General features: G+C 30.1%; 4 protein-coding genes across 9 annotated transcripts; 3 read left to right on the top strand and 1 right to left on the bottom strand.

The window, feature by feature from the left end:
* The first annotated feature begins 14,335 nt into the window (after positions 1-14,335).
* On the top strand, positions 14,336-29,207 carry LOC114191641 (putative ion channel POLLUX-like 2). 5 transcript variants are annotated; one of them, XM_028080940.1, is made up of 24 exons: positions 14,340-14,595; positions 14,760-14,836; positions 16,574-16,695; positions 17,240-17,526; positions 18,134-18,205; positions 18,375-18,450; positions 18,562-18,660; positions 18,736-18,890; positions 18,980-19,084; positions 20,023-20,109; positions 20,998-21,082; positions 21,154-21,301; positions 22,193-22,269; positions 22,356-22,436; positions 24,240-24,419; positions 24,520-24,633; positions 27,389-27,484; positions 27,577-27,700; positions 27,766-27,842; positions 27,954-28,001; positions 28,082-28,151; positions 28,229-28,302; positions 28,641-28,751; positions 28,834-29,207. In XM_028080940.1, exons 1-24 carry the CDS (start codon positions 14,510-14,512, stop codon positions 28,939-28,941), a joined length of 2,559 nt encoding a protein of 852 aa, XP_027936741.1. In that variant the 5' UTR covers positions 14,340-14,509; the 3' UTR covers positions 28,942-29,207. The 5 variants fall into 5 exon arrangements, with proteins under 5 accessions (XP_027936742.1, XP_027936741.1, XP_027936744.1 ...); XM_028080941.1 differs by lacking the exon at positions 27,954-28,001 and having other exon boundaries at positions 14,336-14,595; XM_028080943.1 differs by lacking the exons at positions 14,340-14,595; positions 14,760-14,836 and adding an exon at positions 14,892-14,911.
* An 889-nt stretch (positions 29,208-30,096) lies between these two features.
* Positions 30,097-33,532, top strand: LOC114192340 (rRNA-processing protein EFG1-like). Of its 2 annotated transcripts, none has more exons than XM_028082033.1 (7): positions 30,097-30,343; positions 30,420-30,680; positions 30,790-30,928; positions 31,156-31,270; positions 31,574-31,637; positions 31,751-32,017; positions 33,224-33,532. In XM_028082033.1, exons 1-7 carry the CDS (start codon positions 30,203-30,205, stop codon positions 33,227-33,229), a joined length of 993 nt encoding a protein of 330 aa, XP_027937834.1. In that variant the 5' UTR covers positions 30,097-30,202; the 3' UTR covers positions 33,230-33,532. The 2 variants fall into 2 exon arrangements, with proteins under 2 accessions (XP_027937834.1, XP_027937835.1); XM_028082034.1 differs by having other exon boundaries at positions 31,757-32,017.
* A 2,971-nt stretch (positions 33,533-36,503) lies between these two features.
* LOC114191597 (alpha-mannosidase I MNS4) lies at positions 36,504-49,139 on the top strand. Its single transcript, XM_028080867.1, has 16 exons — positions 36,504-36,988; positions 37,082-37,174; positions 37,311-37,397; positions 38,173-38,263; positions 39,899-39,954; positions 40,243-40,315; positions 41,217-41,326; positions 43,672-43,722; positions 45,028-45,116; positions 45,251-45,332; positions 45,428-45,541; positions 46,535-46,614; positions 46,858-46,993; positions 47,525-47,595; positions 47,684-47,933; positions 48,413-49,139. The coding sequence occupies exons 1-16, from the start codon at positions 36,755-36,757 to the stop codon at positions 48,638-48,640; spliced, it is 1,845 nt and encodes a 614-aa protein (XP_027936668.1). The 5' UTR covers positions 36,504-36,754; the 3' UTR covers positions 48,641-49,139.
* Positions 49,140-55,104: 5,965 nt separating this feature from the next.
* Positions 55,105-56,694, bottom strand: LOC114189786 (auxin-induced protein 22B-like). Its single transcript, XM_028078472.1, has 4 exons — positions 56,256-56,694; positions 55,975-56,165; positions 55,754-55,853; positions 55,105-55,658 (listed from the first exon to the last, which is right to left on the bottom strand). The coding sequence occupies exons 1-4, from the start codon at positions 56,462-56,464 to the stop codon at positions 55,583-55,585; spliced, it is 576 nt and encodes a 191-aa protein (XP_027934273.1). The 5' UTR covers positions 56,465-56,694; the 3' UTR covers positions 55,105-55,582.
* Between the last annotated feature and the right edge of the window lie 15,395 nt (positions 56,695-72,089).

Below are 72,089 nucleotides of genomic sequence, written 5' to 3' on the forward strand. Positions count from 1 at the left end.
ATCTTGCTTGATTCAAGGAGCATCAAGTCAAATCTGCACACCTTAGGTGTATTCGTTTCTTGTTTTGTTTTCTGTATTTCTGATTACAGTTGCTTCAATGCTTGAAGTGTAGGCCTAGGTGCAATTGTGTGGATGCATTGCTCCTAGGGGGAGTTCTTGATTGTTGAATCAAGTTCTTGGATTTTGGGGGTTAGAATTACATAGGTGTGCTTGTAATTCTTGGAACCTTTCTGTTTAGTGGAATCCTCCTAAGTGTGTTACTTAGGAGAAGACTGGATGTAGATTCTTTTTGAATCGAACCAGTATAAATTGTGTGTCTTGCTTCTTTCTTCTCTCTCATAATCTTTCTTGATTAATTTAAACAGTCCATTAACCCAGAACTGCGAAATTGATTAATTGAGCTTTAAAACCTAAATATTTATTCAAGATTCATCTTAAACCATATAAAAGCTTGTTAATCAATTCATATCCCTTTGCGGTTAAGATAATTAGACATATCTGTTTTTAACAAAAATTTATCGAAATAGTATTCTACATGATGAAAATAAACAAAAAAAATATTAAAAAATTAACAAATGTGTGTCTTATAAACAATTTTGAGACTATTGGAAGGAATCACACAAAAGAAAACAAATATATAATTAAGGGTATGATAAGATGAAAAATATCTTAAAGATCTAAGAAAACTTTTCAAATATCAACATATATACTCAATGGTTGATTAAAAAAATGACGCAAAGAACAAATAATAAACATAATAAAATTTTATCATAGATATTGTATCTTTTAAACTCCAATATATGTTGGATGGTGATAAAAAAATATTCATGACAATTACATTAAATTTTTATATTATAGTAAATAAAAATTATTTATACAATTATAGTGAAAAAATTAAAGTATGATTGTAATGAGTTAGAAAATAAAAAATAATTAGATAAAAATTATCGAAATAGTATTCTACATGATGAAAATAAACAAAAATAGAAATATTAAAAAATTAACAAATGTGTGTCTTATAAACAATTTGGAGACTATTGGAAAGAATTGCACAAAGAAAAACAAATGTATAATTAAGGGTATGATAAGACGAAAAATATCTTAGAGATCTAAGAAAACTTTTCAAATATCAACATATATACTCAATGGTTGAGAAATAACAAAAATTGTTTTAGCGAAATAAAAGAGTTCTTGAAATGAAATAAAAATTAATAATAATAAGTAAAGATTTGTTTTTATATTACCAAGTAAATGAAATAAATGAAATGTTTATGCTATTAAACACTTAAAGTAAGAGTATTAAACATTCTCATGTGAAAAAGGAAAATATACAATAAATAAAGATATTAAAAAATAATAGAAATATTCAAATGTTAGACATAATTTTTTTTAATTGACATACATCATTTTAACATAATTACATAAAGATTATGATAAGATAAAAAATATATTGGAGATGCGAATGAGTTTCATGACAAACCAAATATTTAGAAGAAATAAAAAATAAAAAAAAAATATAGGGTTACTTATAGAGATGGCAAATAAACCCGTCCCCGTGGGTATTGCCCGAACCCGTTTCCGTTTTGACGGGGAATCCCCGCATTGACTGGGTATGGGTATGGGTATGGGGAATCCCCGACTTTTTCAGTTGGGTATGGGGATGGGTATGGGGATGTACATATACCCGCCATAATACCCGTCCCCGCCATATCTTCATTCTCGTTTAAATTATTAAAATATTCACAATTAATCAAGTAACCCATATATATATATATATATATATATATATATATATTCTATTTTTTATTTCTTTTAATTATTTCATTTGTCATTAAACTCATTCTCATCTCCAATATATTTTTTATCTTATCATAACCTTTATGTAATTATGTTAAAATAATGTATGTTAATAAAAAAAATTATGCCTTACATTTGAATATTTATATTATTTTTTAATATTTTTATTTATTATAAATTTTCCTTTCACATGAGAATGTTTATACTCTCAATTTAAGGTAATATAAAAAAAATTCTTTACTTATTATTATTATTATTATTATTAATTTTTGTTTAATTTGAAGAACTCTTTTGTTTCATTAAAGTAATTTTCGTTATTTTTCAACCATTAAGTATATATGTTGATATTTGAAAAGTTTTCTTAGTTCTCTGAGATATTTTTCGTCTTATCATACCTTAGTTATACATTTGATTTTCTTTGTGTGATTTTTTTTCGATAGTCTCTCAAATTATTTCTAAAACATACATTTGTTAGTTTTTTAATATTTTTATTTATTGTTTTTATTTTCATCATGTAGAATAATATATCATAATGTAATTGTTTCACTTTAAATTCTGTTTGAAGTGGTTAAAATTATATATATATATATATATATATATATATATATATATAATGATATTTAGGAATAGTATATGATAATTCACTACAAGAAAAAATGAAATGGTGACTGATTTAGTCAGTAACCCATATCAGTCACTATTTTTCGTCATTGGTGGTAGTAGTTGATTTATTGTCTAAATTAGTGACTGATTCAATGATCGAATCGGTACTTGATTTAGTGACCAATTTAATTACTAATTTATTTGTAATTTAATGATAAATTTTTTGGTCACTAATGATATTTCTATTTATTTTTAACCACTTCAAACATAATTTAATAATTAGTTCTCTAAGGTTTTTTTCATTTTATCATACCTTAATTATACATTTGATTTCCTTTGTGCGATTTCTTTCGATAGTCTCTCAAATTATTTCTAAAACACACATTTGTTAGTTTTTTAATATTTTTATTTATTGTTTATTTTCATCATGTAGAATAAAATATTTCGATATATTCTATCTAATTATTTGTTATTTTATAACTCACTATTAATCATACTGTAATTTTTTTTACTTTAATTGTATAAATAACTTTTATTTACTACAATATAAAAATTTAATGTAATTTCTATGAATATTTTTTTGTCACTATGCAACATATATTGAAGTTCAAAAGATACAAAATCTATGTCAAAATTTTATTATTATGTTTATTATTTGTTTTTTGTGTTATTTTGATCAAGTGATGTATTATAAATTTTTATTAGTGTATAAAAAAGAGATTCATTATAATTTAAAAAATTGAAGTAAACAAATATTTAAAATATATTTTAATTTGAATATTTGTTCTTTGTGTCATTTTGATCAAGTGATATATTATAACTTTTATTAGTGTATAAAAAAGAGATTCATTAGAATTTAAAAAATTGAAGTAAATAAACATTTAAAATATATTTTAATTTGAATATTTGTTTTCCTTTTATACTTTTTTGAAATATTTTTTAATTTTATCAACTAAGTTCATTAATGTTGTAGTTTGCAAATTTAATAAATGTTTTGGTTCACATGAAATTTTATTTGGTATTCTAATATAAAATATAAACAATTATAATTTATTTTAATGTATTTGGCATCGAAGAAAATCCTCCTAATATTAAATATTTCATAATATTATGTTTTCTTTACCGTAATTTTTTTTCTTTTATAAAAATTAATATTGAAGTAGTTAGAACATGGGTACGGGTATGGGTACGAGATTATACCCGTTACCCGGTGGGGATGGGGATGGGAAAAAAGTTTGATACCCGTTGGGTTTGGGTATGGGGATGGGGATGAATTTTTTATGCGGGGATGGGTATGGGATAGTGAAACCCGTCCCCGCCCCGTTGCCATCCCTAGTTACTTAATTAATTGTGAATATTTTAATAATTTAAACGATGATGGAAATATGGCGGGGACGGATATTATGGCGGGGATATATTCATCCCCATCCCCATCCCCATTCCCAAAAATCGGGAATTCCTCATACCCATACCCATACCCAGTCAATGCGGAAATTCCCGTCAAAACGGGGACGGGTTCGGACAATACTCACGGGAACGGGTTTATTTGCCATCTTTACATGGAATCGTCCATCATAAGAAAGTAAAAAAAATTAACGAGTTTAAATGTCGAAGAACTAAATTGTTAATATTTAATTTACTAAAATGATTTTATAATATTAAAAAATTCTAAAATCAAAATTTAAAGAGATATAATTTTTTTGAAATTACACAGCCTGAATTTTAAACAAATTTAGTTGTTTAAATACTGTACACATTATTCTTATCTTTTGTGTTATTTAGTTAGCTCTGTTCTTTTAACAATATTAGACCAAAAAAATGAGATCTATAAGTTAGATTTTAATTTTAAAGATGTGTGACTTATTAATTAAAATGACAAATAGTAAATTAACTAATTAATAATAAATTACAAAATGATAATTGGATCAATAAATAGTTTTGATTCTGACTGGTATTCCTAGTTTAATAAAAAGTTTTCAAAATATTAATTTTTTTTCCATAATGTGGTCCCTATTTTTTGTTAAAAAAATTTAGTGGGTTTTTTCCTATAAAATTATATTACTACTGTCACTATTTAGATGTAATGGAGAGTGTAAAGTGGAATTATAAAGAAAAAAGTGAAATAGAAGAAAAAGGGGGGAGAGAGAAAGATTTGATATTTGATGTTTAGGTCTTTCATGATGTGTTGTGGTGGTAGAGTGTGACATTTTAAATTATGACTTTTCTTGTGAGAGAGAGAGAAAGTGAAATAGAAGATAATGGAAAGTGACTTTTCTTGCGATAAATAGAAAGTCGAATAGAAGAAAGAAAGGTTTTACTTTTAGTTTATGAGTCTCTCATTGTGTGTGGTGTGATGGTGTATTGTATATTCAACAAGGGACCTTGTTTTCTATTGTGACTAGTTTGAAACCATAGCCTTCACACGAATTGATTGATGTTTATTTTTTCGTGTCTTTTACGTTAGAAAATATATATTATATTAAAAAGTAGATAAATATGTATTATATTAAAAAAATATTTAGAGATTGAGAAAAATAATAATAATATTTTTAAAGTTTATAATTAAATTTTGAATAAAATCAATATGAAAATTTTTAAGTTTAGAAAATACATATAAAAATATAAAGAGTCGAATTTGTAGAAATATAAAGAATATAACATGTCAAAAAATATAGAGTAAACTCTTTAAAACTACAAAAGATAGACTTTGAAAAATACATAGAGTATATTCGTTATAAACAAATCAGTGTATGAATATATTGATCTAATATGTATTGCTAAACTTGTATAATCAATGCATGGATAATATTTACTACTAGACTCATATAATTAATATATGGACACACTCATCTAATCTAATGTGTATTGCTACATTTATCTAATTTGTATGAACAGATTTGTCTAATATGCATTGCAAGACACATTTATTCAGAGAATGAATAGAGTTGTCTAATGTATATTATAAAGTCGTATAATATGTGTGTAAACAAACTCGACTAATGTATATTGCTATACTCATCTAATAAATGTATGAACAAACTCACCTAATGTGTTTAGCAATACTTGTTTAATCAATGTATGGACAGACTCACCTAATGTGTATTATTATTAGACTCATATAATTAGTGCATGAAATGACTTGTTTTATGTTTTATGCACAAAATACTTGTCTAACTAGTGCATGGATAGACTCGTCTATTGTGTATTGCTAAACTCGTATAATAAGTGTATGAAAAAACTTGTCTATAGTATATTGTAAAATTAATGGAGTAAAGACCATCACATCGTTCACAAAAATCAACAACTTTTGATTTATTCAATAAAGTAAAACTATATTCCATAAAATTAAAAGAAACACCCAAAGGTGCAAATTGCAAAATGGAAATTGAGTTTTTATCAAAACTAAGAACACAAAAAACATTTTCTAAACACAAAATAAAACCACGGCTAAAAACCAAATTACATGTCCCAATGGCATCCACATGTGAACTCATTTTGCTTCCTGAGTAGATGCAATGTTCACTACCCATTGGTCTCCTAAGATTTTGCATACCCTATATGGTATTACGAACATGGATTGTAGTTCTAGAATCAATCCACCATGTGTGATGATTAATACTAGTCATATTAGATTCATAACAAACAAAGCAAAATAAGTACCTTTCTTCACTAGCCAATTCTTAAACTTTGTGTAATCCTTCTTCATGTGTCTCATGTCCCTTCTTTTACAAAAGAAACACTAGGACTCCTTCTTTATAACTGGCTTAGTATACATCTTTCCTTTCTGATTAACTTGATTCTTCTTATTCGTAAGAGAAGTAGTCAAGTTCACAATTTGACCTTCCCCCATTAACAACCTTTCCTCTTCTTAAACACACATGGTCACTAACTCATTAATAGACCACTTATCCTTATGTGTGTTATGAGTAATTTTAAATGCAACATATTGATGAGTTAAAATATACAAAATATAATGTACTAGAAGGGAATCATACATGGTAACCCCTAATGTCTTTAGTTGAGCCATAATGTCCCCTATGCACATGGTTGATCATGCACTCTCTTAGTCCCGATGAGCTTTAAAGATGAAAAATACATGATAATAGTGTTGGTAGGAGATTTATCAAATATGATTGTTCATCAATAACCTTTAGGAAATCTCTCACATTGTCATGTTGATCAATAGAACCCTGAATACCAGCATAAAAGTTTATCTTTATTAGTGTCACAAAGAGACAATTTAACCTCCTCCACTTTTAACATCCAGAGTGGTCTTAGTAATAACGATGTTTCTAGTTTTCTAATAACATAATTAATGTCCATCCAACCTTCCAAAACTTACAATTATCCCCTTTTAATTTAGGAATACCATAATGGATATCAGAAATATGGAACTACAATTTTTTTAATACATGCTCATTATCATAATTTGAGACTATAACAAAATAATGTTTTTTTAATACAAACATGTCTTAATAAATGAATCTAGTGACAGCTTGATTGTGGGTCAAAGTCACACTCATTTAGACTCACATAACCAAACGATAAAACTATGTTTTACTATTGTAAACAAGTGTCTTAATGAATCTAGTGACATAAAACTTGTTTGTGGGCTACTCAATTAGACTCACATCACAAAATGATAAAACTATTAACTATTATGTTTTACTAATGTAACACACGTCTTAATGAATGAATTTAGTGACATAAAACTTGCATGTGAAAATTTGACTCATCTAACCAAATGATAAAACTATTAGACTATGTTCCTTCTCTCAACTCATGTGGGCAAGTTGAGGAATATAATCAAATATTTCATCATACAGATAAGAAAGATCCATGTAAAATTCATCACATCACATATAATTAAGGTATAATTACTGATTTGGTACCTCAACTTTTTCGTTAAGTTCAATTTGGTACCCAAACTTTTGGTTTGTTCAATTTAGTACCCCAATTTTCTAAAAAGATTCAATTTGGTCATCCGTACAGGACACATGTCAAGCCATGAAATTTTTATTTTTTTTAAAAAAAATATTTTTTTTTTCAAAAAAATTATTTTGTTTTTCAAAAAATTTAAAAACTGTCACGTGTCAGTTTATCATCGTGCCACGTGTCAGCTTACAATCATGACACGTGGCAGTGGTAATAGTTGTTTTCAATTTAGTACCCCAATTTAAATTTTTGGTTCAATTTAGTACTTCAATTTTTTAAAATGATCCAATTTCGTCCTCTCCCATTTGAGACCAAATTAGTAAATAAGTTTAATTACAACCTATATATACATGTTACAATAACTTTTTCTAATATATACATCAAATCATTTCACCTAAATACTTAAATTATTTTATTTTTTACATTTTAACCTTTGTAATTTTTTACACATGAAATTTTTTACACTTGTAAAAAATAAAATAGTTTGAATATTTAGGTGTAGTGATTTGATGTATAAATTCAAAACAATTATTTTAACATGTATATATAAGTTATAATTAAACTTAGTTACTAATTTGGTCTCAAATTGGAAAGGACGAAATTGGATCATTTTAAAAAATTAGGGTACTAAATTTGAACCAAAAATTTAAATTGGGGTACTAAATTGAAAACAACTATTACCACTGCCACGTGTCATGATTGTAAGCTGTCACGTGGCACGATGATAAACTGACACGTGACAGTTTTTAAATTTTTTGAAAAACAAAATATTTTTTTATACACCATACACCATAAAATATGTCACGTTAAAATATAAATATAAAATAAAGTTATATACTCCTCATTATTTTAACAAAATAAAAGATGCATTTTCAATTCATCTTCAACTTCAAAATAATCAACACACTGTCAAATAATGGTGTAAACTGCCATAAGCAGGTGACCACATTTTGCATTACATGAGTACACAAAACAAATTTTGGATTCCTAAAGCAATTCCGACAAAGTCTCGAAGGGCCGCAATACGGATGCTCCGAGATTTTCTGTACTCGTAACTGCAAAGTCCAAACCGTGTTTAGCATCACCTCATCAAAGTGATACCTCCAACACCAATAATATTATGTTTGATATCAAACACAAGAAAAACACAAATAATGAATCCAAAAGGATAACCATGACAGATTAAAAAACAAGGCAAATGTATTTAACCATGTTTTGATACATATGTAAAACTAATACGGAAGAAAGAGTAAGGACTAACCTTCAGCCATTGCCATTGTCACGAGAATCCTTTAATGTGTTTTTCGTTTCAAACCTTTCCTCTATAATTTTGATGGTATAATATAATATATAAGAGAGCATATTTGATAACTCAAAGCACATAGCACCACATGTGAAACTTATAGAATTTTATGTCAATCACAAAGTAGTTACCATATTAAATTGTTGCGAATTATATGACATTACAATATAAAAAATTATATAAAAATTATAAATTAATTGACAAATAAATCACATTTATGAAAATAATTAACATTTATTGTCTCACGTATCAACTCTCTCTTTCCAAATAAAATATTAACAATTAACGTACGTGGATAGAAAAAAATCCCACACCACCTCTACTTTCCCACAACTGCATTATGCCTTCACGTCAAAAGGCCTCGTCACCAAACTCAATAATGTAGTTTATAGCTTCTAAGATGAACAAATTATACTGTTTTAATTCATCTACATGTGTTTATGTGAATTTGTCAACTCATCACTCTATTAATAACGTTAAGTAGTATAATGAAATGGTCATATTAAGGAAAAACAAAATTTGAGAAAATATGTTAAATAATTTAAATATTAATGAAATGGGTTTAAATTTTTTTACAAATTTAAATACGGGTTAATTTTTGATCCAGTTCACCTAGAATCCGACTCACCTGGATTGAATTTGTGATAAGTCAGGTTGATTCACCAATCTGATCCGCAAATAAAAGATTACAAATATTTTTTTGTTATGTTTGCATTTAAATCGAATTAGATTGTTTTTTTAACTAACAAATTGATATTTTTATGATTTTGATTTATAGTTGGAGTTTAACATTTTTTGAATTGTATTTAGATCTTATTAAAATTTATTTATATTTTAATTAAAATTATATTCTTTTTTATTAAAAAAACTATATATTTCTTTTAATTAAGTGAATAATAAATTAATCTGTGTGATAAATCAGATCAAATTCATTTTTTATTTATTTATTAATAAATAAACTAAATTAGATTGTCTCATCCGTGACGGACCAAGTTAAATCGGAATAAATTATCTGACAATAAATTTTTGTTTCAATATGTCATTCGCATTAACACCAAGATTGAGAGTCCATGAACAACAACAATATCACGACGAAGAAAGAAAAAATCATTATTCTCCGTACAATTTCAGAAACAAAGGTCCATCCTACCTTTCTCAATCAACCATAAAGTTTTACAAAAAATTTAATCTTAAATATTTTAAATTTACTTTTGTTATTCTTTAATATATTTAAACGTAAATTGTTCTAATTTAGGATTATGCTAAATTAAAAGATAAAAAATTAAAATTAAATATTCTAGTGTACAATTCTTTAATATTTTAGTACAATTCTAAAAATATAATTTGACGTTATAAAAACATCATGTAGCAGTCTAATCCTACGTCCACTAATAATTTAAGAGTCCAAATTTAAAGTGGTTAAAATATTAATAATAAAAGATATATTACACTTATTACGACTGAGAATATCATCTTACATGAAAATTGTATTGTGATTATCCAAAATAACATTGATGATGCATGTGTTAAAAACCAAACAAACAAATAATCAATGCGAACCAAATTGCTTTTTACCCAAATAACCTCTGTCGGTGTAATAGAAAATAATTTACAAAACTCTCAAGGAGTCCCAATTTTTTTTGCTACATTCTTCTTTATTTTTGTTTCCAAACAAATTATCTCTACTCTTTATATATATAGTATGGCGATTTTTGAATGATGAAACAAAACAACAGAATTGTGATATTTTAACATTTTTATTATTTTATATCGCTATTATTGCCTGAATATAATATTTGATTATTAGAAAGGTGTGGAATAATTATCTTCAAAAGAGTTGTTATCTAAAGATATTTTTTTTGACATGGTCCAAAACTTTAAAATTTAGTATATATACATCTGTGGCAGAGGAGAAAACAAAATGGTGAGTCAGTGTTGGTCACGGGGTACAAGATTCCATCCAAAGTTTGATGGGTACCGTACTGAGAGTGGAATAGCTTCATTGTTCACGCAACTTTCACGTCCAAAACGTGTTTGTTCACCCAAATGAAACCGCCGTCTCTCCAAAAAACCAAACAAACCCAGTCATTTGGATTTTATTACAAAACAGAAAAATTATAAACATGAAATAAATAAATTAAAAATGAAAATAGATAAAAATAATTAAGTAATATGAATTTGTTGAGGATAAGTGAAGAAGGAAGATGTCAGAAAATATCATTAGTAATTATCTTTTATTAAATATCGCGCTGCTCTTAACTACTATTGTGAAAAAAATCTTACTTTTCTTAGTAGAAACACATGTGATTAAGTGTATGCATGTTTATTCTTGTTCTATAATGATAAAAAAAGTAAAATTATTATTTTTTAACTATTATTAAAATAAAAATGTTATTAAATTATAAGATAAAATCTTTATTATAAATAAATTTTATTATTGTAGATGGTTTAAAGTAACTTTTTTTTTTAAATCTCCTTTTTTTTTTGTTTTGAGTGTTTCAATGTTTTATTTCTGTAACTTGCGAGAGTGCTTCTCTCAATTGATTCAACTTCTAATAATACTTTGATTAATTTGATGACGTTTTCTTAAATTTTTAGGAGTTTTGTGTGGTTTAAGTTTTTTCTTTTCACATTGTTTAGAAAAACATGTGTCACTGTCGTATGAGAGAAGATATTTTCAATTTTAAATAAAATTGGTATTGTGTATTAGAAATTTGTTCAATGTTATCCGTATTTGGATGGTTGAGATTTCAATTTGAAACATTTTGATAAGATAAATCATTGAGAGTCTTTTTAGTTTAAATGTGAATTTAGTTTGAATAGTCAGAGAAATTTATATCAACTATAGTAAACAAACTGTGTACTCATGATAATATAAAATAGTTAGATTTTGGTTAGAAAAAATATTTTGGTTGGAAAAATATTTTAAGGAAATTTGTAATTTTGTAGGTTTCACATAATTGATTTGACTGTTAAGTTAAATGATATTTTGACAAAGTTTGGTTTGATAAATTTTGACAAATTATTATTTTTGATAAAAAAATTTAAAAATTTTATTACTCTATGTATGTACTTTTATTGGTCAAGAAGCAGATGACATTATATGTTTAGGTGACAATTATAAATGTGTAGGAAGATTATTGCTTGAATATAATTACTCCCTCATTGGAATAACACTTGCATCAAAGAAAAATAACTCCTCACCTCTTATTAAAAAAAAACAAATAGCATCACACACATTGGAACATGTCCTCGTAGTGGTTTATGTAAATCTCGAACCACTTCTCTAAACATTATCAACACACTGCAATTTCTTTTTGTTGCGGAGATTTTCTGCTCAAACTTATTTAAATCAACACTACATATAATTCATTATTATTATTATTAATTATTAGTGTATAGAACAACGGTAAGTTAAAGATAATTGGTACTTTGTTACATTAACAATCTTCTATATATGACTTTTCATTTATTTATTGTAAATTAATCTTTGCATACAATAAAATTCAGTTATGTTTCTACCTTGATACGTCTTCTTTTCCTTTTTGTTTTATATTATGGTATCAAAGCCATTCAAAGTCTATATATCTTCATGATATTTGTTGTTAGTTAAGTTTATCGTGTTATCGTTATCGAATCATTTATTAACGTCTAGTTTCACATTTGAGATATATGTGTCTTGACAATAAGTATATTAGAGATCTCATATTGTTAGTGATAAGATCTATTTGAAAGATATAAATGTGTACAAACTTTATCTTACAAGTTAATTTTGTAAGGTTGAGTTATACTTAAAATTGACTTTTTCATATTTTCATTCAATAGTTGTCAAGCACATACGTATTTAAATTGTTTCTTCTGCACACAATCTCCTCTTTGTTCTAGCCTTTTAATGTGACATATAGGAATCAATGCAGATATACACTTACTAAACCTCTTTCTCCAATTTGGTTTATACTTTTAGGTTCTAAACTCATTGTTGTTGAGTGTATTTATAATTCCATTGAGTTTATGGGAGGCTATTAGTATATAAGAGTGAGATTTCTGGTGAGACAATTGCTTGAAGGGGAAATTGTTACAAATGACATCAATTGTCCCGTGACAAAGATCAAGTGGATCAGGTCAATCGTGATGTTTTGGCTGTTACGCTCTTAAGTAAAAAGAATTGTATTATGACTAATGATTATAACTTTTGGTTAGTGGTAAGCAGAGTTGTTAAAACGGGTAACCCGATCCGACCCACCACGGGTTGATCACTTAGTGAGTCAAAAAAATTCGAACTCGGTCTAACCCACCACGGGTTGGTGGGTTAAACGGATTGGCTCACAGGTTCACTTAATTAAAAAAAATACATTTTTTTTATTTTTTTCAGCCAAAACTAGATTATAATTCTAATTAAAATCTAAATAAACTTTAATACAATCCAAATACAAACCAAAATCACAAAAATACAAATTATTTATGTGTTGGCTAAAAAAAACAACCTAACATGACCCAAATACAAAGCCGAAATTAATAAAAAATACTTGTGTGACTCTTTATTTGCGGGTTAGTGAGCTAACTCGGCTCATCATGGATTTAACCCGAGTGAGCCAACTCGGTTCAGCACGAGTTTAACCCGAATGAGCCAAGTTCTAGGTGAATCAGGTCAAAATTCAACCTGTATTGAAATTTGTAAAAAAATTCAATCCAACCCAAATCCGTGATGAGCCAGGTTGGCTCGAGAATTTCAACCCATTTTGACAACTATAGTGTAAGTGCTCGACTCTCACTTTACTACTTTGCTACATTAACAAAGATTTTGCATTTCTTGTAATTTTTGAATACAATAGAATTCACACACGTCTCTCTCAATATATCCTTATTTATTTGTTATTAAATCTTTGTTTCCTATTACTCGTTAAATAAATAAAACACTAACAATATCAATTAAATATTAAGGAATTACGATGCTATAGTATCGCAAGCCAAACGTGTGTACCATTTAGTGTAGTGGTTAGTGTTGACTTTGCAATGCGCATTTGTTAGTGGTGGTGGTAAAAAAGCACACCAACTCGAACAACATGCTGAAAAGCACACTAAAACGTGGATGTACCAACAAAAGTGTAGATGGTAGGGTCGAACATAACCACTGAAATTCAAGAGTTGGCAATTCAAGACTCTTCTTAATTGAAGAGTTGCAATGTTAGGGCACGTGTGGGGATTCACCTCATAATTATCATTGCTCTTTTCAACTCCAACTGCTCTTTTAAACTCCAACAACTATTTTTTTTTCTATTCAAAATTCATTTTTTTAACATATTTTCGATCTTTATCTCTGAATATATATATTTTTTTATAAAATCATTTTGTCGGTGATGAAATATATAAGAAGATATTGTATTCAGATTCGTTTGTTACAAAATACAGCTATTGTGATTCAATTGAGTTGTTACAAAACACCAAAGGAATCAGCAAGCAGGACCATCACCAAGTTCAGTATGTCCAAATCCAGAAAGGGATTATTCATTTTTTTAGTCACAGATTTTTGTTGTCTTGTGAGGTGGTTGTTTTCGATTCGTTTAATTGAATGATGTTTTAATTTTGGTACTACGTTCCTTTGCTACCCCACTTCACAATAACGCACACTCCCACACTCCTCCTTCCTCCTTCTGTAGTTACCATTGCCACTCACCTTTTCTATTTGGCTTATTTTATCCTTTTTTTTTTCTTCTCAGATTTTCTTCATATATTATTAATTAAATAATTAATTATTACATAGTATTTCACTCCCTCCGTCCTTTCTCGCTTTTACTAACTATCCGACGTTCAACGTTTTCCTCTGTTCGTTCTGTCAGACCTTTCTGATCTCTCCCAGTGGAATAGGGAACAATGCTTCTCCTTCACCTGCAAAGCTGTCAGCCATGGATTTTACCACCAACTTACACCCATCTCTCTTCAATCACTTGCAATTCCAGGCACACCCTTATGTTCTCTCTTTCTCCCCCACACACACATAGATATCTAAAAATGGATTTGCATGTCCTCAAAGTGGATTACCTTAGAATTGATCATATGGGTTTTAGATGAGTGTGTTATATGGAGAGTTTTCTGTTTAATTGCTTGTGATGATGCTTCACAGGAGGTATATGCCCTGTCACTTCAGTTGGATCAAATCCTCAGCATTACACATGCGTGGTCCTAGAGGGCAAGCTGGAGGTGAGCCTCATGAATCAACTGCTGCTTTATTGAGTATACAAGATCTTAAACTTGTCAATGTTAAGTTTCTGTAGGGTAAGATGTTCTTTACTTTGTTTGCCGTTAAACTGAATGGGTTAAACTGAATGGAGGTTTATGTACCTACTTAAAAATGTCATTTGTGGCACTGAATTTCACCCAACCAAAAAGCTCTAGTTCAAATTTTGTATATCTAAACTGGCCTAATTCATTTTTCTTAATCATTTCTGCCACCACTTTACGGGTTACCGCTTTGTCTCAAACTTGTAAACTTAGTGTTTGACTTGGTTTGTTGTTCACTTCTTTTATGTTGCTCATTTCTTAATCATTGGTATTTCTTGTAAATGGCTGATGAGATTCTTTTTCACTTTCTTTAACCCTGTTCTGCTTCTGGGGTCGGCATTTAACTCTCTAACCTGCCGCTACACATAGTTTTCTTCCTCTGCTCTTCTCTTCTTTTTTCAACAAATATTTATATAGAACTTTTAGTTTCATGAATACAGATTTTTTTTTTTTTGACAACTGATAGTTCTGATATGCATAATTTCATATTTCATCTAGGATGATGGCTTCAGCTTTCCAGTGTTTGCAAACACTTGGGATTAAAATGACATTAATTGTCATCATGTGAAGTAGATGATATGTCATGTGACTTCAGTGGGATAGAGTGAAGTCTAATAATTGAATAGCATAGGATAGAGTCAAGTCTAATAATTGAAAACCATAGGATAGAGTCAAGTCTAATATCTGATGCCATATGACAGAACCAAGTCAAATTATTGAATTTAGTCTGAAGCAGAGGTAGTACTCTATCACTTTTCTGCTTACATGCTTCTTATTCGACCTCTATTTTTTTGTGAAGGCTTTTGCATGTGGTTTGATAAGTTAGTTACTTGTTCTGTGACTAGTTCTGATGTATTGTACTCTTCTTTTCTCTTCTCTTGTTTGTGAAACTATAAAACAAGTGATCCAACTTGGTCACATTCTTAAACTGTGTACATCTGTTAAATCGTGTAGTCGTACTTCCATCTCTTATTTTTATTTTATCAAAGGTTTCAATTGAGTCGTCAACTATGTTGTACTTTAAACTTTAGTTTGTTGCGGTTGTTTGTCCATTTGTGATGAGACACACATGTTTTTGCTGTTTTTACTGATATTGAAATATCCTGCTTGAGCCTTTATCTTTTTGCTTACAATGCTAGCTTCATAAGAAAAGAAAGAAGATTACTTCCACTTGCTTTCAGACTGGGCTCATGATATATACATTAACACACCAAGAAACTCATGCAAGTATGAAAAGATTAGTGATTTACATTGACAATACTATAAACCTTCATTTCCATCATATATTGGGCTATATTTATTTATTTTTGGTATGTAGATCTTAGTGAATTTTTCACGATGGTTATAGATTGATATCTATCTACTTTTTTATAAGTTTAAATTGTTTTTCTAGAATGTTCTTTCCATGAGTTTCAACACTGTCTTATTGGAGGTTATTTTATCTCTAATCAGTTATGTTTATTTTTTAACCCTTCTTTTCTTTTGGGAGAACTTAATTTTGTTGGTTCATATTTAAATATTTTCCTTTTCATCATCCATCTTTCTATTTCCTGTGATCTATTCTCTTTTTTGTTTGATTTGAAAAAAAAACTTGTGGATTAATTTTGTTGGCTGTTTTTACCTAGAACTAAAGCTGAATTGTTGAAATCCCTGTAGGGAGACGGGAGGTTGATTCTCACAGGTCAGAAGTTAAGCCAAGTTCGAACACTTACAAACATGTCCCAGAAAATTTGGGCACCAAGTTTTTTTGGATGAAGAAACATAGTAGTAGTTCTCAGGTGAGAAATTTATGATAAAACTTGGCAAATGGTATAGATTTTTTATAGTAACAATGTTACTTTCATCTGATTAAGTGCGCGTTTTTCCTTCTTTTTATGTTTCATATATACCTTTTTCAGTTTTCTTTTCAAACAAGCAGTTCAAGGTTGTATTTATGATGGATGTTATTTATTGTTAAAGTGTTAATATTACTGCATTTTCTCCTTTTCTTATTTTGAAGCTTGTTGTGCATGAGAATAACTATAATTTAGTCACTAAAAGTCCTTTACATTATTCCTGTCAATAATGTTTGATAATGGGGTAAGTAAAATCAATGATAGTGATGTTGGCTAAAAGAAAATCCTTGTATTCAATGGATCACTGTTTCTTTGTGCAACTAAGGATTTTTGAAATATGTTTTTTACACATTATTTGTTAAGTCAATATCATGGTTGTAGCATGCTCAATTATGTTGGATAAATTGATGTATTATTGGATTTGGCTTGCTAGGCTTTGCAGCACTTAGTGCTAACTAAATCTCTCAAAGTACAATTTGTGCTGCAGGGTCAACAGGCTGGAAGCATGATACAATTTATGTCTTTTTACATCATACTGAGACTGACCCATAAACAGTTGTGTGATCTGGTGATAAAAGCTGGCCATGCACTTCTTCCATACTTGCGTCAGACTCTTATTGCAACAAGCCTGCCACTTGCTTGTGTTTCTAATGCCTTGAATAAGCCTAAGCCTCTTAATTTAGATGTGTCCTTGCCTTCTTTTCATGATATTGGTTGGAGCTTAGCACGGTTATTATACTTATTTAACATCCAGCTTGAAAGAAATGTTGCCACGTAAGTCAATCACTTCATTTATATGTCTTTGAATTTGTATGTTTACTGGTCAATAAATTTAAAGCTCCTCACTTTATTAAATCCTTTTACTAGCATTGCTTACATATTTTGGTGTGCTAAAATGATTTATTTTACACGAAGTAACTAAGGCTACCATTTTATCATTAGTTTTGGTGAATCATGTTCACGAATTTGGTAAAACTATTGAGCTCCTAGGGAAGAATACTGGATTATTCTGGAGGAACATGACTATTTTTCAGGGATGTAGTGCATATGGTTAGGGATGGAGACGAACACAAAAGTGTTGCAGGACCATTCTTCAAAAATAGCTCTCAAGAGGAAATTTTGCATTGCTTCTTCCTTGGGTGCTTTGCTTTCGAACACCTGCATTACTTTATTGCACCTATTCCAAAGGACTAAGGAGCTTACTTATTTGTGGCCAACAAGGCTAACTGAATTTTCTGAACACTTTCTAGAGTATGTAAAATGAGTGGCTTCATTTTATGAATGGAGCTAGTGGGTCTTGTTTATGTTGCCAACTACCAGTTATTTAAAAAACTAAGGATATATACATACTTGTTTGAAACAATCATATGGACTCTTTCAGGTTCCTTGTGGTGCTCATAGTGGCATGCTTCTCATTTGTTATTGTTGGTGGTATTATGTTCTTCAAGTTAAGGTAATCATAGTTAGGTCACTGTTTTAAGAGTGTTCTGACTTACAAGTTCAATTTTTATTTCTCTCCTTTGCCAATAGCTGTATTAGATCGTGGCAGCTTAAGTTATGGTGAACTATTATCTGTTGTTCTTATCTATATTTGTTAATCTAGGTCATTTTAAATTATCCAGGGGTAATCAAAATTCTCTGGAAGATTGTCTCTGGGAAGCCTGGGCATGTCTGTGTTCATCATCTACTCATTTAAAAGTATGTTGGTTTTGTTGTGGACTTTACAATCTGGGTTTTTATTCACCCCTTTTACATTGTTTATAAGCATTTACTGTGCAACCAAATTAAATACTTTTTGTTGATCTACAGCAAAGAACACGTGTTGAGCGTGTTGTTGGTTTACTTCTTGCAATATGGGGTATATTGTTTTACTCTCGACTTCTAAGTACGATGACTGAACAATTTAGGGTAAATTCTGAAGCATTAAGCATTCATTAAGCAATATTTTCTTTGTGTGCTATTAATTTACCGTCTTCATAACAGAGTAATATGCAAAAGCTCAGGGAGGGTGCCCAAATGCAAGTTCTGGAGACTGATCATATCATTATCTGTGGGATGAATAGTCATCTTCCCTTCATATTAAAGCAGTTAAATAAGTATCATGAGTTTGCTGTTCGCTTAGGCACGGCTACAGCTAGGTAAATGGTTCAGACAAGGTAGTTGTCATTGCCTTTATCTTGTGTCCTCATTGCTGGCTTCTGCAATATGGTTTTTCATCTCTATGCAGGAGGCAGAGAATCCTTCTTATGTCTGATCTTCCAAGAAAACAGATTGATAGGATAGCTGACAATATTGCAAAAGATTTAAATCATATTGATGTCCTTAGCAAGAGGTATCAATGCTGGGTAATTTCCTATTTTAATCATGGAAAGACCTTTTTGTGGAATTATGATTTGTTTCTACTCTTAAGCCAGCCAGAGACTTTTCTGCTCCATTTGATTGATCTTGGTACATGTTCCGTTTAGAGAATGTAAAATAGAGTTGGAAAGTGAGTGTCTTAATATTATAAGATTATTATTTCTGTTTAATTCCATTTTATTATGAGAGCAACTTAGTTCCTTTAGCTTCTATTTTCAATTAGAGAAGTCAAGGTCATCGACACAATAATATTCTGCCCTGCACTTCCACTGATATCTGACTGAGATAGAGCACCAAAAAGAAGCTTTTAACATTATTATATCTCATCACCACAGTAAGAATAACGATGTACTCTAGAAAATCCAAGCAGTCTGCTATAATCATATAAACCACGGAAACACTGCACATCATGGAACTTTCCTTTTTCTGGCCCTTCCAAGCCATTCAAAGTTAATAAGAATTAATAATTGCATTAAACAATTCATTGGACGCTTCACAAACCCAACATTTAGAAAAGCTCTCAATTTTGCTCACACTTGGTTACAGAACTACGTAAACTTGTGAGTGTTTATTACTGTTGTGTAGAAGCAAAAGTCATAAGTTATTCTCGTATGTTGAGTTGATTTGAAACTTTTTTTCTTTCATGTCTCAAATGTTAATTAGACTTAAGAACACACCATAATACCTAAATTTTACTAGAATAATATGGTTTATAGACCACATTTCTAGAACAGTGCCCAAAGACATACTACATAAACTTTAATTATTTAGACCCCTAACTTCCTAAATAACTACCTAAAGGCAAACAAAGCACAAAGGCTAATATTTCGGGCTTACTGTCTCTTGGATTGCTTCTTATTCCTTCTCGCATAAATTTCTTAAGGTCTAAATTGAATGTTTTTGGCTTTACAGTTGCAGTCTTAGTTTAACAAAATCATTTGAAAGAGCAGCAGCCAACAAGGCACGTGCAATAATTATACTGCCAACAAAAGGGGAACGGTAAGAGTTGATCTACTTAGCTTGTTATTGTCAGGTGGTTATAGAGCAGCTTAAATTGAAATCAGTAGACTTGTTTCCACAAATTTATTATTGAAAAGCATTTGGGTAGATAATGATGTTAGAGAAAATTGCTATTTGTAATTTTACAATAATTATCTTAGGCATAGTGGTTACTGGTTTGAATTTTAATTATTAGTGATTGCTAAAGTTATTATAGGGGAAAGGGTGAGAAAGTCACTGGGAAAATAATGTCTGACCGGATAACTGTCAAATTACTCAAATTTTTCCTGAAACCTCCTGTATGTCTTTGGGTCACTAAGTTCTGTCTTATTATCTGCTGTAAATTTCACATGGTTCTGTCGGTATCTCACAAACTATGTTTATCAAAGCATTTCAACAATGTGACATAAGTATGTTATTTGTTCTTCATCTTCAGCTACAGATACAAATTTTGTTGAGGATTTTCTCAATGGATTTAAGGACTTTAATCAATGAGAAAATATTGGGAATGGAACAGTTTGTAAATTTGTTCTGTTAGATAATCATATTAAGAGTGTTTTACTTATTTACTTAGACTTGTACTAACTGTAAGACACTTGTCACATTAACTATTGAGTTATGCATCCTGTATATGGCAATTCTATTCCCCTTTCTAATGTGCACACTTTTCTTCAAATGGATTAATTGGTTGACATTTGTTGTAGTTGAGCTTTTTCTCTGACTTTTCATCTATTCAATGCAGACAAATTACAAGCCACACAAAGTTCATTTGTTCATATAGATAGCACCATTTTAGTAGACAAACTACTTTTTACTTAATTTGGCTTCTATCTTGTGCTGACTTTCACTTTAACCAAGCTAATGGATGTGATATTGTTTGTATGTTAGGTATGAAGTTGACACAGATGCATTTCTTTCTGTTTTAGCCCTTCAACCAATTCCAAACATGGATTCTGTCCCCACTATAGTTGAGGTTTGTTACTTACGAGCAGCTCCTTAGTGAAACTAAAAATCAGCAGAAAATTTATTAATTAATGAATATAGGTTTCAAGTTCCAGGACATGTGAGTTGATGAAGTCAATCTCAGCATTGAAAGTAGAGCCAGTAGAAAATGTTGCATCCAAACTATTTGTTCAATGCTCTCGGCAGAAGGGACTTATAAAGATCTACAGACACTTGCTAAATTATCGAAGTACTGCAATTATGCTCTCTACATTTCATGCATGTCATGTTCATACAGATTGCTTGTTTTCCTATTTCTTTAATGTTTATTTGGTATTTGTTTTATGTTCTGTCAAAACAATTCAGAGTAGATTTTTATATAAATTTAAAATGTTTTTTTGATAGTTTGTTAATTGGACTTAGCAGCTACCAAATTATACATTTAGCAGGTTTCTATTTTTTAATTAGTTGTTATCAATGAAAATGAACTGTTGGGAAATTTCCTTAACTGTTGGTACTCTTATTCTGCCTAAATTGTGGTATTTTTGAAGATTGCTTTAATTGCAGTTTTGAAGGGATTTGTTTAGTCTAACACTGCTTAGAGATATGACTTAAGTAGAGTGTATAAAGTTTAAGCAATTATGACCTTGTTGTCCGAGTTTACGGAGTAAAGCTCTAAGCCAAAATTCTAAGATGATATTGGAGTCTATATTAGATTCATTGCAGGGTCACTCATATTGCTATTCCCCAGCTTCTAAGATGATATTATAACACAAAGTCATGCGTTAATTGTGGTTTCTTTGGGTACCTTAATTGCAGTCTCAAGGTGGGTGTTTATTAAAATAGAGCGTATAAAGCTTGAACAACCCTTATTTTCTATAAGTTGGTTTTGAAAATTAATTTTGACCCTAGTTTCAAATTCTAAGATAAGATGAACATATTGAAGTGTTTTTTATTTCTTATATTTTTTCATCCTCTAATTTGGTTTGGAGTTCCATTTCCTAGTTTACTTGGTATTACACTAAAGTAGACTGAGATATTTTCCTTAAATTTGAAAAATGGTTAAACCTTCTTTGATATTTTTTTTCAGTTGATCTACATGTATTTATTCTCAAATTCTAATTTTTAGTTCCACTTGCAGAAAATGTATTCAATCTTCGCAGCTTGCCTGACCTAGAGGGAATGACTTACAGGCAAATAAGACATAAATTTCAAGAAGTAATTACTTTATTCAAATGTAATCTCTAGACTGAAGTAATTACATTATAGACTTTTTAATGCTTGCTTTCTACCTTCTATTTCAGGTCATTGTATGTGGCCTTTACCGGTGTGGGAAATTAAACTTTCACCCAAACGATGGTGAAATTCTGCAGAAAACTGACAAAGTATGTAGACTAATATATAACTTAGTCTAACTCTCTTATATATGACTAGTGGAAACACATGTATCCACTTTTCTATTATGATAATAAAAAGTAGAAAATTAATTCTTATCATAATTATTAAAATAAAAAAAACATTATTAGATTTTAAAAGAAATATGTTCATAAAAAGTAGTTATGAAATAAATAATTTTTATAATTTTATCATAGATAGTTTTTTTATTGTATGTAGTTAATTGAGTTTTAAAGAAATAGTTATAAAACATCAAGGGTGAAATAATAAAATGACATATATTGATAAGGGTAAAATGGTAATAAATTCTGTACACTAAAAATGGTGGTTATAAAATTGTTGCAAAGAGAATCTCTTTATAAATATGTATAGATATATTTCCTTTTTACCTGTTTTGGCATGAAATTTATGAGAGTTGCTTGGTTAATGACCCAATTGTTTCTAAAGCTTAAACGCGACTTACTCTTACTGAAACTACTAAGTTTTAATTATGAGAAAACATTAAGCAAATTATTTTTCTTAAAAAAATTATGCAAGTATTATAACTACTTTTAAACATATCCTTTTGTTGAAAGAAAACTTATTCTAAAAAAAAAACCTTGAACAAATGGGCACTAAATGGTTGTTCTTCTGAATAAGCAAGAGTGTTCTTAGAATATATAAATTAGAAGAATATATTATATTTTTCTTTAGTGTTAGATTTCTCTTTACATCTCTTTGGATTGGTAATCATATTTTCTGATCTCACAATTTGCTTCCTTTTTGGTCAGGAGCACCATTAGTACAAATAAGAGCTAGTGCACTGGTTTTATAATCTTGTTACTGCATATTGTAGTACATTACATCATATCAAATCAATCTCATGATATTTGGTCTCTATTCTCTCCTTTCACTTCCTCTTTCTATAATTTCAACAAAGGGAACATGTTATTGTTCCATATCTTTTTCACCAACAATTATGCGTATAAGTTGCAATAACAAGAAATTCAAGAAATTAAACTATCAAACAGCTGGTAAACTGGAAGAAGAGAGTTGGCATCAGAAATTGTATTGGTTTAGGATACAGTACATCTTATGTCCTTGACTCCTTGCACTGTTACACTTTTGCCTTCTTCAAATAGATATTCACCTAGGCTTGAATTTTTATTAAAAATTAACTTTGCTCTATCTATACATTATAAATATGTAAAAAGAGTGAGAGAGTTGAATCATTTACATGTTATAATTAGAGTTGTCAAATTGGTCCAATCCAAATCGATCAAAGTTTAAATTTCAAAACTAGAAGGAGCCAAATTCTAATTATGCCTAAATTACTCTATGCCGGACAGTTTAAACCCTAGTCTGTCTTCGGGTTGTAGAAATGTATTTTTGTGAGTTTCATGTCATATTTTACTATAATTTTTCTTTTTTCAGTACATCAAGATTGTGTAAAAGTGAAAAATAATTGATTTTATATCTTAAATTTATTTTGCTTAAATTTTCATTGCTTTAGATTGCATCTTTAATTCAGTAGATTCTTGTAGTTCCAACTGGATTAGTAATCTATATTGATTTTCTGAACAAGGATATGCGTTACAGATACTATTTTCAAACTTAACTGTTGCTTACCTGAAATACTTGCTGGGAATTGGGGAAGGGGATAGGGAAGAGAGACTGTGTAAGGAAAAAAATCAATAACGGCTGGATCTAACCAGTTCACTGACAGGACAATGACATGTTGAATAAATTTTATTTTACATTAGTCAATTGTCAGAGCCTACAAAGTTTTGATACCGCTTACCTTTCCTTGTTAGGTATTGTTTATTGGATCCCTTCAGAGTGCTAAAAATCCTGAAGTAACCCTAAATGGGAAAGAAGGAACACATGTAATTCATGATGAGCACATACCTGAAAAGGATGTGGAACATGCCGTCAAATTGAGTAAAGTTAGACTTGCTAATATTGTAAAACGTCCTGCTAAATCAGGTTCCAAGGTATTACACTTCCAGAACTCTGTTGTATACATGTTTTGATTGAGCATGATACTTTATGTTCTATTTGAAATGTTAACCTTTATTGGTTATAATCATGTAGGCATCAGAAGGGAATGTTGGCCCAAAAGAATGCGTTCTTTTACTTGGATGGCGGCCGGATGCTGTAGAAATGATCCAAGAGTATGATAACTATCTTGGTCCTGGAAGTGTTTTGGTATGTTCTTAAATATCTGAGAATCTTTGTTGATATATACTTTTGTTTCTAATTGGGGAGAAAAAAAAAATTCTTCCCCTTACCCCCACCCCCTCAAATAATAATAATAATAATAATAGTAATAATTAATGACTAATCTTGATTGGGCTTGGAATGTTTTGGTAGGTTTCATATATTTGAATCTCTAACTTGGAGAAGAAAACTGAATACAAATCTATAACTTTTCCAGTACAAGGTGTAATCCATATTGATAGGCTAAAGTTATTTAAGGAAAAAAGAAAAATACAAAACATAAAATCTATCCTGATAATAACAAATATAATTTGAAATTTTGAATATATACATGAATAATCTATCCTAAATTAGTGCCTGCTTACAACAACCTCTCAAGTTGGTGAATGAATGTCAATCATTCCCCACTTGCTAATAAGTTCTTGGAACCTCACTGTGATTGGTGAATACATCTACCGATTTAGACCATGTGATTCTAAGGTGGTGTTTGGCACATAAAACGGAATGGAACATTTTAATTTATTCTCTTCTGTTGCACCCTTTTGGTAGAATTAAACAGTTGTATTTTCCAACCTTTGGTCCTTCTCATGTCGGGGGGAAAGAATAAAAAAATCATTGAATCAAGACGTATGTTTGCAAAGAAGAGAGGGTTATATATAATAATAGTAATGTACGAATTGTAACATCCCATTCAATAGACAAAAGCTATTGAAATAAAACATCACATGATTTGATATTTTGAGCAAAACAAGAGTGAGAGTATAAAAGAATCACCATTGCAGGAATTTTAAAAGACTACTCAAAATAGAGTACTAAATCAAAACATAAGAAATTCCTACAAAATGGTGCTCAAAGAAGGAAACTAGCTACAACGACTAAGCTAAACAACGCGGCATTGCGCTACACCGGATCCAGATCAACAGGTGCCTCATCATCTGCTCTCACCAATAATGGTGATCATCACAAAAAGAAAATCCAAACAAAACATAGAACACAGATAGAAGGGTAAGCTAGTGAAAATAATTTTTAATAGTTAAATAAACAAGTTATGAAACACAAGCAACATACAACCAAAGAATAATTCACATACTTATCTTCATCTAAAAAATTAATGGATTCTCGATTCGGTTATCTGGATTATGCACTTGATATAGAATTCTAAAGGTAGAGCCTAGACACAAGGGGTTATCACCTAACCATACACAAGGTTAATCCCATTATGCCTTGGGCCCAAACATGTCCCAAGACTAAGATCTCTTGCCTCTCTCACCACATATTCTATTCTATATGAGTGTGAATGATTATCAGAGTTCAGAATACCTTCATTTATCTAGAAATCTCCTATATTAAGGCATACACTAACCACACCATCACCAAGAATTTCCCTTAAAACTCTTTCATCATCAACATTCCACATGCCATCTCAGAATAATTATCATCTCATGCTACACACATCAAGTACAGGTCTAAAAAAATGCCACATCATTTATGCATAGCTTCATACATCATACTTTTAACATTAACTCAATCAATCATAAGTTAAAATAAGGAATTAAAATTCTGCAGTAATTCTCGCTTAAGCTAGATTTTTCTCGCGGAATTCTGCTATTCTCGCTTAAGCTAGAAATTCTCACTTAAGCTAGAAATTCTCACTTAAGCTAGACTGATCTCGCTTAAGCTACAAATTCTCGCTTAAGCTAGAATAACAGGTTTTCACTAATTTTAGCAAGTAAAAACCAAAAATCCCAAACAACAACAAAAGAAAACACAATCACAAACATCAAACCAGCATTTTAAGCACGATGTAAGACACTTAAAAAAAGAAGTTTTAAAGCCCTAGCTTCCCTTACTTCGAAATTGATATCAAATTGGAGTCGAAGAAAGTCCTAAGCAAAAAGAGCACCACAACTCCTAAACAGCTTAGGAAACTAAATCACAAGAACACAAGGAGAGGAAAAAGACACTCTAAACGAGAGCAAAGCGGAACCATAGCTCCAGAACTAAAATCAGAAATAGAATGAAGGTTGAAGGTTGCCTTACGTGGAGGTTGAGGAGTACTCCGTACGGATCTCTGTTCTAGCCTCTGTTTCAAAAAGGTGAGAAATTTAGATGAGAAGCAGGGAGAACAAGTTGTGTGAGAGTGGAGAAGGGCAGAGAGGAAGGGTAGGACAGTGGCTGGAAAAATGGAGAAAAGTTGAGATAAAAAGGTAGAGAGGAGCTGAAAGGGTTTTAGAAGGGAACTGATTTTTTTTTCTTTTTTTTTACTGAAGCACATATATTAAAAAGAAATGGGTTTTACACGATCAAACTGAACAATGAAGAAAACAGAATAGTTGGTTATATATAATATCTAATTATATTTGATTCTAGTATGTCCTTTTCAAAAAACCATATAATATAACCCATGTAATATGTTCCAATCCCACTCTAACATATCTATCAAATGATGCATTGTTGCACATTTATGTTGTGAATCAAGTTTGACTATCACTTTAAAGGATCTTAGCTGGTTTACTGCTACTATATTTATGTTAATATAAAATGCATTATCCCTCCAAACTACATACTTGTGCTACTGATGTGTATTCATCTTGAGTTTGAACTAATAGCAGAGTTATGACATTGTAGATTGATTAGGGTATAAGGTTTGTGGTGTTATATTTAAGTTTTCCTCTTTCTACATTATTTATGAATTCACTTGGAAGTTCTATATTTACCATTTCTGGCTGCAAATAATATGCAGGAAGTGTTATCAGACACACCATTAGATGACAGGATCAGTAAGTCTTGCAACACCAATGGTCATAACAAACTCAAGAATGTCCGAGTTTCTCACAGGGTATTTTCTTGTGAAGTCAATTAATGTATTCAAATTTCTTTCAGGGTGGTGCTGTTTTTTATGAGATCTTTCACTTATTTCAATTTTGGCAGATTGGAAATCCCATGGACTATGACACCTTAAAAGAAACCATTATGAATATTCAGAATTCGTTAAAGAACGAGGATCTTCCTTTATCAGTTGCTGTCATATCTGACAGAGAATGGCTGCTTGGAGGTAAACATGCGTAAAATTTTGTGACTGAAAATGGCCTTTGATTGACCAATATGACTTTTTTTCAGATCCAACTAAGGCAGACAAATTGTCTGCTTACTCTCTTCTCCTTGCTGAAAATATCTGCAACAAACTTGGAGTAAAGGTGATATTTTTACCTTCTATTTCTTGTGATGATAGCAAATATTCATTTTGAAATATTAGTTATTCTTACTAGATGGATAAAGCATAGTTGGATCGAATGGATGTTTTGCAGGTGCATAATCTAGTTGCGGAAATTGTTGATTCAAAATTAGGGAAACAAGTAATTCTTTTGTTTTGTTCAACCTTTCAAATTTTATATTGTGGTAACTTTTGATTATGACATTATATAAAATGCTGCAGATTAGTAGAATCAAGCCATCAGTGACATACATTGCAGCAGAGGAAATAATGAGCCTTGTAACAGCACAAGGTCATTAATCTTTAATCTCTTGATTTTGTTTGAATATATGTATCAACGTTAAATTTATTTTTCAAACTTGAAATCAGTGGCCGAGAACAGCGAACTAAATGATGTTTGGAAAGACGTACTAGATGCAGATGGAGACGAAATATATGTCAAGGTAAATGTTTCTTCATCTTTTGATACTTCTTTTCTGTAAACATTCCTCCCCATAAAGGTAATGTGCGTGTGACTTTGGTGTCATGCTTTCTTTAAATTTTCCTTCCTTTATCCCCCAGCATTCCTTTTGAAATAATGCAACTTACGAAATGAGTAAATGATATAAATTGATTTTGTCCCAGTTTGCGTACATAGCATCAACCTCTGTGGTATGAGATGAACATTTTATCATAAAAGTTTGTCTTTTAAATTAGAACATGAACGCCAACCTACTCTATAAAAAAGAAAACAAGCAATGCTGTTGTAGCAGTGCAGTTGACTCTTGCTTTTTCATTGCAGAATATTGGCCTATACATGAAAGAAGGAGAGAATCCATCATTTTCTGAGCTTTCTGAGAGGGCACATTTGAGGAGAGAAGTAGCCATAGGATATGTGAAGAACAAAAAGAATGTATGCCATCAATAGTACAAATTTAATTTTAGTATTTCATTTGAATCAACATGCTACTCACAGAACACTTTTCTATTTTCAGGTTATCAACCCTGTTCCCAAGTCTGAATCTCTCTCTCTTGAAATGACTGACTCCTTGATAGTCATATCTGAACTTGAAGGAGAGCAACCAGTTGTTTTGAAATGCTGAATCATGTCAAGATTTTTTGTTTTGAAAATTCTGATCCCAAAAATTTGGGGCCATTGATTTGATGATTGCATCCAGGTGATTGATTGCTAATCAGGATGATTCAGTATTAATGTGTTCTAGGATTTGACTTTTAGTAACACGTTCTAGGAATTTGTTTATCTGCTATCTACTAATTGTGTCTAAGTCTTGCTGGTCACATTGTTCCTCTGCTGTTTCCCACTTTTTTATTTTACATTTGGCCTCTTTAATATAAAATTCTTCCTCTATTTGTTTTTGTTTTAATTATTTGAAGAGATTTTAAACGAATTTGTATTTAAATTAAAAATTAGATTCTAGCTATCAAATGTCGTAACCAATTGCAGGTTCAAAATTAACTATTTACTTTGTACTATCAAGGTATTGAAAGGATTAAAAAGTATAATTTCCTAAGTTCAAGAATTCAAAAAGTAAATTTAAATATGGGGAAAATATCTAAATCGGAGGGTTAAACTTGCATTGAAGTCTAAATTTTATAATATTAAAAATCAAGAATTATTGCTTTAATGTTGGTTTTGTTCAAGATGAATTTTAGTTTTTTTTTTTAAATGAAAACTGCTTTTAACTTTTTACTTATAGTTTTTTTTTTTACATTTAAAACTTATTATAAATTGTAAATTTTTATTTCTGAAAGTTTACTAAATTAATGTAAGACTTTTCACTGTAAGTAATAAGGAAAAACAAAAGGAAAAAATTAAAATAATTTGTGAGCTTTTGCGTGATTAGTCTAAATTGGGTGATGCTTGAAATGGAATAAGAAAATCGATATTTAATTTTTGGTCAAAATTTGAAGTATAATCTTATGTAATTGAGGGAATTCAAGTCAGATATATGTTGAGAGAGAAATCTATGAGTATAAGTTTTTTGCAGCCTAAACTTTTTTTTTTTTTCATTTCTATTAAGCAAGTTAAATTAGTTTAAAACCATTACGACACAATTTAGTTAATAGAATTGTCCTTTAATATGTTTGAAAAGGAAAATAAGGAAACTCAATTTAAAATCATTTTAATTTTTTAACAAATTTTAATTAGTAATAACAATTTCCGCCTTGAAAACCAAACGTTATAACTTAATAGGTTGAAAAAGAAATATTAAATTTGAAAATGGTTACAAATAATATTCAATCTCAAATTTCAGACGGAATCCCTCCACGGGGTTTGGGCGTGTAAGATAAGAGGCGAGCGAGACTACGGAACAACAAAAGCAACACACTCAGAAAAGAGAGATGGCTCACGGCGCTTATAGCAAGCGGCGCGTGAGTGCAACGCGCCGATCGAACTCTAAGCCTCTCGGAGTTGCCAAGAAACCCAAGCCCTCCGTTTCCCTCAAAAACCAGATTCGATCCTTAGAGCGTATGCTCCGAAAGGTAACCCTAACCCTATTCCTATCCCTATTTCATCTTGTCGATTCGTTTCTATTCATTTTCGGAATTGGTGAAGCAGAATCTGCCTCCCGAGGTCAGAGAGGCGCAAGAGCAAAAGTTAGAAGCACTGAAGAAGCAGCAAGAGATTCACACGCGCCTCGCTGCGGAACGCAAAATTTTTTTACGTGACCGGAAGATCAAGTTCTTCGAGAGGAGGAAAATTGAAAGGCGAATCAGACGCCTCGAGAAACTGCACCGTGCCTCTTCTTCATCTTCTTCTTCTGCCCAACCTTACTCTGACCAACTTTCCGCTCTAAAACAAGATCTTCAATATGTCATGGTCCGTGTTCTGCGCACTTTTTATTTATTATTTGTTGCGTTGACATCACGACGAATATTGACCGAAAACAAAAATCTTGTTATTGTTCAAAATCAATTTCAATTTGCAGTACTTTCCAAAGAATGAAAAATATGTTCCCTTGTTTACCGGCGGCGATGATTCAGAGATAGTTGACAGGAGGAATGGGCTGCGCAAACAGATTGAAGATAGGTTGATTGCAGCTGCTGCAAGTGGCAAGGATTTAGAAGGTTCATTAATTGTGAATTTTTATAATACTGATTGGCATCAAATGAATTTAGAATGTTGGTGCTCTTCAAGAGCTTGGTTTTTGCTGTGTGAGACCTTGTTGATATGAGTTGTCAATAAAATAAGGAAAACTAGGTTGAAGCTCTGCTGTATACTTTTTAATATGCCTTTTATTTAAGCACATTTGTGTTCGATCAAATGTCAACAAGATTTCGTGCTGCTGTAGCAGAGACTGGTAGTGAGGATGACGGTCTGTTGGATCTGAGTGATGATGATTTTTTCCTTGCTGGGAGTTCTAGTGATGAAGCAGATGCAGATGATGAATGGACAGACAAAAGTGCAAGGTCAGTGGAGGGGAGATGTTTTACTACTTTAGCAATCATATCAATGAGAATTTCATATATACGCTGTGTGCATGTGCATTAAGGGGAATTAGAATGTTAAAAGGAGAGTAGTAGAATCAACCTTCGTTGTTTTTGATATTGGTCTTGGTACTGGTGAAGAGGAAGCCAGGTTTTCTGCTCTGAAAACTCCGGCATTTGTCCAGCATTATGCCAGGGAATTTGGAACTAACAATTAAGATGCTGCTAGCATGTTTTATCTTGATGAAATCTACCAGTATTAATTTTTTTTTTCGTTGGTTGCAGAGAGCAGGCTTCTAGTGCTTCTGGGAAAGGCGTGTCTGGCATGTCCAGTGATGAAAAAAACCAGGTCTGTAGTAAGAGTAGCAATTTTGTCTGTTTTAGTTTGCAATAGTTCATACCATGAAATAGATAGTTACAGAATATTTTCAAATTTTGAATATATCCGCCCCTTTTTTATAGAGGCAGATTTCTGCTAGAGCTTTGATGCCTCCTCCTCGCCCTTCAAATATGAAATTGTCAAGGTTTGGGTCATCTTCTGGCCAACATTCATCCATACAGAGATCTGATATTTCCACGTCTAGCAACACGTCAAATAGCAGAAGCAGCTCAGACTTCAAAGTAAGGGGACCCTCGAGATCAGGGACAGGCCATGGAAGTAGTTTAAGCTCCAACTCTGATGCTCACAAGCCTCGGAGAAAGAGAAGACCTAAGAAGAAAAAGAAGCAGGTTTATTACCTTTGCCTAGCTTGAGTTTTATTAACCTTGTTCATTTATAGAAAATTAGCCTCCTATTCTATTGCTGATAGGTAGGTTTTGAAGCATCTTTACACACGCTTCCATGCCTTGTTCATATTAGTTTCTTCCTTGCACATATTGAGCACTAAGTCTGTTCATAGCGGTCAATTATGGTGCTATCCCACTGCCACTGTGAGTTGCACAGATCCCTCTCCCCAAGTCCTGTTATGGTGGAGTAGGCATGAATTACAGCAAATTGCAGTATTGCACCAATTTGGGTCGTAAAATTCTCACTTTGTTGATCTATCTGCTATATGTTCCTTTGACCAAAAATAATTTCTCCGCCTCACTTTTGAACTTCAAGCAGAAAACCCCTCCTAATTCTAGCAGCAAGGTTGTCTGCTGGCTGTGTGCGCCAGTGGTTTTGTCGATTATGTGCTTGGCAAAAGTTTTTTGGGCCTAGGATGACATCTTTCTTTAGTCTCTAATTATCTGGCTGTATGAGCGTTTTTTGGTCAGATAATTTTCGGAGTATCTGCAGGCTGCAACCCATTGATTTTCACCATCTCTTTATTCACACACGCTATCAGACTGGTTTGTTTCTGATCATAGTTGTTCTCTGCTCTCTTATCTGCTGTAGGTGTGATTCATACAAATCTCAGTTTGTGTTGTGTATGCCACAGTTCACAGCTCAATAATTTTGAGCTCATGATTTCATTATTTTTCCTCTCTTTAATTTCTACCTCTATTCTTTCCCTCTCCTCGTTTATGCTCCTTGACTCTAGATTGATGGTGGTTGTTTGCATAAATCATTACATTTTTACTAAAAATGAGAATATGCCTTTAATTTTGATTGTTTTCATTTTCTGAACATTTATGTGTTGTATTCATAATCTTTAGAACAACATTCATTCCTCTGTGCCCATAGCATTTTTTTGGCTGCTGCTCTGTACTGACTTAAAGGTTGACAATCCTGTTTCTATCAGGGAATACTCTTCAAATACATAATAAAATTATGCATCATAGCGGGTCTAGTGCAAGTAGTTTCTTGATCATCAAATAATTATGCAATATTTACTTTCCTTTGTATTCATTCTGTCTCTACACGTGCTAGTTTTTTTATCATGAAATAATTTTGCAATATTTACTTTCCTTCAATCTGTCTCTAACAGTGATACTTGGGGTGTTTTTTTCCAGCTGTAGGCGCGGTGAGCATCACCATAAGCAATTGGTTTATCGTCACATCACACCGGTCAATACGATCATACATATGTATTGACTTGTTAGGTTAGATCAAGAGTTGTTACTGTAGATTGTCTTTTACTGTGGGCTCTTCATATTTAACTATGGCTTACTGTAAATTATATTGAACTTCTGATTTATCTGAGATGATATTTTACCTTTTCGGCTTACTGTCACGATGGCTCGGCAAAGATGGTGCGAAACAAATTTAGGTTTAAAATACAATTTATTTTTACTTGAATTCATGTAATTTTTTCCTTTTTCCTTTGATTGTACCAAAGTATACATGGTTTCCGATTCAAACTGTTCTGCAAAGTAATGGAATCAAATAGATCTTTGAGAGGTAACATACAAAACCAATGGCAGTGACTAACAATTTTTTTTTTAATATAGTATTATGGATTAAATGAAATTTTTATTGAAATTATCGAGATAACTATGCCAACAGTCATGTTTCAGGTTATGAGTGGAATTTTTTTTTTCTTAAATTTGTTTAGGTTCCTTTATTTCATAATGTGACAAAAAATTGTATATTTTTTAATATAGTAGTATGGATTAAGTAAAATTTTGATTGGAATAATGGAGTGGAAGTTCTTTTTTTATTTCATAAAACAGTCATGTTTTAGGTTATATGAGTGAAATTTTTTTTTTCTAGAAAAAAAATTTAGGTTTCCTTTATGTCATAATGATTTATGTTAAAACTGTTTCATGGAAATTTAAACTCTTTTTTAGAGGTGGTAAAATAGGTTAGACATGATTCCTTCAAACCTGTTTTGTTGCTGATCTATCAAAATTGAGTTTAAATTAGGGGTGACAATGCGGGCTGGTTTGGCCCGTTTAGGTTTGGTCTGCATAAGGCTTGCACAACGTGGGCTGGTCTGGCCCGTGGGTTTGCGGACTCGTTCGTTTTTTTTTTGTTTTTTTTTTATTTTTATAATAAAATTTTCAATGTTTAAAAATTGGAAAACTTTAAGAAATTCAAGACTTTGAAGAATTAGATGATAAATTGATAATTCAACATTTTCATCATATTCATACTATGACATACGTAATGTATTCTTCAAATTTAATGCAAGAGTCTATAAAAGAAGTAATTATATACAAGTGCAAGATTTTTTTTTAATTTTATGCGGGCCGGTCCGCACGGGCCGCGGGGTCACTACTCTGGCCCGCCCCGCGTCCTGCGAGCTGGCCCGACAGGCCATGCCCTAATTGTCACCCCTAATTTAAATGGATTAAAAGATTGAACTCGTTCCATCATTAGACGAAGCTTAGATTTACTATCATGAATGTTATGTTCTCCTTTTAGAAGTTGCCCATCCGTTTCTTCTCTTATCTAGATATTTTGCTGCAATCTTAATTCACAAACATCCTAATTTTTGTCCTTAGTTCCCATTCATGATTTGTAGGTATACATTAAGAATATTCATTTAGTATTTGTCACGGATTTTATTCAATTTTTTTGCCATCTTTATATGAAATTGGACTATGAGAAGAAGATGGGTGGAAGGAATTCATGTTTGTAGTCTCATGATGTTCACACTCATAGCTTTCACACTCTCTACAAAAATATAGGAATATACAGACATAATTAATGTGTAATGGGTCAAACCACAGTTAATGAGTGAAGAAGCTATCAGAGAGAGTGAAGAAGAAAAGAGCAATCAATGTATCTTGTGCAAGTATGTGGAGAGAAGCTACCTTAAAGAAAATTTTTTATTCTTTTCTCATGTATCGGGGTTCACTCTATTATTTATTTAAAGTCCTGTGGATTTTTTATTCATATTAAGACTTTTTCACGTTACAAGTTTTTGTGTTTGTTGGTTTCTTTCTTCTCTATTTTATGTATTTTATTGTTTTGCATATTATTTATTTAGAAAAAATTTGATTAAACTTTACTTCCACATTTGATTCTCTTTTCAACAACATAAGTTGGGTGGATCGAATTCTTGTGAGTTAAGGAACTTAAAAATATGTCGATCCTTTTTATTTAGTTGAATTAAAAAATATGTAACTAATATTAACAAAACTTATTGATTTTAACATTACATCTAATATATATGTATTTTAAGTATAAATAGTTAATCATAACTAGTTTTTAAATAAGTTTATTCTATATTATATATAGAGGAGACATTTTTTATCCGCATTTATTTTTTATTCGCATTTATTTTTTACTTTTATCTTTTAAATAATAGTTTTTCAAAATTAAAATAGTTATTTTATCAATTTAACTATTTTCTTTTTTAAATTTAACTATATTAATCAACTTTTAGTTTTTATTACCTAAAAGAATTACCTATGAAAATTGAAAGTGTTTTTTCTATCATGTTTATAATAATTAATTAATAATACAAATTTAGTTATGCACCTTTTTAGGAGTGCATTTTTTTTCTTTACACATAAATCTCTATTATCTAAAAGAATTACTTATATAAATTGAAAGTAGTTTGATTGTATAATATGTGCAAATGTGTTCACCTTTTTTATAAATGAAAGTAGAAATAATTGTAAAAATAAATATAAATACTTTTAATAAATTTATTGCAGATGATTTTTATTTTATTCATATTTAATATTTTACTATAAATAGTTATTTTATTTTAAAAATAATTAAATTTTAAAAAATACTATATATAAAAATCGAATAAATTTTAAAAAAGTCACTTAAAAAAGGATAAATTTAGAAGAAAAAATTATGTACACAAAAAATAAACTTTTTCTTTGTATAATAGTATAAATTATAATAATTTTTAGATGTTTTATAATTGTTTTTGTACATATTTTGTTATAAATTCTTATTTTCCTTATGGCAAAATTTGCAAATGTTTTAATTATAATTATTTTTATAACGTATTATATATATATATATATATTATAATTTTAATAATATTGTCTAATTAATTTTATAACGAAACACGATGCATCCTGTACTAACTTTTTAACATTCACTCTGGTAATTTATCCTGCAATAAAAGGATGTTTTATAATTGTTTTTGTACATATTTTGTTATAAATTCTTATTTTCCTTATGGCAAAATTTGCAAATGTTTTAATTATAATTATTTTTATAAAGTATTATATATATATATATATATTATAATTTTAATAATATTGTCTAAGTAATTTTATAACGAAACACGATGCATCCTGTACTAACTTTTTAACATTCACTCTGGTAATTTATCCTGCAATAAAAGGATGTGAATTTGACCTGATTCAGTGGCAAATGTTGATGTTAACAAAAGGGTGATTTATTGATCTGTAATTGGTTGTGGAGGGAGGGTTATATTTAACAAAAAAGAGTAAGGAATTGAGTAGAAAAGGGAGGGAGAAATAGGAGGAGTAGGGAGGAAACAATGAACAATAGTTAGTACTAAACTAGTTAGGATTGGAGGGAGTAAATTGGTAGATGTATTTGATGATAGAATTGAATTGATCCAAGTGCAGTTAGCTTAGCTTAGCATAGCTTAGGACGGAGGGGAAATGGGAGGGGCTCAGATCCGTTCAATGTTGCTATGGGTATTATTATTCTTAGCAGCCTATGCCTATCTCGCCGATGGCGTTTTTCCGGAAGAGGTGAGACAACTGCGAGACGAGGCTCGTGAAATGTTTTATCACGCTTTCAATGGCTACATGGACCACGCTTTTCCCCTCGACGAATTGAGGCCCCTTTCATGTGCAGGAGAGGATACCCTCGGTGGCTATGCCTTAACATTGGTTCCTATTCCCATTCAATCGCTAATCAAATTCCTTATCATATCTCTCTTATTCATTATTCGGATTCTAATTCTAATGTATTCATCATATCAGATTGATTCTTTAGACACTTTGGCATTACTTGGTGACCGCCAACGCTTTGCCACCTCTGTTGAATGGCTTGGTAAAAATATCCGCTTTGATATAGTGAGTATTCACTCCATCCAATCAAAAGTCAAACTTTTTTTTTTTAGGCAAATGCTAACATGTGCCATTGCTCTTAAAGTTTTCATATAATGGTTTTATTTGCTTATGATTTATTTTAATTTTGGTTGGGCTGCAGAATAAAACTGTTTCTGTGTTTGAGACCACTATCAGGGTTCTCGGAGGATTACTTTCGGCTCATCTTATTGCCTCTGATTATGCTACGGTTAGTATGTCAATTTTTGTACAATCATATGATTGCATTTAGAATTCATGCTTATCTTACATTTTGTAAAATTTTAAAAGTTAATGGTGAGGACACCTTAGGCTGATGTTGTTCTCAGTTGGATGTCGTTGGTAGGAACCTTCTATAGAAGGATCAGATAAGATGAGGTTATGTTTTGCTTTCTCACCTCTGATTTGAAGTTGGATAGCAACTCTCTTAAATATTTGCTTTGCTCTTCTGTTATTCTCAACTGCTTTCAGGATATTTGTATTGATAAAGATTTTTTATTAGATTGGTCTGGTGATTCTGACCCTGGATTATTGGATTCTTTCTGCTTTCTTCTTGTGAAAGTAATTAGTTTGTCACCTATTAAATGTTCATGGATTTTATCATAGAATTTGGGCGTCTGGGATCAGTGTTGGAATCATAGGTGGTCTGTATATATATGTTTGGAGAAGAGCTGTAGATGCTCTAATAAAGAGAGTATATCAGATGGAGGGTATACATGTACGGGTAACATCGAGAGGTTTTAGAGGTCATTGGTTTGTTTATAGATATGATTCACAATTGAAAATATATTTATAGATTTCTATGTAGCTTGCCCCACTTGATGGGAATAGGCTTGATTGTTGGTGCTGTAATATGTATGCATTCCCTGCATTCTGATTTCGTATCTCATGTCATGAATCATTTTTCCTACTAATTCATATTATAACATATTTGTACATAGTACTCTATAGTCTTCAACCATTATCTTCACATATGTTGTCTGCAGGGCATGAGAGTTCCGTCATATGATAATCAGTTACTAAACTTAGCTGAAGATCTTGCCAGGAGATTGTTACCTGCATTTGATACCCCTACAGGTATTACTCAATCATACACAATTATGCTTGTCTTTTAGTAACTTTGCTCTCATAATCATCTTTCTCGATACAGAAAAGGATTGTATTGCATGTTTTTAGAATTTAATATATATTATATTTTAAAATCTCACTTTTTGATGGAATTTTATACCACCATACCAGTGTTATCAATCGTGGATTATGGAAAATGGCAGAAAGCCATTAATCTGCCATACCATTTTGAGAATAGTGTTGCAGGCAATTATTAGAAGTTGGTTAGAAGTTGAAATTTATGGTATATATCAATTATATATAACAAAAATTATATTGTATGCAAATAAAAGTAAAGTGCATAAAATTTGATGTAATTTTAACTTAAAAGTTTATTTGGATGGAGACTTTCTGGAGATAACAAGACAAGAGGATGACAGCAGCAACCATGACACCCATAACAGCTGCAGTAGCAAAAGGTTGCAAACTTTCAGTAATCCAAGGAATCCTGTAATCTAATGATGCCATAGTTTTGCTATGGCAGCTATTTAATGACATTGACATGCAAGGTGAAGAATGATTTGTGGAGAATAATACTTAGTTAATAAGATGTTTAAATTGCAAGCATCGAAATTTGCATAAATTTTTTGAAAGGGAAAATTTTAATCAGGGAAAAAGCTGGCAAGTACAGTGAGGGTTAGTAGAAGTTATTCTGCAAATTAAAAAACATCTAAAAAAAGAAGAAAACTAATAATTCAACAAGGCTCCTTATCTTTGCAAAAAGAAGAAATAGCAATGGGAAGAACATCAAATAGAAGCTGCAAGCGTGATCCTATTCCATAATAGCAAATTTAATTGCAAAAACACCCTTAAATATCCATGCTTTCTGCTCCAACCAAATGTACCAAATTTCATAAACTGCACATCATATCAAGAATTTTTTCTTCATTGTTTTTAATATGGCTTACAACTGCAAAACCAACCTCCCTACAAGGCAATAACTAGAAAATATTTATTTTATGTTGTTCACCCACACCCTCAATTCTTAAGACCAGATATAGCTTCAACAAACTAAAAGATTGAACATTCACAAAAATTTTGCTATCCTTCTTTGAGAAGAGAGGTATCACTCAGAAAATTGAAGGTTGAGCCCTCATCTTATCCTACTCGACTCTAGGAACTGAGATGAGATCCTTTTCTAGAAGGAATTTGACTTAGGATAAAAAGGGACATGTTTTTGCTTGCATAACTTCTTGCCATGAAACCAAGATTTTCACCATCTGCAGTTACAGTATAAATTAACGGCAGTGAAGAGGCAACCTAAATCACAACCCGAGTTATTTACTTACCATCTTGCAAAATTGCTCACTTTTAGCTTAGCTTGTAGAGAATGTTGTTTTAAATCCCTACCCGTTTGGATAGAGGAAGGGAATCAGGAAGGAAATATTTTTTTTTTTTTTTTAATTTAAAAGTTATGTTCTTTAGTTGAAGGGACAGAAGAGAGAGAAACAGACTTTAAGAAATAAATTTCAATTTTTTGTCTCCTTATTATCTGTCATTCAAATTTCATAATTTTATCCTTTCCCTTATTTTCCTTCCTCATCTGCACAAAGGGTAATAATAGTTCACCTTATGTTGACTTTCATGTGCCTTGTTTTTGTGCAGGGATTCCATTTGGATCTGTAAATTTGTTACATGGAGTTGATAAACATGAAAGTAAGGTAACACAACCTTCTCCTATGCTTCCCATATTATTTTTAGAATATGTGGGTCTTCAACCTGGTCTCTGACCCACTACCGTAGCTGATAATTTCAAATGATATATGTGAAACAAAATGGGCAAAAAAGTTAGCACAGAGGTGGTTTGGAAACTGTCTTTGCTCCACTATTTTCTTTTTGAAAAAACAGAATATTTCCTGAGATTAATTCTCTCATCTTGTGTTCTTTATCCTATATGTCTTCAACCTATTTGAATTTATTGTGTTAAAATTAGTACTTCTGTGCTTTAGATAACTTCAACAGCAGGTGGTGGGACCTTGACTCTTGAATTTGGTGTTCTAAGTCGTCTAACAAATGACCCTAGTAAGTTTACCATTTTCCTTTTGGTCTATTCTAAGCATACATGATCCAAGGAATGAGTTACTGTCATTGAAAAGGTATATGAACTAAAGTTCTAAACAAACAAGAACTGAAGGACCAACCAAGTGCAAACTGGTATCTGCTGTGAAAATAACTAGAAGTTATGAAAGATATTCCCAAGTAAAAACATTATTAAAGTAGTCGATCAACATATGACAGGATTGAATTGATGGCTTTAGTTTAATGTTCCAATCTTATGATTGTTTCTTCAGAGTTGCTGTATGTTTGCACTTGCATTTTACTTTTTCTATAAAAGAAAACAGTGAAGGAGAATGGAACAACTATATTTTGATAGCACAAAACTTATTTGTACTCCTCTCTCTCTTTTGATAGCAAGACAATTATTTTCAAGCCATTTTGCTTTATCCCCTTCTAACTCATCTATGGAGCAAGCAATTGTGGTCCAGAAGTTGTATTTCATCTCTTCCTTCTTCTATTCTGGGGGCTGAATAGTGGAGACTATTGTTAGTCATTCATGTGCTAGATCATGTGGGAAATAGTAACATGATTAATTGGGTAGATGAGCGATTTTTATTTGACGAACCTTGTTGGTGGGAAGGGAAACATTTAGAGGCTAGGATACCAGGGAGAGAAAGGGGAGAAGACAGGCATTCGGTTTTGTTGTTTTGGGTGGCTGCTGTCATAGGCAGAGAAGGCATCTATCTCTTGACATTTTATCTTCTATTGCTGCATTTTCTAATTATGGTTTTACTAAATGCTTTGAATTTTAGCCTTGTATTTTTAACTCTACAATTTTTCTAGTCTTCACCTTCTTGGAGAAGGGTGTACTGCTAACATGATCTTATTACTTATAATCATTTCTATATGTTTCTTTGACATGCAGTTTTTGAACAAGTCACCAAAAATGCAGTGCGTGGACTTTGGGCACGGCGTTCAAAGCTTAATCTGGTTGGTGCTCATATTAATGTTTTTACAGGTGAATGGACACAAAAGGTACAAAGTATATGTTATTTGTTGAAATATTCATATAGATATACATACTCACATATTTGTGTGTGTAATGACATTGTCTTATTTGTTTTGTGGCATTATTTCCTTTTTCTTAGAGCAATTTTTTTAAAATAATAGAGCCATGATACACAGAATTGGATACTCTACTTTCTGTACCAATCATAGTGCCTCTTATTTGTGTTTTATATAAATGTGTACTACCTTGTAAAGCATTTAACATATTCTGTTCCTCTGATCTAACTAAATAAAGGGAACCCTAAGTCCAAACTAAAGCTGTCGTAGTGATTTCTGTATAATCTTCTCTCTCTCTCTCTCTCTCTCTCTCTGTATTTTTCATCCTGGTGTCAACTCTCAAGGCATGGGTTGTCAACTTTTGAATTAAACCCTATCTCTTCAGCCTTCTACTAAAATATATTGTAAATCAATCATTTCCTGGGCTGTGCATGAGCTTCCCTTGCGTTGTGAGTTGATGGAGTCTTTCTAAAGAGTTGAGGTTTGACTCATGTAGAAGTCTGCTGCAACTTGGCTAGGTGACTTGTCGAGCATTTCCATGTGTGATGAAGTCCACCTAAGTTTGGTTTTAGCTGATTTTGTGTTGCTGTACCCCTGGCTTAATTGATTTTGTTGTTTTCCCTTTCCAAATATTTTCCACCGTTTAGAGGAGTGTTGCCATTCTAGATAGTTTAACTTTTCTTGATTTGGTGGTGTGAGACTGAGTTAATTGAGACATGTAAGTTGGAGATACTCAACGGTATATGTCTAGCATACTTGCACCGATGGTTAACATTATCTTGCCACCAATCAATGTTAATTATCAATGCTAGTATGTTAGACCTATATTGTTGGGTATCCTCCTATTTAGATGTTTCAATTCTTGACAACTACCGACACTGAACATTGTAATTCAGTTACATAATTGTGGTTGGGTTTGTAGTTTTATCGTAACAACCATGATTTAGAGAAAACATCAGCACACTGTTACTTATATTTGACATGACTAAGAAATAAGTCTTTATTGGTGTTGTTTATGAACAAATCTCAACCAGTCTTAATATGCTTTGTGGAGAGTTGCTTGATTGTCACACGACAACCAGTCTCAATATTCTAACCAAGTACTCACAAAATCATATCAACTCCCTTGTAGTGTGAGCAATAACTATGTCTTAGACTCTGCATTCAATATAGCTGCCTCACCTTGCTTCCTAATCATTCATGAAACCAAGGTACCCCCCATCAAGGACACAATAACTTGAAGAAGGCCTCCTATCTAGGTGTTATTGCAAACTACGTAACATCGTTCACGAAGTTTATACATTCTAGGCGGGTATCCTTTTTTGACAAGCCGAAAGCTTAATAATAGGCTTCCAACTTTAGGGGAGTGTTGAGGATATAATGTAATAACAGGGGAACTATTTTCATGGTTTGATGATTAGTTTCTTCTAGTGTGTGAAAGAGTATAGGAGTCATTATGCACTTTGAGTATAGTAATGGTTCAGCTTTGGCTTGTGTATTATATTATTTAGAACAATTGATGAGTGAACTTTCTCCTGCCATTTGGAACCAGAGGGTCCTTGGTGTGAGAAAATAATAATAAGGAGAATGATGAATGCTCTGAACAGTATTGTTAGAATTTGTGGATATAATAGGATACTATAGATATTCATCATATGAATTCTCGGTTTAAATGTTATTATTTGTTCGAGGCAAACTGCCTCAAAAGATATTCTAGACATATGGCTGAAATCCTTCAGTAATATAGGAGATTGATGATAAAATGAAGATGACAAATCTCAACAAAAAGGGATAAATAGGAAAAAATAGCTGACCATATTTCTCTAAAAACGGAGAAGAAATTCCAGTAAAAGATAATAAGATTATAAAATGTGCATAATGATTGTAGGGTTCAGGTTGAGCTTAGAATAGGTTGTTGGTATTGATGATGGTTGACTTCCTCAGGTTCTTAAGTCTTGCTACTGCTGTTACTCATTTCTTTGGCAAGTAAATTACTTAATTTGTAGGGTCTGTGATGCCTCTCAATCAACTAGATATTGCCTTAGTCTATTATTGTAGCATTTGATTTGTGTATGTTAATAATTATTTATTGTTTCCTATTTTTAATTTGTATAGTTGTCCATGTGAAGAAGCTAAAAATATGCAAAATATGAAATTAATATTCTTTTACAGTTTATAGATTTTGCATTGGTGTTTCATTGTCCTACTGACCGTTCTCTGCCTGAATATGCCTAACTTTTCAACAATGACGCATATTCTTCTTCCAATTTATGTGTATCTATCAACAACTACTGCATCTATCTCTCTCTTTGCAGGATGCTGGGATAGGAACTAGTATTGACTCTTTCTATGAGTATCTGTTGAAGGTTAGTATAAGAAATTTACTAAGGTGGAGCCTCTAGAGCAATTTGTACTGGAAAGTTAATTCCTAAGTTCTTATGATTATAAAAGAACAAGAGTTGATTTAATTTTCTTAGAATTTGGTCTTAGGACCTAGTTCTATAGTACAAAACCTGCTTGTGAGATAAAAACAATTAAATTTTATAAGCTTTATATAAGTTGTATCTTTAGTCAATGTGACTAGATCACCAATCTTGAGGCCAGAACTGAGGCAGCCTTGGGAAGACTGCCCATAAGGCCACTTTTCAACACTCTCCCTCAAATCTATGGCTATTGGCCTAAAGTGTAGCCAATCCAGGTGGTACAATAATAGACTTAGAATAAACATTGATGTCATCATAGAATTTAGGCTTAGGAACTTTGTTCAACTTTAGAGGAATCGTTGTTAGGTGACATTCCAAACGTGATGAGTTCTATTTCAATTATTTCTCTAGTTGATACGAGACTAAATTACCACCCTTTAAGTTGCAATTGAGGAAACTTTCAAAGAGGCTGCAACTGAGGTAGGATAGGAATGACTGCAATTTAGACAACTTTTCAACAAATGTAATAAACTAAAACCTACTTGAGATATTTCATGATTTTTTCTATACATATGATATTTGATTGCATGTTTTTGTGTAAAAACACTTTTTTCTTTTTTTTTTTTAATCTTTCTGCTTTACTATCAAATTTCATATTATTCCCACCTGTAAACGTTTTCTCTCTTGCTACTTGCACTTTTTTACCTATGACTTAGTTTGTCTTTTATCAAAAAATATTTAAAAAATAGATTTATTCTCAGCATGATATTCTTCCTATTACTATTCTTCCTCTTGTTTGAATTCATTGGAAGGATTTCCCCAGAATTATTTTTATACACTACGGACTTCTTTAACAAAACGACATTATAGAGGAGAGAGGGGTAGCATTGAGGACTGTAATGTTTACATCTTCTAAAATTAGTCTGCCTGTTTGTGCCAACTTATTTTCACTTTGAGCTCTAGTTTTTACTGATATGGTGTATGTTGATTCATTGATTCTACAACATATAAAGGTGCTTAGTTAAAGACCTTTTGAGGAAAATTGCACGATGAATTATTGGTTAAAATATTTTCAACTACGACTTTTAGTGGCAATTGGTCGACCAATATTTTAATGTTATTAACCAGGTGGATTAATTTTGTTTGGAATTCCTTTTTTTTTTGGCATTTTCTCCTTTTGGGGCATTACTTTGTTAGTTGATATAAATCAAGTTCTCTGATTTCTTTTTCCATGCTAATGACCTTCAGGCATATTTATTATTTGGAGACGAAGAGTACTTGTATATATTCCAAGAAGCTTATGCTGCTGCTATGCATTATCTTTACCATGACCCTTGGTAAAAGCTTTTGGCTATGTGTGCCACCCTGTAAATATACTTGACTACTATTTTTCTTTGAAATGCATCAGTATGTATATTTTTAAATGTATTTCTTTAAAGTCTGAAACTCAGATTTTTGTTTATGCTTCAAGGTACGTAGAAGTGAATATGGATTCTGCTGCTATTGTCTGGCCATTATTTAATAGTCTGCAGGCATTTTGGCCTGGTCTTCAGGTTTCCTTTTGCTTGTTTTTTATATTTATTATTTTTTTTACTCTGGATATAATAATATCATGGAGGGGCTAATTGAAAATGTGTATCTTTGCAAGGTTTTAGCTGGAGATATCAATCCTGCAATTCGCACCCATGCTGCCTTCTTGAGTGTCTGGAGAAGATATGGTTTTACCCCTGAGGGATTCAATCTTGCAAGTCTCAGTGTTCAGGTATAACTATTCCTAACACCTGGAGGCCATATAACTGTAAAATGATGCTTAATTATAGCATCAGCCTTCTTTCTATTAGTTGCATGTTTAGGGTAATTGATGATTTGTTGCACCCAAATTTTGTTCTCTTAAATAAACTTATATTTCAAAATCCCTGTTCGTGTTAATAAATCTCATTAGAAAGAAAATAGGAAAAAGACTATGGGAACATCCTTCAAATAGAAATGTCAAGATGGAAAGGGAACTTCAAAAACAGGACACGACAATGCTGTCCATTCTATGTAAGAAATAAGTTGCTCTTGGAAAAACACAAGCAGGGCTCTGAAGAGAAGCAATGAAATATAAACTCTATCCACAAGTGTAAAGCCAATTCTTAGATGGGGTTAAGATGTTCCACATGGCTAAGAATATGGTTGAAATACTTCTTATAAGACTTGGATAATTTTCTTCCCTTCATCTAGCTTTTGGGGTCCACTTGATTTTTGGTCAGGTATAAGAGCGTGTCCGGATTTGATGTCTTAGCTTTTCAAGTCGAGTTAGACCCACTTTATTTCTAATATGGATGGTTAATGCTGAAAATTTCTTATGTTTCTGACAGTACAAGAGTCTATCTGGTTTTAATGTTGGGACATTTGAAGATGTCCTGTGTTACACACTTCGTGCCCTAGTTGGTATGTAAGGTGTGTGCTTTAAGATGTCTTACACTGGCTAGGAGTATGGACATAACACATTTTACAAGACATTGAAAATTGTCCACCTTTGAGCTAGTAGGAGTTGAGTTAGGTTAAAATTCATATTTAAACTGCAACTTGTAAAGCATTTGAATGAATCATAAAGAACTTATTTGTAACAAGACACACCCTGTGATTGTTATGAGTCATAAAATAATTGTTCCATGGGAATGTAGAATACTTGCTATGTTCTTTTTTAGGTAACCATTCGGTTGATTATCTCTAATGTGAACTGTTATGTGTTTTTCTTACATTACATCAGCATGGGCAAAAGAGTTACCCACTGCGGCCAGAGCTAATTGAGAGCACCTATTGGCTGTACAAAGCTACCCGAGATCCTAGGTTTGCTTATATATTCCTTTAAATTGTGTTATGATTGTAAAATTTGGCTCCTTATGTCTGGTTTGGTTTCTTAATATTATTTTGCTAGAGCTATATAGCCCTGTTTTCTGTCTCTAAAAACCCTCTCCTTTCTTACCTATTTGTAATATTTTTTCCTCCCTTTTCTCTGAAGACGTAAGTTTTATTTAGCAACGTTCACAATTTAATACAGAACTTGATTCTGTTATTGGTGTTTCTCTGTAGATATCTTGATGCTGGGAGGGACATGATTGCTAGTTTGCAATATGGAACACGATGCCCTTGTGGGTACTGTCACATTTCAGATGTTGAGCATCACAAACAAGAAGATCACATGGAGAGCTTCTTCTTAGCTGAGACAGTAAGAATGAATTTATGACATATTTTAAAAATACCTAAACCTTAACAAAAGAACATAATCTCTTCAGTTGTATTTTATCGAAGTCTGTTTTAGTGCAACTATGTATAGAATATTTCCTTATTAGAGTTATTTTTTCTTAAATTCCCTTATTATGTACATACTGTTGTAAATAATCAGAAAGTTTTCTTTCTAGGTAAGATCATTGATTAAGATAGGTAGGTAAATTGGTTTTTATTTAGGGTCCGCAATTGTGTGGGGTATATAATTTTAGATGAGGCTCTGATAACGTCAAGGACCAAGTTTCTTGGAAGCTTAAGTTGTCAAGTGGAAGTTTGGGAATGGGTTTATGTTTCTATCAATTTTACTTTGTTAAGTTTATACTTTTCTTTCGTTTATAAACCATACCTCTTACAACCATTAATATTTGTCTTCTTGCCTTCAATATATTTTATCTGCTTCCCCCCCTCCTCTTCCCCAATCTATTCTTTATTTTGAAGAAAGATGTTGCTAACTAACCTATGCTACAATTAGGTCAAGTATCTGTGGCTGCTGTTTGATTTGGCTGTGGGTCCTGACAACCTTGTGGAAAATGGGCCATACAAGTGAGTGTGAGCTTATGCATTTACAATTAGTAGCTGAACTTTTGCTACAACAAGATTAAGTACTTGTTTCTACATTTTTCTGAGACAGGTACGTATTCAGCACTGAAGGTCATTTACTGCCTGCTACTCCTCAAATCTCCCTAGCGAGGGAACATTGTTTATACTATGGGGCTTATTGTAGAAGTGGTGATTTGAGACAAACTTACTTTGTACCAGAGTCTGAGAAAGATAAGAAAGAACCCAATGATACTAAATTTTATGATAGTTGGACTAAAAGAGATACATATTCTTCAGATTACACCACTTTCGAGCCAAGAGCCGTTTCTGGTTCGATTAAGGTACTTGGTAGTCTTTACTTCCATCACTATTGGGCTTCTTTCTCGCCTTTTATCGTATGCATATTACTTGTGCCAAATATTACACTTAATACCTATTTCCGTCTTCATTCATTTTGCTATAAGGGTGCGATGGAAAATTTTCTTAATACTTGTTTGATTTAAAACAGAAGTTTAGAAATCAAGTTATTTGGTTAGGATGTGAGGTTCACTGCATATTTTCTATTTCTTATTCTGGATCTTAGAAGAAAAAAGGAGATGTAGTGTTCCAGAGTCTGTTATCCATTTTCTCCTCAACGTTCAAAATTAAATTAAAACTGTGAAACATCACTATGGCCACTAGGTTATGTTAGACAACTCTGGCTTACATTGTTGGGCTGGGAATGTTCTTTGCAGATTGTATTTAGGTGCTCACAGCAGCGAATCAAATAAAACAAGTAAGTTTATTTTGTATGACATGAGTATTATTGTTATTTCTGCAGGGTTTCTGCCCAGGATTAAATCATGGACAGAAGTTTGGTTTATTATATGCACATTTAATTGATGAACGTCGTGATTATGAAACCAACCAAGTTCAACAGAAAGAATCAACTACCGTGCAAAGCCATTCAGTATTGGTTCTTCGTAGCCAGAGTTCTGAGCATTTGGTACCAGAATATGGCAGTGACCGTAATGATAGTCAGACACCTCAATCAGACAGTACCCCTTAAAGTGAGAGGGGGACTTGTGGTGCTGCTAGAAGTCAAGTTGCTGATCCCAGCAAAGTAGGAATTACAATATCTCAGTTAAGCAAGAGGATTGGTGAGGAAGGAAATTATAACTTCAACTTCACAGAGTTTCACTTCTCAAACTTCTGCAGGCTCACCCACCTGAAATTTAAATTTGAGTTTTGTTAGTGTCCATAATTGAGAAAGCATGCATTTGATAACTTTGGCAGCTGTTGTTACATTGCGCATGGAGCTGAAAGTGGTAAATTATGGATGAACTGACCTGTTAGTTCTAATGTTGTGATATTGGAGGCAAAGTCATTACCTTGCCTTCAATCATTGGGCACTTGTAAACGAATGTAACATAATTATTTTTGTTGTATAATTTTTGCTGAGGTACATGTAAACTTATTGTCAGTGGTCTAATCATTGTGTACAGGGGATAGTTATTATCGGATTCCTGAAATTAGATTGCAATTTCAATGGCTGAAAATTCCAATCATCCATTATGTTAAAAAAATCAATCTATTAAGTATTTACAAATTTTATTTTTTTAATTAATTTATTATTATTTAATTTTTTTTTATTAATTAAGTAATGCGATTGTAATCTTGTTCCTTGATCTTGTATATTTCTCTTCACATATTAAAAAATATGAAATTATTTTATTAATATAATATGATATTGTGATTAATATAAAATAATAAATATTTATTATTTTAATTGAAAATATATTAAATTCATTGAATAACAAATTATTATCATTGATCAGGTGACACTTGCGATTTTTATCATTTAACATCTTTTTAATAAAAATAATAATAATAATTTATCATTTATATTAGAATTTATTATTTACGTTAACCGCGATATCATGATATCATTTTACAATAGTTGTAAAATTCTGATTCACTTCTCTTAATACAAGTTTGTGAGTGGGATCTAGATCAATTCTGATTTTAACTTGTATCAAAATTTGGAACCTTTTCTAACTTCATCAAACTTGAACCCATAGTTGAATCAAATATTTAGCCATATAATTTAAAAAAAAAAAGTAAATAAATTTGGGCCTCCATTGAATACTTTTGTGGAAGGCACACCAGGCCCAATTTTGAGTATATTTGGACTTTATATTTTCTTTACATAACATCTTCATATTTTTGGCCTTTCTGTTCTATCAGCAGTGCCCATTAAATGAATGAAGAAAAAAATGAACAGCAAAGTTTGGAGATTTAGGCAAAGGTCTTTTTTCTGTTTCTCCAAACTGGCGTTGAGATTAACAAAAAAAAAAAAACTAAGTAAAGAAGGAGGCTATCTTTGGATACAAGTTGGAAACGTGCTTTTTAGAAATTTCAACACATTCTTAAATTTTAAAACAAAAAATCAATAAAAAAACTGTTTCTTTGGGAATATTTTTAACTTCCCAATTAACATATAAACATTCACCAATATTTTATTTACTAAAAGAGTGCTTGAAGTAAGCCTAGAGCAAGAGTAGAGGTAACTTAGAATTCCCCAAAATATTCTATGACAGCACATGATGCTGTCTTTACGTCAAGGCCAAGTGTGAGTTCTTTGATTGAAAAGATTAAAAGGTAAAAAAAAAAAAAAAAAAAAATTTAACTCCATATCACACCTATAGTTTTCCAGAGTCACAGACAACTAAACACAAAATTTTATTTAAATAATTTCACAGTTTTCTCTTCTTTTTCCAAATAGCTAAAAGTAGGTTTAATCACTTTGTTTTTTATATTTTAAGTTTTGATTTATTTTGGTCTTTATTTTTATTTTATTTTTGTCAAGTTTTAATATGTGTTAAATTATGGTAAATATCATTCGAAAGATAATTAAATGTCAGTCTAATAAAATATTTAACTATTAATTTTGTTTTCACTCAATTGACTTTATATATATATATATATATATATATATATATATATATATATATATATATATATATATATATATATATATATATATCTTTTACATGAAATTAATGTGGTTTTTTCTTTATCAATAATCACCTCTCCTTATCTTAAAAACGAATTCAAAAATCGTAAAAAGAATATGCAGATAAAATTATTAATTAAATTTTGTTATTGTAGTCTTCTACTGAATAACTTTAACTCCAACTTATAAGAATAGATCACGTTGAATCAATTTAATATATAAGACTAGTAATTAAATCAAAAACAAATTTTGAAAACAACACAAATCAAAATTTAAAGTATTAAAACTAGTAATTGAATCTTAAATATAATTTTTACATTTTGCTAGAATTAAAATTTTCTGATAGAGGTGTGGGCTCCCATGAAGCAGTGTCGTGTTGTTATTTTGCAGCACATGGAAGCAATTTATTTTGTGGTTTTGTGGTATATTGAACATCACTGTCAAAGTCTGCAGATTATTTTTCTGCCCTAAAATTTCATTGTTCCCTTATGCAGAGTGCAATAGTAAGACACTTTCTGCTCTACCAATAAAATATTCTACATGCATTTTTTTCTTTACTCTACCTTTCCTTAAACTTTGCCGGGAAGAGGGATCTAAAACTTAACCACATTCATTGTATAATTTCAGGCTAGACTTAGATCATAAACTAGGTTCTTTTTCTTTTTCTTTTTCTTTGCAAAACAAGTGGCTAAACACAAACCGTACTACGAACTCGCCATAAAACTCAAGTTATGTCTGGTCAATATTATTTAACAAACCTTTTACATGCTTATATATATATAATCACATAAATTAGCCAAAACTTTTCTAAAAAGAAGCAACATGCTGACACTGATATATGTAACTTATAATTTGTATCTTGTGAAGTTAGAAAAGCAAACGAACTAAGATACAGTCTAAAAGTGATGCATCTTCTTTGTCAAGCCTAGGGTTCTTATTGGAACAATAAAACATAATATTAATTATAATAAAAACATTGTTTACTAAGGTTAACAGATTTTCTCAATAATCGAAAGATTTTCTAATTAGAAAATAATGAATTCTTCGTCAGAATGTTAATACTTGACGGGTAAAGTGAAGACATGTACATATTCTGGTTATATATTTACATCATTTCTTTCTGCCAAAAAATGAAGATGTGAAAGAAAAAATATTTTAATAATTTGAGTTGTACATCAAGTACCGAGCCCACACATGATTCATGGTGAATTTGAGTACGTATATAGTATTTTATATTATTTATGTTCTGAAAATACTGATTAATTATAAATTTACTTTTTATTCCATAGTTTTTTTGAAAGTAAGTATGGTGATATTTTAATTAAGATCAGTGCAATGCATGAACCTATCAATGACTTTCCTTCAAACAGCTTCTCATTATAAAATTTCCGCCAGCGTTGATGTTTCGTCTATGTTATAGTTGCAAGCAGACACGCTTTGAATCCATTATTCATTCATATATTATATATATATATATATATATATATATATATATATATATATATATATATATATATATGCAATCAAATTTTTCTTATTTATTTCTAAAACCAACAACAAAGTTTGGCAGTTTTGCTTTTTGGTCCATGAACTTTATGAGTACTACAAAATATGAATAATTTAGTTGCTCAAACCTTTTACATATTTCAATATAAATATGATTTGCAAAGTCCTGTCTACTGCCATTAATATTCGCCATGCTTGTTTATGTTTTTTTTTTTACCAAGAGAACTTTCAGATCAGCACTAAAAGATTCCCTGCATGGAAAAAAAATAAAAATATAATTAATGTCTTATATCACTAACAACCATGTTTTTTGTAAAAGCACAGTGCATGATGCATTATTATGGAGAAACAGAATTTGTTAAAGTTTGTGAGTCCATTGCTAACAACATATCTGCATTAGGTCTTGACATATAAACTTGAAGAGTGATACTGTCTAGTGCATTATTATTAATTTGTCCTTGACGAGATTAATTGTTTGAAGATGGATCCTTTTGTTATCTAACCTAAATATCTATAATTTGTAGGGTATTCAGATTCCTTAGACACAACAATTTTGGGTCAGGTTTGGGTGAGAACTCAATTGCCAGGAAATGTAGTCATTGTCTGTGGGTGGAATTCAAGATAGGACCCATTTGTACCAAAATTCAAATCAAATAGAAGGACATTTCTATCATCTTTTTTCTTTTTTTTTCTCTTCTCATTTTATTACGCAATGTCAATGTTTAATCTTAGAGTCTCATCGTAATTATTATGTTTTATCACAATATTCGGTCAAACACCCAAATTTTGAAAGTCGCGTAAATGATAATATTTTGACTCATTTTTATCTTAGATCATCTTTTAATTATCATATTAAAAGATGATTACTAATAGATTAAAATTGGGTCAAAATATCATTATGTTTATATAAAATAAAAGATATATCCACCCATTAATTTACCATTCTTGCTCCCAATTTTTTTTATATATATTATTTTGTATTTCTTTTTGTATTTTATGGAATCAATTATGTATTCGTTTTTTTAGCAAATTCTTAATAATGGTGAGAAAATGAAATAAAAGGCATAAATGATAGAATCTAGTACGAAAGATACATGATATATATTAATAAATTGCATAATAATTTTATAAAATTAAAATAACAACTTATTACATAGTTCCTATGTTAATAGAGTGATTTTGAGTGGACAAACATTAGCATTTGAATACCCTTGTTTCCCGTACATTTTTGTGTTGATGGGTAAGTTGTTTTCTAAAGTTGGATCTTATCCTCTTCCTTCTATCTGACGTGTGTTAATTCCATCATTCACTATTTTAGTTCCAACAATTTTTAACTCTTCCAGAGTATTAAAAATAAGATGGGTTCAGAGCAATTTTTAGAATATGTTTGTTCACAAACATCTTCATATTTAGGAAATAATATTTGAGGAAATAAATAAATTATGTGAATAAAACAAAGTATTCTCAAAATAAAACCACTACTAACGACAGGAGGGCTTGAAACTTTTATAATTAATCACATATCTTTTTCTACTATTAATCTTTGGTTATATTTAAACTATTTTTCAGTCAAATTTAAAATAAAATAAAATACCGTCAGTTTAGGTAGATGTGATGCTTTTATTAGGTTAATATAATAGTTGAAGAACAGCATAATATAAAAAGTTATCATCTACCAATATGAATATCTTAAAGTTTAAGGTGAAACATAGCAAAACAAATATTGGAAATAGTACAATGATTAAAATAAAAAATAAAATGAAAATACATATTTATATCAATTTCTTTACTTTTATATGGGTTAAATATTTTTTGTAATTTCTAAACTTATATGTGAAATTTGAATTTATTATCATCTCAAATTTAGATATATTTTAACTTTTAACTTTAAAAATAATAGATAAGTTCTTTAACCTAATGATATTAAATTTGTTTATCATAAATGATTTAAAACTAACATTTGAGTTAGAATGCATGTAAATAACTCAAACCACTATAAAAAAAGACACATTCTTTTAATTTTTTTTTTAAAATATTTATAAATTTTGTTATAAATAATAATTTATAAAAAATTGTTACCAATTTTTTTACAAAATATTTTCTATAATTTTTTTAAAAAAATACTTACAAATTTTATAATTTTATAAAAAATAATTATCCATATAAAAAATACATGTTAATTTTATAAGAAAAAAAAAACTCATTGCAAAATTTTATAACAACTTAAGTGCATTCTATTCCATTACATACCCCTTCAAGTTTCCTTCCATTATAAAGTATTTAAATAATGGAATGAATATTTTAATAATATTCTTTTTATTCTATTGCATTTTACTTACCATTACATGTACCTAGAATACCTTTGTGTTGATTTTTCTTTTAACAAATGAAAAACATGGGAGGGAAGCTACTCCGGCCACTTCAACAATGGAGTGGTGGTGGTGATTCACAAACAATCCATTTTTACATCAACCTCCATCCAACACTAACAAAATAATATTTTTATGTTAAAATATAAAATGATTTACGATGAAATCAGTATAAATTAAAAAAAAAAATATTATCTTTTTTAACTGGGTGTTGAATGGGTGTAGTAAAATTTAGAGGGATCTAAAATTTTCCTTCAACAATACTGCATCCGCGTAGTTTTGGGAAACGATAAACAGTGACAATGATTTTATGCAACATTTTCTAAGAAACACCAAAGAAAAAAAAGAAAAAAATAATATAAGAAAACAGAAGATTATAACAGAAATGTTATGTAAAGAATTTAGCATGTTATTTTTCATTTTATTCTGAAATTTAATGTATGTAAAGAGTGAAATTAGGCCCTTTAACAATTTGATCTTGACTGTGAAAGATGGCAAATGAACAAAATCATATATTAGCTAGTCACCTAATGGATCTGTTAAATATGATTCCAAAACTCTGATCTAATGAAGCCACACAACTGTAAAGAAGACCTTATCAGAAGATAGAAAGAGAAATATATTAATAATCAAGCACTCACAAACTTAATCTTGAGTCCATTCAATAACACAGGCACATAGGAAAACTGTATATTACACTGTATTCTTGTATCAACAATAAAACAGAAAAACATGGAGGAAACAATTAATATTACATATAACCTTTTCTATCTTTCTTTTACACAAAGTTTCATTTGAAATCTCTCTGAGATTTCTCATTCCGAAACTTGAAAAAGGATCAGTGGAAACAACAACATAGAATAATAGCATAGCATCCCACCAGAGATGCCAAAAAGAACCATAAAAGTTGTCAAACTTGAGGAAGAAACTTCACTGTATCTTCCATCTCCTGCTTCAGAGTTATAACTCCATATTAGGTATGCCAGCCAACAAACTGCATACCCTAGAGTGATTCAAAAGTCAAAACCCTCTAGATCCGAGAACCCAAGCTGAAAGCATGATTTCTCTTCACCCCAAAACACTTTTTCTCTGCTCATGGTAATTTGAGAGGCTTTGTTTCTCATACACCACAACCTAAACCCCTTGCCTCTGATCCTTTCATGATTCTCAGCCTTTTGCAAGAAGTCACAAACATGCTGCAAAAAGTACGGTTCTGTCAGATTGAATTCAACTCATACAAACCTAACCATATGAGACAAACAAAAGCAGATCAGAGAGATGTAACACTTACTCCCATGGAACATCTCCAACTAACATCCAGTCACCGTCCTTGTCTTCGTATGTTGGTGCATAGTCAGATCCTTTGTAACCTTCTTTTTCAGAGTACTCACCTGAAAACCCATAACACAACCCAGGTCATTTTCACAGTATCATCAAATTTTATTCAAAGTGCTTTCTTTTCATCTCATCTCATAATAAAAAACCAAAACAAAAAACTAAAATTGTTCTCACCTATGGTCAACTTGAACATGTTTTCTAGAGCTTTGAGAAGTTGTGTGTAGCCTCCATATACCTTCAGGTCAATCTTCCTAAGATAAGGTGCTCCATCCATGCTTACTTTCACATAAATCCCAGCACCCTCATTCTCCTGAAAACTGTTTTTTCTATAAGATCTGATTGGTGGCCACCCCACTATCTTTGCCCTGTCATAAAAGAATTCAATGAATCAGTCAACTCAAAATTATCACACACACACAGAACTTCAATAATAATAACATGTTAATGGAACTTACTTTGCAGGAGGTGGTGTCTCAGTTTCCACATTTTTTTTAGCATTAGAAACAGTGTCCTCAGAAGAAGTTTCAGTCAATGGCCTTTTGTTGGTAATTCTAACAGCTGGAGACAGTGTTTTTTCCTGAGTTTCTTCTGTTCCTGGGAGTCCCAATCTGAGCTCAGTTGCCTTGAGGTTGAGATCAGTCTCATATGTGACAGTGCTTTCCATCTCTTCCTGGTAGAATCTATTATCCAATTGCAAGAGCCTGAAAGACTGGTTTGTTATTGAACAAGTGAAGAGAAAAATAGAAGGAAATGGTTGTTAATTTGTTGGTTGGTCTGGTTAGTGGAATGAATCTGTTCTTGTAGATTGAGAGATGATGATGATGATGATGATGATGATGATGATAAGACTTGAGATGTGATGCAAGTGTGAGAAGGTATGTTTTATAGGGACATGGGAAGATAAAGAGGTGGTGTTGTTGTGTATGGTATGGGGAATGATATGAATGAGTTGTGAGAGGAGAATAAAAAAATAAAAAAAATAAAAAAATAATGAAATAAATTATGGAGAAAGACAGGGTAAGGTGTCGGTAGCAGTAGCAGCAAGTTTAAAGCAAGATGTCCCCACAAATGGAGGACAAGGGTGGGACAGGGTGAGTGTCCCATAAGGGAAGAGGGTCAAGATGCGGTTTGGGAGATAAATGAGGAGCGTTGGCTTTAAGGAAAGGCAAAGGAGACATGCCCATGTGAAGGGAGGGTCCATATCTCAGACTTAGTCATGGCACTCTTGCCCATGTGGCTCTCATTTTTTAATTCCTCATTACATGTGAACCTTCTTCTTCTTCTTCCAACTTCTAACATGCATCAAACAAAACAAACCTAGTAATATGTTTTCTATATTTAACTATATTTCACTTTAATCAAATTAACAACTTTATCAAATAACTCGCAAAACTACACCTATATGTGTGAAAACTCATAAAATTAATTTATAATTTTATCCATTAGAGCAAATTCATAAAAAAAAAAATCAATAAATGTGAAGTACACCGGTACAAAATTATTTTAACTTAGTTTGAATACAAATTGTATAACTAATTAAATATTGGTTGCATATATATAAGGATTTTACCCAGTTCAGTTAAGTGCATGATCTAATCTTAATTATTGAATAAATAATTTTGTATCCATTACTTCACAGGAATACAAAGTAAGTTCTTGATGTGTATAATGATATAGTAATTGTTTAGTTTTGCTTTTTGTTTAGAGTGGAAGACATCTACAATAAAATTAGAGGGATTATTAAGTGGTCCTGGATTAGTATTTATGCATGGACCTGCTTGATAATACGTACTTAAATATGATTAATCATTTTATTTTAAATTACAAAAGTTAAATATATTTTAATTTTATTGTACTGGGTGATGTAATGTGTAAGAAGAATGAGAGAAGATGAAGTGCAAGATTGTGAAGATTAAGATTGAAGTTGAAATAGAAGACAAGTTACATCAACCAGTAACTCTTTTGTCTCCATAAGATTTTAGAAGAAAGTCAATTGGCTTTCGTATTATGTTTAAAATGTTTAGAAGAATTAATTTACATGTGACTTATTCTTTTATTTAGAATCCATCGTCAATTGTCATGCATTTTTATTATTAAAAAATTGTCTCTCACATGTTGTTAAGTAGTTTGAAGTTGTAAAAATATAATTTTTCTTTTGTACCTATCAACTTAAACAACTTGTTAAGACCCTCTCAACTCACAAGACAATCGTCTTTCCCTTTCTGATTTACGTGTGAAAAACTTCTAAATTCACAAGTGTGACTACTATTCTTGTAATTATTGCTAAATAAGTTTCTTCTCATTTGTATAGATGATGTTTTTAAAAAAATTTAATGTATAATAGATTAAACATAAATAAAACACAATACATATGAGTAGTTACTCATAATCAATTATCTTAGTCATTTAATTGATTATTTTTCTCGTGTTCCATCTCATTTACTATAAACATGTGATGATGTTGTGTTTTATTAATTTCTTGTCGTGTAATATATCTCGTATGATAATTGAATAAATAATTCAACTATTATTTCTTTTCTTTCTTTTTAAATCGATCACAATCACTCATAGACATTCAAATTTTTTACTCTCTTATAATTGAAATAATTTCATTTTCCACATTTTTTTTCTGTTTTCTTTTTCACTCAAATTCAAACTAAAACGTATTTTTTTCTAGATTTAAATTATATATATATATATATATATATATATATATATATATATATATATATATATATATATATATATTAAATGCAAACCAACCTCAATTTTCTAAATTCCACGGATGCTGTTGTTTTAAAATATTTTTTATATTTAAATCTAAATAATGTTTTTAAAGAGTATTATCAAGAATAGTTTCAGCAAAAGTACATTTTTATTATAAAATGAAACATATATTAAATGAACTTTAAATACTGATTTTAATGGTGTAAAAATAATTAATGTTTGTGAATTCATAGACATTATAAATTACTTGATGGGCCAATATCATGTAATAATTTCTTCTGAAGGAGTCTCGACCTGAATTTAAGGCTGTTTGCTGCGTTAAAGTTCAACAACAATCAGAAAAGAAAAATACCTGCAAGATTGTGTGTTACGATTATGGATAAATAGCAGATAGGAAAAAAAAAATAACGATAATAGATGCATGAACATTGAAGCAGTAAAATGAGTGAAATGGAAATAATTGTAAAAAACAGCGCAACTACTACCATTCAAAAATGGCTGACACGGTTAATTGATTATGGTCAGAAAAAAATTCCTGGCAACTTTTTTCTTTTTACTCAGATTAAAATTTGATGAATTAAGTGATATTAAAAACAATAAAAATGGAAAAGTCAAACTTTTTTATGACGGTCAAGTCCGCGATGGTTAATTGTACGGATCCAGTTTATTTATTTTGGTAAAGTTTATTTTAAGAATTTCAAAGCAAGAGATTGTTCTGCTTCTATAAAACAATTTTATACATGAGTTAAAACTTTCTTTTTAAATGATAAACTAAATTATTTTTAATGTACAAATATCAATATATATTTGCAAGTCTCAAATTCATAACCAATTTTAACTCACTCCGATTATTAATTTTTGAAATTAATTGTTTTAACCTCCACCTTATTATTAAAAGATAACAAAATAGGTTTGGTTATTTTTTTTATATTTACAAATATATTACTTAAAAATCTTGTAGGGTCGATTAGGAGAGATATTTACAAATATTAATACGTTTACATTTTTTTGTTTGAAATATGAAAAAAAAAATGTGAAAGACCTCGGAAAATATGTTTCTCTGAGATCTTAAATTTATTTGGAAGTCAAATATGGTTCAAAAGATTAAGTTAGTTTCCTTTCCTTTATAACGGATTTACTAGGCAATTAATTCAATTAAAGGGTAATTTCATCCCTATTTTGCCATTAATTAACAAAGGATTAGTATAGGATTTGTGAGGGGAAGAAAATGGTTTCTATTTTCTTTATTAAATAACTATCATTTCACTATGAGATGTGAATGCATTCTGAATCTCTTACAAAGGTGAATTTATGTTTAGTTATGAAATTTATTACAACATTGCCTCACAATCTAGTAACTAATTATGTTAAATATTACCTTGCTAATTTCTCTACAATCCTTTGTAATTATATAATTTATTATTAATATAATTTTATTATAATTTTGTACCATTGTGGGATTTTATTAGCTCAATTTGTTCAGTCCATGGATTTAATCAAAAAAATTTGACATCTCAGTTTGGCCAGTGGGTCAAGCAAAAACTTTGAACTTGCATTATACTTATGCTTTAATTTTTTTTAATTTATAGAAATTATATGGTTTTTAGCATATATTATTTATTTATTTATTTATTTATTTAAGTTTAGAAGACCAAGTACTCTGTACGAAAATCGAAAAGGAGAAGCACATTGCTTAAAAGATTTATGGTCTTAATTGACTAAACATGGTGCACTTATTATTTAAATTATTGACACGTACAGCAGGAACAGGGGGCCCTTCCCCATCAATTATTTTTTTAGCATATACGGAGAGAGAACATTTTTACCAGAAAAAGTTAATCTTGCATTTTATGTTAACATACTAAAGTTTATCTTTTTTCTATTTTCATTATTGTTTTATTAATATGGAATATTTGTTAATTTATAGTTTTCTAAAATATTTTAGAATGTGTTTTAAATATTAATTGTTATTGTTTAAGGTAGAATTCATTCAATTTTGTATTTCATCGGGCTGTAAATTTAAACTCTTGCAAACATAACCTTTCACTTTTATCTCATGAGAATTCAAATCTGCTAACAATTACATATACCATTGGATTCATTCTAGCCCAAAATGCCCATGCTCACACGTGCCATTTTTTACATATTAAACTAGGTCTTTTTTCTGCATATATCACTAATATAAAAAAGGCTTTTAACGTATGGTATTTTCAGTCTTTGACGTCTGCCCAAACACCGACGTCGTATTGGGTGACGTCAAAATTGACGTCGGAAAGCAGAGCAGACGTTAATTAACGTCGGGTCCAGGAGAGTCAACGTCAAATAACGTTTGTCAAGGTTCTACCAGACGTCAAACAGTGCTGTTTTTTTTTTTTTAAGTTTTGTTGTTTTTACAACATTCTCACACCTGAAAATCAGAAAAAAATTCATAATAGTTTCTAAACGTTTTTCTTAAGAGTATTAACTTCTATATTCCAGAACTACTAGTTAATCAATAACTAGAAAAAGCCATTGAATCAAATGCCTTGTAGTTTAAAAAAAATGAGTACAACAATATTGCATAGCTATGATAGTTTATACTACATAAATATGTTAGGTATTTGTTATCCTCATGCCATCACCTTAATCTTATGTCGAGAGAAGAAAATAACTCTAGCAGATTACAAGAGATGTCTCATAACAAAATCAGACCAAAGAGAAACAAAAGACATGAAAAAGAACATTACCTTAGTTACTTGCTGGTTTTGAGGTCCTTGATTTAACCTTACCTCACTCACCCCTCTTAATGGAGAATTAAAGATCAAGGAGTGACCACCTAAATATTACTCCAAGGCAACTTAGAGGTCAGTTTAAAGAAATGTAAGCACTTCAACATCATTCATAAAAAAGAAAAATACTAAGAACTCTCATGTAATGAAAACATAAACTTTATAGTTCATGGAATGAGTCATCCTTCATTATTCACTCCACCCTAAATTCATTATGACTCATTTTCGTATGGAGTTCACAACATTGATCACCACATCACGCTCATTTACCTTCCAAATTAGATACACGGGTTATTAATTCAATTTCAATTTCAATTTCAAACGGCATGCATAATTAAAAGTCTAAAAGGAGGCAATCCACATGAGAGTGTTTGGTACACTTCTTATAATCATACACATATGAAAAGAATTACCTACAGTATGCATCATGCCATTGTAATCACAATTAACGCTCAATTTAGTAATAACCCTAAATTTAGAAATGGAAAACTAACCCCTTCTAGCAAATGAAAGACGAACTTGGAGAAGGTGGCTTTAAGGTCTTTGCACGCTGTTAGTCAAATGGGGATGAAGAGCAAGTGGGACGAATCTCAAAACGCTGCAAATGGGGATGAAAACGCAAAATATTCGGTTCAAAATGCCTAAAATCAATTCATAATCAAATCCCAACAAGTTTGGTGGTGAAAAACGTTCGAAACTCACCTAGATAAAGTCGAAATGGGGGTCGCCGGTGGAAAACGCTCGCGGAAACAGTGAAACAGCGTAGGGTTTCTGCGTTTCGCGTAGAGATAAGTAAAACTTAACGTCGGTGGTGAAGGAGTCTGACGTTAAGTGACGTCGGGGGAACAACAGTCTGACGTCCTTTTTTAAATGACGTTGGGTTTTTTTGGGCAAACGTTAAATTACGTCTAATCTGGAACAGACAGACGTTAAATTACGTCTGACCTGGAATAGACAGACGTTAAAAAAGTCCGATAATTTACAAAAATGCCACCGGTCATTTTTAACGTTGGACTTTTTTTGGACAGACGTTATAGGGGTTATAGGGGTGACATTATAACGCTTTTTTGTGTTAGTGTATATTAATTTAATTAGCATTAAGTCAATATATTGTTAAATTTACAAGACTTAAGTTTGATTTTTAGAATAAACTTCCAAGTCTATTTACTTAAGTGAATTGTAAGGGTTAATATTCTAAATGTCATTTTAAATTAAAACTTTTCAAACAAGTACACAAATTTGACAAACTAAAGTTTTCAAATAAAATAATAATTATATAATTTCAAATATTAAAGCCAAAATTTAGAAGTGATGTGTGTGATGAATTGCTGACTTTAATTAAACTTTGTCCAAATTTTATGGAGATGTGTATTTATTGACGATGAAATTGGTATAAATAAAGATCAACTACATCCAAAAAGAAAAACACACACATGATTTTACCAAAGTGATGATGGCATGCGATAAATGTTTAAGTTAAATTCTTATGACAAAGTTGAAGGTGTTTCAAAAAGTTTATCCTATTTACAATTACATATGATAATGAGTTGCTTCAGATATAAATAGTGACTCCTTGTTATATACTTTGTCTTAAAAGGTTGTTTTTGAATACATAAGGAATATGCAAAAATATAAATTTTAAACAAAATTATTTAAAAATATTTTTTTAAAATTTAAATTTGGTTTTAAAAATTATTTTTAAGATTTATTTAAATAAAATTACTTAATAAAATATTAATATAAATACATTTAATTTTTTTAAAAAAATAAATTTAAATGAGTTGTATAAAGATATAAATTTTAAAAAGTTAATATGTTACAAAATAACTTTGATTTTATAAGTCTAAATAAAAAAACAGAAATATATGATTTAAACAACTTTTAATAATTAATATTTTTATACTAATAATTTTATTTTTATCATTTAAATTTTAAAATATAATTATTAGCGAGTAGTGAATTATTTGTGGATCGAATAATATCATGATGCATGTACTCATTCTATCAATAAGTGGATAAACAAATTTTCGTATTTAATTCATTAAAAATATCAATTTAATATAAATAACAGATTTTACTTACATATATTCACATGTAATAATTATTTTTTTATCCCTTTTCACAACATAATTACTTAATTCTTATCAAGATACAATATCTTATACCCATCTCACAGAATTCACTGTCTTAATTATTATTTATTTTGAAATAATAAATAAATAAAATATAATGAAAAAAAAGATATTTATACACGCTCACATACCAAAAACATAAACATTTATCATCATAAAAGAATTTTCCAAGTGACCGAATTCTATTTTTGTTTTGTTGACTTCTACGAAGCATTTAAATAATCAGGTTTAAATTAAAGGCGTTCAAAAACAATAAATAGAAAAAAAAAAAGTAAAGAAAAAAAAAAACTGTCCACTGAAGCTATATTTTTATATTAAAGAAAATATGAGTCATCTAAAAAACACAGAAGAAATGAATCTGGTGCAAATTTTTGGAATGTCTGGACAAAGCGGGCGAAACCTTTTTACAGTTGGAGGGGAGGACCATTTCATGCTTCACCATTACTGCTTATGCATGAGTACCACCTCGACAACGCCTCAGATGAGAGGACCACTAACTCTCCCTTACAAAATCAAAACCAAAAGGTGTCAGAAAATCAGATCCTTCTTTCATCACCACAATTTAGTCAAACACCCATGGGACCATTTCTAATACAAAATTATCTTTTTCATTTTCCATTTCACATTTCTGCCCTAAAATTTATTACCATCTTTCATTTACAATAACATGACCACAAAGATCTACTTTCTCAAGTACAGTTTCAACATGTGACATCATCAGCATGAACAAAAGCTCATACGTCTAGAGTACGGGTTTATATTATATATCCAATCTGTAACATTGGTTGCTGTGAACCATAGTTATTTGGTTCTCGATGCTGGGTGTGTCGGATTTTTGTCACTATCGGTGATTAATGAATGAAGCTAGAATTTGTGGCATGAAATCCAACAACATGGCTGTGTATTATAAGCTGGCAATATATCTACAGGAGACGTGTGGTGTTTGGCACTTGGCATATGAACAATTCAAAACAGAACTCAGATAGTGATGCTCAACTAATGATTCCAATCACACATATAGATTGCTTCTTGCATCATTTTCTGCGGTTTGGATTCGATCTGATTCCACAAATCAATGTTACTTTCGCCTGCACATATTTGTAATACGGATCATGAAAAAACATTTATTATGAGAGTTGAGGAAGGCATTACCACCATGGAATGTGAAAAGGGAATGTCTGGAATTATAAAATATCTCTATTTAAGATAGTATCGTCGAGTCATGTAATAGTGGTTGGAAAATTAATGTCATGGTCTAATGTGTAGGACTATGAGGATGTTCATCTGAAATTGTTTGGTTTAATGAGTAATGGCTTGCAATGCAGTACTAGTGGCTAACAAAGATTCTAATTTATTGTGTTTGGCAGCTTACAGACTTGCGGAAAATGAAGGATTGGAAGACCTATCTCACATGAAATACTCTTGTTTCCTCCCATTGCATTATTAGCTAAACCATTGTCATTGTCAACATTTTTTAATGTTAAATTATTGTAACAAATTTTAAACCCTAATATATCACTAACATTAGGGTATTCATATTCTTAATCTTATCATTATTTTAACAGTACTCGGCCCAAATTTTAGAATTCAAAATCGACTGTGTGGGATATACAATTTTGATAAGAACAGATTCCAAGATATATGGATAGAATTTTGAGTTTATAAACTCCTCCAAGAATTTAAGTAAGAACAACAGAAAATATTTTTGAAGTTAATTTAATTATACATGACGTATAAATAAGATTTAGTATGATGTTAATAAAATTTATATATTAAATCCGTATGATTATAATATCAATATTAAATTTTAAACTTACGTGTATACGTGTGTATGTATCTACCGCGTTAGACACACGACACACGTTATATTCAGTTGTAGTGCTCGATAAAAGGTGAGAAATGATATCATATAATGAAAAGAGAAGAAAGAAGAGTGAAACAATCTTCACAACATTTAATATCTTTAGGCAGAAGATGCATATTATTGGCTGCTAATTAATCACTTATTTGGTTTGGTACACTAATGTACAAGTTATATAATCATGTTAAGATGTTTCTTATATATCATTTTATTAGGTAAGATGATATAATCATTTGATAATTGAAACTTAAAAGATTAATCTATCAAGATATTTTGATCGGAATTGATTTTTCTCAATATATTGTTTTATACAAATTTTGGAATTTGATTAGAAATGAAACTGTGGAACGGGTTTTGTATTAGCCAAAATGTGAGTTGGTATTCACAATTGACATTTTTTTTTTCTTTTTAACTTTTGAATGTTGTGTAAAATTGAATATAATTAAATATTTTTATTCCTTATGTTATAAATATTATATATTTATAAGTATGAATGTAAATTTTATTTCATGTACTTTAGTATGATTTTTTATAATAATAAAATTTATATTCATATTTAAATATATATATATATATATATATATATAATGCTGGCAAAATAATAAATAAAAATATTTAGTAATATTCATTATTTAATAATTATAAGTAAATAATTATCTTTAATTTTCTTATGATTTTTATATTTGTATAAAATTATTTATTCTATAATATATTTAAATTTGGGTTTAAAAAATCATTAGTGAACTTTGTTATATTTTTAAATAAATACAGACCAATTTTTAGGTCTTTAAACTTACAATATGCTATGTATGTCAGAGTTATATATGTAAGTATAAAATTGCAAGTCAATAGTTGATTAATTTTAGCATGTCGAATATGAAACAAGTCCAAATGAAACAAATTGACCCACATTACCAACTCTTAGATTTGATAATTTACACAAAGTATAAAATTAATTGCTAACCATATAATACTATTATGTTAATAATATGTCATGTCTACCATAATTTATGTATATATGCATAATAAAATAGCACTAACTATTAATTCATATTATATATATATATATATATATATATATATATATATATATATATATATATATATATATATATATATAAGGGTATCAATATGTATACATAATCATAAAAAAGTTATAGGAATTCAACCAAGGAGAAGGAGGTTATATCCTAGCTAGTAAAAAACAAGGGATAGTTGATATGTTCACCACCAAAGAAACCAAAAGGTATGTGGTCACTACTACAATCACAAGCACTCAATTTGTTATTCCAAGGCCTAAATTAAAATTTAACATTCTGAATAACCTTTGTACTATAAAAATCTTACTTTGAATCACACAAAATTCTCTTCACTATTATTTTATGCTAATAGAAGTTTTTGAAAAACTACAACAAAACATAATATATGTCTCATTCAATTTTTATATCTCCCCACTATTATTTTATGCTAAGAGAAGTTTTTATTGACTACGTTACAGTACAAAACAAAGTCAATCATGCAGCACACAGAGAAAGATTTGGGATATGTAAAAAAATGTATGTTGTGAGTTTGTTGTTCTTTTCAGACATATCAACTAATTTATTAATTGTAAAATTTGTTGTTCTTTTAGGTTATCCTTATGAGCAGTATATTATCGTTTTACTGATTCATTGAATAGAGAGAATAAGAATTTATCTTAGCGTTCGGAACAAACATGACAGGTGTTGTTGTTTAATGAAACCAAAAGAACAAAGTCCTGGCATTGCAAGCCTAGGAACCCAGACAATGAGGACCCTGTACAGAATGTTTAAGCTGTATTTGTTGGTTACAAGTAAAAGTCACAAGTCGGTGACTCATTCCATGGTGGCTGGCTACTTCTGTTTTCTTCCCTCTGCTTTAATCCAAAAAAGTGAACCAAATCAACTGGGTCACACTTTAAATTAAATACTAAAAAATTATACCAACATTAAACATGATCCACTGTCACTCATCATTCCTATCATCTCAATCATAAAGTTATGTGTCCAAACAAAACTCTTCAAATATTATATACTTTGTTTCTGAAAGTGAAAAGTTGATGTTGGTAAAATTTCAAAATCATGAAAGTGTTTTATGATGTAAATATATATTGCATCACCTTTTTAAGAAATAAATTGAAACTGTTGCTATTTATTCATTTTTTTTTTCTTCTCCAGTCTTACCACTTTTCTTTTCTTGGGCTACATCTCCTGTATATTGATTCTTCATAGATGGTAAAAAGATGATATTGGAGAGGGAGGGTTCAGTTCTCTCATGTATAGTAAAAGAAAGAAAGGTTTTTTTTTGTGTAATTTCAAATTTTAGTAACAATACAATGAAAGAGTTTTTTTAGATGTTTCAAAGCAACATTTTCAAATACTTACTTTGTAGTAGATTTAAAGCAACATCGTCAAGTAGGTCATTGATTAATCTTAATTAGGTCTTATTTTCGAAATTGTATAAAAATTATGTCAATTTTGTTAATATTGTATTAACAGCATAAAATATGTGTGCCTAAAATATGTGTGCCAGCTTGTGGTTTTCTAAATATTATTTTAATTTGTTACTTTAATTTTTTTTTTATTTTAATTTTCTGTCACATGTAAAGTCAACATCACGTCATGTGTTGAGTCATCGTCTAAATATCAATTTAATTTATGTATTTGTTATATTGATCCAAATTAATCTCAATTTCAATTTTTAAGTTGATCAATTTCGTTCTTTTCAGAATTGAGACCAAATTTAATTTTTATATATAAAATATTATAATAATACTTTTATTAAAATTTATATTTTAATTAAACATTTTTAACACTGCTAAGTTTATTTAAATTTATATTTTATATTAAAATTTATTTAATTTTTTAAAAATTTTAAATATATGTATTTTAAATCGTTATAAAATTATTTCAAAATTTTACATTTGAATTTATAAAATTGTTATTTTTAAACAAACTCTATCATTTGTATATAATTATTGTTATATAATGTTATATAAATATTTGAAATATAAATTTATAATTATTTAAAATATAAATTCAAATAAAAAATAATAATATCAAAGTTTGATGTAATAAAATATCAACACAAATAATACATTTAAAATTTTAAAGCAAAATTTAAATAAAGTTCAATATAAAATAGAAATTTAAATAAGCTTAATTTTGTTAAAAATATTTAATAAAAATATCAATTTTAATAAAAATATTAGTATAACATTTATATAAAAATTAGATGTGATATCAACATGTAGAATGATGAAATTGCTCAATTTAAACAAAAATTACAACTGAATTGAATTAAAAATAATAAATATAGGGATAAAATTTAAATTCAGGCAATGACTTGACATGTGTCACGATGTTAACTTGATACATGACAAAACAATTTAAAAGAAATTAAAATAATCAAAAATAATCAAAAAAATTATGAACTGACTCGTAGTACATATATAACGTTGTTAGTGTATTACTAACGAAAAATAACCTAATTGTTACATATTTTCAAAAATAAAAACTCAATTGTGACCAATCAGAATATTAGAACCTATTAAGATTTTTGAACAAATATAAGGACCAACCAAATATTTTTAACCTATATTTAAATTATCATTACAAATTGATAATTAAAAAAAAACAAAAAAAAATGCTTATTTGTAAGGTTTATTTAGAAAAAAAAAATAATTTAAATGAAGAAGGAGGAGTAGGTTAACTTTTCGAAGGGTGCACCAAAAAGGTAAAATTTAATTTTAAAAACGTAAAAATATATAGGTCTTGAAATATTTAGAAGCCCAAAAAAAATATAGCCGAAATTTGACAAAAAGTATTACAAAATAATTAGTTTAATTTATAATGTTGGAGGTATATATGATCCTTACTTCAAGAGATTTCGAGGTTTGAAAGTTTACTTAGCAATTTTATAATTTATTAACGTGGGCAATATATATTAAGATTTATATTAATGAATTAGATTTATATTAAGTCAATATAAGTAAAATTTATGAATTTATGACTGTCGATTTAAAATATATGGTCGAAATCAATTAGCCCATTAGGCGATACTATAAGTATTTACATGAAAAAACATAAGTTGTGATTTAGGGTATGGATTAGTATGATTAACAAAAAAAAAATGTATGAAGTAGTTTTGAGATGGAGAGAATTTGTAAAAATGTAAGTGGTGAATAAGTAAAGGAACAAAATTAGTATAGACTAAGTAGAAATATATTGAGTACGAAGATGTTTTCTTCAATATAATAGCACACAAGCAAAACATCAAAAACAAAAATTTTCGGACTTATACTTTAATCTTCAAGCTCAATCATACCATGAATATACAACTTTTAAATCATAAAATATCAAGTAAAACAATTATTTTAATTTCATCTGGATCTTAACCACAAGTTTTGGAGAGGTCAAAATAATATTATTTAATCCGTAGATTGTTGGATTATTAATTAGTATAATGTTTCAAAAATTGATTCCTCTAACTGAATAATTTGTTTATTAGTATAAAGTTGTGATGAAGTATAATCTATTTTGTTTCCATCTTCACCAATAGCTTCTCTTTTATCACTTTTGAATAATGAATCTATTATTTCATTCTTCATCAATATATCTTTTTTTTACATAATATTAAAAATAACTTATCACAACTTAATAAAAAATTGAGAGGCATAAATATTAAAGAAAAAATATATTATAGGTGAGTCACAATTAAAAATCGATTATGAAAAAATACATAATACATTATTTTTCTTCTATATTCATAAAAAATGAAAATACCAAAGGCTCATGAGATAAAAGAAACAATGTTAACTATTAAATTAATATTTCATTATCAAGTAAAATAAAAGAGAATTACTTTTTTTTCTTCATTAAAGAAATAGGACAAATGAAAAATGAAAGAAAAAATAATGAGTTTATATGTAACTCCCTTTTTCTTAAAAAAAAAATGGATGAGTACAATTTGTGTAAAACTAACATGACAACAAGAAAGGACATACAAAACATCTTACTAAATATTTAATTTAATTTCCCTTTTGGTTATTATTTTACTTCAAAAGTGTTAAGTTGGTTCTCCAATTTTTTTAGTTTCAATTTGGTTCTGAATTTTGAGAAACTGATACAATTTGATCATTTTTATTAAATTTATTAAGACAGACAATGTTTTTTCATTAAAATTGAAACTGTAAACAAAGATGGGTTATTGTGTTGGTGTTATTCAAAAGTAATAAAAGTAAAGTTATTCGTGAAGATGGAAACAAAATAGATTATATTTCTTCACAACATTATTCTAATGAACAAATTATTCAGTTAGTGGAACTAACCTTTGAAACAGTATACTAATGATCCAACAATCTAATGATAAAAGAATTATATTATTTTGGCCCCTCCAATATATGTATATTCTATTGGGAATTCAAGTGTGAGTCTAAGTCCCATATTGGATAGTAATGATAAAGTAGAGCACCACTATATAAGGACAAAGACCTATAAACTCATTGTCTTAAGATTTTGGGTTGAGAGTGATGTCAATACCTTATATGGTTGGGCTCAGGTCTCATTGATGTTGTCTCTCAGAAAAATTAAACCTAGAGCATCTCAAATATTTTTGTATAATTATATAATTCTTTGCTAATAAAAAAATACTAAGGTATTGTTATATGGTTTCTAACACACCGGGATATTTCAGGGTAAAAGTATAAAAAAAAAATATTCTTGAAGAAATTGAGTAGTATTTTGTCAAAATGAAAATGTTCAATCTTATATACAAAAATCGATGAAAAAGTAGACCCTATTGAGATATTTGGTCTTGCACAGGTAAATGCATGGGTATGGATGAAACACAAATTTTCATCTGTAAAGTTCTCATATAGTGATTGGTGTCTATCCCCTTATACTTGCTTAAAATCTCTTTGATATGATAATTGTTGTGTGTTTAAGTGCTTCAGGCAAACAAATGAAGGATATGTGTTTAAGAGAGCTAGGATTATTAAGTGAAGGATAGAAAGAAGACTACATAAACTAAAGTAAAAAGGCAAATCAGTAAACAAGATGGAGGAAGCCATAAAACAACTTGAAGGAAAGTCGGTGGATGCTGTGTGAGAGGATGAAAACAGACAGACCAGGACACTAGCAAGACTTCCGTCAAGGCTAAATTTCCGCATATATTTTTTTGGCCAGGGAATCCAAAGCTCATGCTTTCAGCGTTATATACAATCTGCAATATTATTTTGCATCAAAAAGAAGAATTGGTTTTTGTTAGCATTTGGTATATATTATGTTAGGTGATCTGATATAGATGCTCACTTATGGTCCTTTTGGTTGTGGATCATAATGCTTATATAGACTATAACCAAGTGTTTTGATTGGGTTGTGGCTAGTGATGTTATGATGCTAAACTAATGCATCAAATCATACATATTTTTTGTATAAGAGTTAGAGCACCCCTCAAGTGTTCTGCTAATTTTATTTTATTTTTTATTGATAAAAAAAAATATATACAAAAATCGAGTTGAAACTTGGTAAAGACATGTTTGCACGCTTCCTTATCTCATTTCATGTATATTTTAGACAATTTAAAGTGAGTTATAATATTTAAAAAGAAAAATGATTCCTTGATGAGTTTATATTTAAAGTGTTCATTTAACTTTAACCTTTGGGATCTTCTATCAAATTTGATCTATAATCGATCTCTGCTAAGAAGTTTGACTAATCTCTGAATAAGATATTTTCTTTCCACTATTTTCTTGTATTTCTCTAGATGGACATGTGTCATAGT

Source organism: Vigna unguiculata, chromosome 7, assembly GCF_004118075.2.
Source record: "Vigna unguiculata cultivar IT97K-499-35 chromosome 7, ASM411807v1, whole genome shotgun sequence".
In the NCBI taxonomy this organism is placed as follows: domain Eukaryota; kingdom Viridiplantae; phylum Streptophyta; class Magnoliopsida; order Fabales; family Fabaceae; genus Vigna; species Vigna unguiculata.

Bases quoted from the DNA above. Each gene is read 5' to 3' on its own strand.
- LOC114192340 (XM_028082033.1), top strand. From the start codon at position 30,203: ATGGCTCACGGCGCTTATAGCAAGCGGCGCGTGAGTGCAACGCGCCGA. The intron at 30,681-30,789 runs GTCCGTGTTCTG...TTCAATTTGCAG, and splicing joins AAGATCTTCAATATGTCATG to TACTTTCCAAAGAATGAAAA. The intron at 30,929-31,155 runs GTTCATTAATTG...CTGCTGTAGCAG, and splicing joins AAGTGGCAAGGATTTAGAAG to AGACTGGTAGTGAGGATGAC.
- LOC114191597 (XM_028080867.1), top strand. From the start codon at position 36,755: ATGGGAGGGGCTCAGATCCGTTCAATGTTGCTATGGGTATTATTATTC. The intron at 37,398-38,172 runs GTTAGTATGTCA...TGTTGTCTGCAG, and splicing joins TTGCCTCTGATTATGCTACG to GGCATGAGAGTTCCGTCATA. The intron at 38,264-39,898 runs GTATTACTCAAT...GTTTTTGTGCAG, and splicing joins TGCATTTGATACCCCTACAG to GGATTCCATTTGGATCTGTA.
- LOC114191641 (XM_028080940.1), top strand. From the start codon at position 14,510: ATGCTTCTCCTTCACCTGCAAAGCTGTCAGCCATGGATTTTACCACCA. The intron at 18,451-18,561 runs GTATGTTGGTTT...GTTGATCTACAG, and splicing joins CATCATCTACTCATTTAAAA to CAAAGAACACGTGTTGAGCG. The intron at 28,303-28,640 runs GTAAATGTTTCT...TTTTCATTGCAG, and splicing joins GAGACGAAATATATGTCAAG to AATATTGGCCTATACATGAA.
- LOC114189786 (XM_028078472.1), bottom strand. From the start codon at position 56,464: ATGGAAAGCACTGTCACATATGAGACTGATCTCAACCTCAAGGCAACT. The intron at 56,166-56,255 runs GTAAGTTCCATT...CTTTTATGACAG, and splicing joins GAGACACCACCTCCTGCAAA to GGCAAAGATAGTGGGGTGGC. The intron at 55,659-55,753 runs GTAAGTGTTACA...TACTTTTTGCAG, and splicing joins GTTGGAGATGTTCCATGGGA to CATGTTTGTGACTTCTTGCA.